Source organism: Erythrolamprus reginae, chromosome Z, assembly GCF_031021105.1.
Source record: "Erythrolamprus reginae isolate rEryReg1 chromosome Z, rEryReg1.hap1, whole genome shotgun sequence".
NCBI classification, from domain to species: domain Eukaryota; kingdom Metazoa; phylum Chordata; class Lepidosauria; order Squamata; family Dipsadidae; genus Erythrolamprus; species Erythrolamprus reginae.
Window position 1 is genome coordinate 101,071,221 of NC_091963.1, and position 72,089 is coordinate 101,143,309.

General features: G+C 39.6%; 1 protein-coding gene and 1 long non-coding RNA gene across 2 annotated transcripts; one reads left to right on the forward strand and one right to left on the reverse strand.

Annotated features, from left to right (window-relative positions):
- Positions 1–1,743: 1,743 nt before the first annotated feature.
- Positions 1,744–30,544, reverse strand: WNT3 (Wnt family member 3). The gene is made up of 4 exons (XM_070729509.1): positions 30,465–30,544; positions 9,041–9,282; positions 3,501–3,766; positions 1,744–2,223 (listed from the first exon to the last, which is right to left on the reverse strand). Exons 1-4 carry the CDS (start codon positions 30,542–30,544, stop codon positions 1,744–1,746), a joined length of 1,068 nt encoding a protein of 355 aa, XP_070585610.1.
- Positions 30,545–42,555: 12,011 nt separating this feature from the next.
- LOC139175643 (uncharacterized) lies at positions 42,556–57,372 on the forward strand. The gene is made up of 5 exons (XR_011560550.1): positions 42,556–42,672; positions 44,865–44,922; positions 46,585–46,748; positions 56,473–56,559; positions 56,832–57,372. It is a non-coding gene; the product is annotated as an uncharacterized lncRNA (long non-coding RNA).
- Positions 57,373–72,089: the final 14,717 nt, after the last annotated feature.

Here is a 72,089-nt window from a genome sequence, read left to right on the forward strand (position 1 = left end):
TAACTGCACTTGATGAATATTGAATATCTGCTATCATTTGAGTTTCGCCTTTCACATTTTTTTGAGCCTGGCTCTTACTCCTCTGCATTTTGAACATCATTTACTACCATGAATAGTTACAATGAGTGTCTGTCACAGTTGCAACACCTTTACTCCTTTCGTAGGGATTTTTAAACAAATATATTCTCATATGTGCAAAACAAATAACTTTTAAATATTGGGAACATTACCTCAGGAACTTCAGAGCTCATTGTCAGCCGCCATAATGCAACCTGTTCAAGAAGAAATGCAGATGTTGCTAAGTAGGCTATCTGAAGAAGTCTGATTGGATTGTTTTCAAGAAGGAGTTTATTTCATCATTGCCTGCCTTAGTTGAGAGGGAAGCTGGTATGCTATCTTTTTCTCCATTTTCCAGAATCAGGAACTTTAACTATAATGTTTCCAGGCAGTCTCTCATCTTCTCTTTATCCTTCAGATAAACACATTAGTTTGTTGATTGACCCTATACTTCCATAGTTAAACTATCTCAATGGCCCTTAATTTTTTTAAACAGCTTTGTATTGAATCCAATGTGACCTATTGTTTTAAGAGTATTTCACACTTTGAATAGAAGCAACATATTGCAATTGCAAGCATAATTCATTCAAATGTTCTCTAATAATCTGTGCTGTGTTGGTCCATTGTTCAAAATCAAAAATTTATATGTTAAAATGCTTATTATGACATGCTAAATAGCATGAAATATTGGGAAGGTATTCCAGTTCTTCAGAGAGCTTGACTTCTTATTTGAGTTTGATTTGTGACTTTACATATTTAATAACTTTCCATCCTTCTAACTGAAATCATGAAAAAATGGTTTATAGTCAATTGGCCATTTAGTTCTCCTCCAAAAGCCTAAACATTGAATAGTAATAGCATTGCAATTTTGATTACTCTGCATGTAGAAGAAGAGCTTTCTGTGTTGCCCATTTGCTCATAATTCAGTTTCCCCCAACACTGGTGAGTTCCAGACATAAAAGTCCAGACAGCTCAAGTAACGGATTGAAACTACGAGCCTTATGGGCAAGCACATCTGAAAGGTGATAAGGGTTGAGAAAGCAGTTGTATCTGTATTATCATCAATCTAATTAATAAGTGTTTATATCTGGAATGAGTTTTCCTGAATATTTTTTTTCAGTCCTCACAGAATTATTTCTTTTTGTATTTCACACACCATCTTATTTGTTCTCCCCACATGATTCAGCCTCTAATGTCTTGTTTGCTGCCCTGTTGGATGCTGTTCTCTGTTCTTAAGTGTTGTTCAGATAGTGACATGTCCATGTTCCAGTGTCCCCCTGCCATCTATTGAGCAACCATCTCACACATTTGGAACCCCACTTTGCATACTTGTGTATAAGAGATAATAGCCAATTCCAAAATCACTGGGAAGGAAGTCTCCTATAGCCTTAATTTAGGGAAAGTTCTAAATTCATTGCATTAAATTTCATGCAATGTTTTACGGTATTTAATAATGATAATTTTGAATTTCCTGAGCATTTCATATAATGATAGCATAGGAATCTTCAAAAATGCTTCATCTGTGAAGCATGTCCAAACGGCCTGCTATTTAAGATTGCTTAGGATGGAGGTGAACTTGAAACTGGAGACTATCCCTCTCATACTCCTTAACTACTATTGCAACAACAACAACAACAAAATACCTATTTTGCTCTAGGTAGTTCTTTACCCCACACATACCTTTTTTTATTTGCAGGTATGAACATCATAAACACGAATGCATTCCTGGCAGCTGACATAACAGCACCAGTGGAAGATGCAGTGGCATTTCTCTTTCCTTTTCTCTGTCCTAGTGTTATGGCCACGGCCACAGCAGAGCAAATCACACCCATCAATCCCATGTGAGGTCACATTGCATATCCTGTCCCTTGTACCAAATGACCCAGTCTCAGGGTTGGGTTCACAAAAATTAGGTGAATTCTCATAATAGACCAAGTCGCGCTCTGTTGGTGGCTTAAAGAGGGCATACTTGGCACGCAGGGTCTCCACCCAACCACGGGATTCCCGGTGCTTCTCTACCACCATCTCCGAAGCACTGTCATACTTGTCCTTCAAGTAGTCACCAATGGCCCGGAAGTCTGGCTGGGCCCACCAGCATGTTTTAACCTCACAGCTGCCAGACAAGCCATGGCATTTACATTTTAAATGCATGTGATCCAAGATAGTCTGTGCAAAAGAAAACAAAAACAGAAAAAAATCAGGCGAGTCAAGCTTTTAGGATTTCCTTTATGCAATTTTCATTAGAACAATTTTGTCCTTATCACCTTTTGACCTGCAATTAAAAAGACAAATACATCTCTTCTCTTCTAGGGAAGGAACTTTAATTTGGCCAATAACTGTTAATCAGACTGTTAAGGTATTGCACTCTTCCAAATTATTTCTTCTTAAACAGAACTATGTTATTTTAAATTTTTATAATAAATTGGGATATCATGAATTTAGGAACATAATTTTAAAATGCACTGTTCTCAAACTTCATTCTAGGGTTAAAATTCGAAACATCATCAGCCAGCATGTTTGTGTTGACAAGCGGTAATGTAAATTATGGTCACTACAACTAGCCTGGAAATGCAGGCAATCATTCTCTTATCATGATAGTTTAAGCAAATGCCTCGGGAATTTGGATAAGCCAAAATGTAATTGACTGGCTAGTCCCTTTTCCTGAATCATCAAATATACACCTATCTACCTTGTTTTTCCTCATCTCCAGATAATGCTACTTCTTAGAAAGCACTATGGGCATACAGTTGCCCTCAGGGCAGAAGGTTTTATCCCCCCCCCTTCTATTTCTTGATGGGTCATGAGCCATAGTGACAAGGGGAAGAAGCTGGCTGAATGGCAGGCCTTGAGTGGCTGCAGCTGATAAGGAATGAAGAGGGAGAGGTTTCTGTCCATTGAATGAAGCCATCAACAGTGCTTTGGTCTGGGTCAGAGGGGCTGTGAGATTTGGGCTCTTGCGCTAGCCAAATTTCCAACAGGAGTGCAGGGCAAAAAGGATATGTTGCCCATTCTTTTTCAAAAACCCTCAAAATGTCGCTACAGTGCACTGCACACCAAGACAACTAGACACAAGAACAGTTTTTTTCCGAACGCCATCACTCTACTAAACAAATAATTCCCTCAACACTGTCAGACTTTTTACTAAATCTGCACTTCTATTTCTACTAGTTTTTCTCATCATCCTTTTCCTCCCACTTAGGACTGTATGGCTGTCACTTGTTGCTTGTATCCTAAGATTTTTTATTAATATTGATTGTTTCTTCATTGCTTATTTGACCCCTGTGACAATCATGAAGTGTTGTACCACATGATTCTTGACACATTTATATTTTTCTTTTATGTACGTTGAGAGCACATGCACCAAGACAAATTCCTTGTGTGTCCAATCACACTTGGCCAATAAAAATTCTATTCTATTCTATATAAAGAGGGGAGCCACTCACTGTTCTTCCAGCTTCGTTATTGTGCCTGTTCATGGCAGAGCGAGCATCTGGACGGTTTTCTCGGGCGTCTGCAAACTCTCGTGAGACAAGTACCCCAAAGTCAGCATCTTCACTGCAGCCTCCCCATTTCCATCCTTCACCAGGTGGTCCCTTATGGTGTGAGTCACAGCCACAAATAGTGGAAGTACCTTCAGCACAGGAGCGTGTGACAGCAAATGCTACACCAGCAGAGGCAATGGCATGCACAAAAGCTGATTCTCGTGTGGCTGAAAAAGACAGTGGAAAAACCCAATTCAATGATCAAAACCATTCCACGATACAAAAAAACTGGGAATATGAACAATTATAAGCTAAAGTAATTCAATTTGTAACTATATAACACCATCAATCCTAAATTAATTCCATCATTATATTAAAGTATTGTCTTTCAGATATGAAAATATTTTTCCTTGGGCCAATTGAAGCTCTTAAGTAGCAAAGATGTTAATACCGTAGAACAGAGCACAAAGATAGTATGTGGGACAAGGCAGCAAAACATGTGAATTATTATTATTATTATTTATTAGATTTGTATGCCGCCCCTCTCCAAAGACTCGGGGTGGCTCACAACAATAAAAACAATATTATAGCAAAATAAATCTAATATTAAAACAAGCATATAAAACCCTATCATATATTTAAAAACCAAACAGCACATTCATGCCAAACATGAAACAAAATATAAAGAAGCCTGGGGGAAAGGTGTCTCAACTCCCCCATGCCTGGTGGTATAAGTGAGTCTTGAGTAATTTACGAAAGACAAGGAGGGTGGGGGCAGTTCTAATCTCTGGGGGAAGTTGATTCCATAGGGCCACCACAGAGAAGGCTCTTCCCCTGGGGCCCGCCAAATGACATTGTTTAGTCGACGGGACCCAGAGAAGGCCAACTCTGTGGGACCTTATTGGCCGCTGGGATTCATGCGGTAGTAGGTGGTTCCAGAGGTACTCTGGTCCAATGTCATGTAGGCTTTAAAGGTCATAACCAACACTTTGAATTGTGACCAGAAACTGATCGGCAGTCAATGCAGACCACGGAGTGTTGTAGAAACGTGGGCGAATCTGGGAAGCGACGGCAGATTGAAGTCCCCCAGGACAATGAGTCCGGGGAACTCCACCGCCAACCCGGCCACCTCCTCGAGCAGCACAGGCAGGGCTGTTGACACGCAGCTGGGAGGCAGGCACGTGAGTAACAAGCCCACCTGAACCCCTAAATCCAACTTCACAAGGAGTGACTCACAACCCGCAATCTCATGGGCAACGAGAATGTTACTTAGCTGATCTCTCCAGGAAAGGTCTGACCTCTACAATTGTGGCTGGTGTTGTGTTAAGATGACCCAGTGAATATGTTCTATGCAAAACAGACTCATAGTTGCTTACAATAAACAGTCTTCCGGAAATAATTGGATCAATCATTTACATCCCAGCATTAAATGGGTGTGTATACTTGCACACAGATGTGCATACCTACCCTTGCTTTCTATTTTGGGCTATTTTTGTAGTTTCATTAATTTTAATGAAGTACTAAAGTGACTTGATGTGACTACATTAAGCCAGAGCCATAAATCGGGATAGTAAGCACCACTTTTAAAAGATGAAGAGAAGAAAAAGGAGAGGCCGCCGGCTATCATTCTGTCCACTCTGGCATGTTTTTGAAGAGTCTTCTGGCCCTTTGAGGTTAGTTTTTAAAACAACTGTTGATTCAAATGATTGTTCCCAGCAAAAGGTTTGAACAGGACAGTAAGCAATGCAGCAATGCCACGAGGAGGCTCCAGTGAAGTAAATGATTCTTCTGCTCTGAAAAGAACGAGTAATGGGAGAATGCGACTCTGCTTTTCATTAGGCAGAGCTGTAGGATTTGCAGTTTGGGAATGAAGCGGAGTAACTGGTTCTGGGATGCTATCTTCAGAGTGGGAATCCAGGGGGTAATTTAAAACTGTCCTGGAGCCTGTGTATATAGAAGGATCAGCCCTCATCCCATTGCCCCCCTCTCAATTATACCCTGGAATTTTCTTGTAGATGGGAAGAGGGGGCCGGGGGTGGCTGGGAGAGGTTTCCCAGTGTACAACTGAAGTTCTCAGAGGCATCAAGGGGGCAAGGGGGGAGCAGAGTTTGGGTGGATTAAGGACTCTTGACAGAGCTTCACTGTCATGGCCTCCTATCCAGACCCTGTTACCTGCTGGGACACTCGATTTGCCATTGTTTGTGGAGTGTCACACTGTATTACCCACATAATGTGGAATGTTTCCGCCAGGCGCGGTGGTGCCCATGCTGGCATTCTCTGTGGCCACCCCTTGGCAACGGGGCCTGTGCTCACCCTGCCCTGCCATCCCCCTGAGAGCCCACCAGTCAGGCTCGGAAATCTCTATTGAGTCCTCTAATGCTGTTTCTCCCCTCCTGAGCTCTAAGTGGCCAAAGGGCGTGTGAATGGTGCGGGGCTGTGAAGCAGTTCGAGGCCAGGAATGATATCCCTTGCTCTGGTGCACAGTGGGGATTGCAGCTTAGCTCTTTTCTCTCGCCCATAAGCTCATTTTCTCTCCCTCCCCACCGACTGTGCTGCCTTGAAATCTCTGCCATTTAGATCCCAGCTCCTCTTTAAATGCAAATTTGTCATCTGTGTCACAGCTGAAAAACACTGCTGGGTTATCACAATGCTGTAGGCCATTTGCAGCCTGCAAAGCCAACCAGTCTCTGTTCTTTTCTCAAAATACAGAGGCCCTCGAGATACAGGTTTTGTTGTACTTATTTGTTCCATAGAAATGTGGGCAGGCTCCTTCCCTCAATTTGCTATGGAATTCTAAAACAATTATCTGTAAAAATAGGTTACACATTTTAACCTCCCTGCATATCATGTGACCCAAGTGTGTTTTTCTTCCACACACACCACCCACACCTCAACCCTTTCACCTGTCTTTTTACTTTGTTAGGCTGAGCATTTTCTGAGGAGAGAATCTTGTGTAGGGCTCACATATTTGCCAGTTGCCCTATACAAAACAAATTATCACACAGGGGAAAAAAGTCACATGTGCATTCAAGAATTTGTGATATTGAGTTATTTATATCAACAGAACTTTATTGCACAGAGAAACATATGAATATCAATCTGCACCTCCATGCTAAAATTAGATTAGATTATTTTTAATATTAGATTTGTTTACATTGTCTTTTTTATTGTTGTTAGCCGCCCCGAGTCTTCAGAGAGGGGCGGCATACAAATCTAATAAATAAATAAATAAATAAAATAAAGTAAATTTACCCTTTTAGTGAAAAGTAAATCATACAAACAGGTAGTTCTTAGATGCCAATCAGCTATTGGTGTACTAAGGAGGTTGCGTTACTCAGACTTTTATTTCTGGATTCAAAGCACAGAACAATTCTTTCTGCATTGCTAGACTTTCAAACCAGGTGGATGCTTGTCTTAATGAAAAGCGTGTAACTATATTGGAGCTCCTTATTCATTCAGCCAAAACAAAACAAGTAGCAGTATGTATATTAAATACAGTTTATTTACTATGTCAGATCTTGTAAGTAGCAACATTCACATAATGATGTTCTACGTAATACGTACTTCCTGGTTGTGATTATTCTGTAGAAGTCTTTTTAATGTTTAAAATAATGGTCCTCACAGGCGTTTTGGTGTTAGTGGTTAAGACATTGGCCTAAAAACCAAGAGATTGGGAGTTTTAGTCCCATCTATCTTAGACTACAAAACCAGCTGGTAATGTTGGACCAGTCAATCACTCTTGGAGAAAATGGTAAGCCATTTTTTGGGAAAGCTTACCAGAAAATTTCCCTAAGCAGTCACCAGAAGTCAAAACACTGACTTGAAGGTATGGGCTGGGTAAATCATTTACTATTGCGTCTGAAAACATGTAAATACTTAAAGCTTACATGATTTTGCCAAAAAACCCTAATGTGGATATGTTTATTTAGTGATTGTCAGTTTAGATAGATTTTATTCAAAATAGTACTGCTACTTTTGTACAGGATTATTTATTTTTTACTATGAAAGATAGATACATATTTTTCCTTCTCTTTGCATGTAATAAAATGTAAAATGAGATGTATTTACCATGTAAAAACATGGCATTTCTGTAGCACTTCTCTTTTCACTTGATTGGAACTTACTGCATGAAATAATAATTATAGAAATGAAATTATTATCTGTGTTTATCTGTGCTTATTAATTAATAATAATCACATATTTGGAATTTGAATTCCAGCCAGGAATCTAAGAATTATGCAAATAACATCATAAAGTATAATGTGTGCTCATTCAAAATGTTTTTTTTAAATTCACCATTGATAAAGCCAAAATATTTAGTTGTCATAAACATTTGTTTAATTATAAACTTTTGCTTAATTAAGTGAATTTACCTGTTTCTATCATCAGAGCTCTATGATTTACATTTTCCCAATTCTTTTTCTTCTGTTCTTTTACACACACACACACACACACACACACACACACACACACACATTATTGCCATGTCTATAAAAATTGCTGCTATTTTTTCCATTGCTTTATATATAGTGCATTATAGTGTTCTAGATGGTGATCAGTTTCTGTGTGAAAATCTCACATTTTTTAAACACCCTTTTCAGTAATTTTCTCAGTTGACTGAAGAAAATATATTTAGTTAACTCAGAAAATTTAGCAAAAATAATGCGTCATTATTTGGGCCATGCAGTTCCAATCATTTTATCTGGACTGCTGGTATATAATTTAAGTGAAATAACATTCTCATCAACATTCTTACAAGTAGGACAATTTTATTTTAAGATATCTCTTACTTCCCAGTTGGGAAATATAGATAAACATTTGAAGGAAACAAAGAAACAAAAGAAACCTTGGATTTATGACTTGTACTTACTTTGAGAGATTTTGGTTCTGGTTTACTCAATAACTGAATAATAGGTTTCTATCTCTCCCTATGAAAATATATTTGGGGATATCTTACCATCTTCTTAATAATTGCTTCCCTTATGTTTCCTTTAATTTGTTCAGGACTACTATAATTCGCCTCAGTATGGAACTGGATTCACAAGAAGCATTAGAATTCAGTTTATAGAATTCATATTAAGATTTTAATATAGCCTAACCGCGAGTTTTCGGAGAGGGGCGGCATATAAATCCAATAAATCAAATCAATAAATCAACATATGCAACTATTTCAAAAGAATGAGTTCATAAATTACACTATGTCATAACAATGTTAGCCCATTTGTGGTTTACAAGCCAATATTTTGATTTAGCATGCAGAATTAATTAAGGAAGTCAACTATGGCTTATCACAATATGTGAATATTGGGTTGTTATACTCATCTAGCCATTTTTTGTTCTGATGAAATTGATTCTCCAAATGTCAGAGCCTTTCCCAGTCCACAACATTCCTAATGTACTTAGAGAATACAAAAACTAACATTCCAGAATGTAAAACATATTGCCTAATGTCCATTCCCCCTTAACCTCTTCCCCCATCCCCAGAATACCATGTGTTATACCTTTATCTAGGACAGGCCCAAAAATAGCCAAGCTGTCATCAATGGTGGTGCAATTCCAACGTCTCCCCCGGAACTGATGTTGGCACTCTTGAATTCCCAACTTCACACCTTCAGCCACACTAGGCATGATTTCAATGTAGTTTCGGCAGAAGCGAAGCTGCTTTGGCACTAAGCCAGGAATTGAACCACAGAGAATTGGCTGGGAGCCCAGGGATGTGTATTGCTGGCCTAGTGCAAGGGACCTGCATGGAGAGAATAGATACAGTCAATAGCTGAAAATGTACTGGACCTCCAACATGTCAATTTCCACCAACTTATGTTTGTCCAAAGTGGCGCTTGCATAATAATTTACAGTATTTGTCGGAGTATAAGACGCACCTTAGTTTTGGGGGAGGAAAATAGGGAAAATAATCTGTTTACCAGGCATTCATCTGGCTAGCATCCTTAGCCAGCACATTATTTTATCCCCTGGTTATGGTTTTTTTTAAAAAAAACTTTATTCAGAGAGAGTAACAATGAAAGAGCTTGCAAGCTATAACATCATTAGCATCTGGAAAGAAACATTTGAGCAAGTAGAGCAATGGAAAAAAAACCCTGCAAAGACTTAGGGTTTGGAAAACATTCTTTGCAGAGAGTAACAATGAAAGAGCTTGCAAGCTGGTAAGAGCTGGGAACATTGTTAGCACCTGGTTAGGGCTGGAAAGAAACTATGCAAGTTAGAGCAATGAAAAAAACCTTGCAAAGACTTAGGGCTTGGAAAATATTCTTTGCAGAGAGAAACAATGAAAGAACCAGCAAGGTAAAAGCTGGGAAGATCGTTAGCAGATAGTTAGGGCTGAAGGGGAAAGCTGCATTCAGAGTATAAGATGCACCCAAATTATCAGCTTCTTTTAGGGAGGAAAAAGGTGCATCTTAAGTTCTGTCCTTGAAAGATACATCGATTACTACATCTTCTATATAAGCTCAGAAATTATTGGTTTATCTGTAGCATAACTATGTTAATCAAATGTTTCCTTCTTCAACTATTTCTAAAGATTTGTTAGACTTAATTTTACATAATATAAGAACATTCTAGCATAGGATGGGGTCTTTTAAATTATTTTAAATATTAGATTTGTTATATGTTGTTTTACTATTGTTGTTAGCCACCCCGAGTCTACGGAGAGGGGTGGCATACAAATCTAATAAATAAATAAATAAAAAATAAATAAATAAATAAATAAATAGAATCGGTAATTTACATACTGATAACTTGTTGTTTAAAATATCTCAGTAGATTTTTAAGCTTTATTTTTTTAAATGAGCAATATTTTTTCTGCAATAAAGAAGTAGGCAATATATGGTTTTCAATATGCTGTTGAAAGTAGTTCCTATCATTCCTTACCTTGGTTGTATTAAACCACACTGAAATTCAACAGCTTATGGATTACATTGATTATCTTTGCAAACATAACCCATGAGAGATAATGCAGATAGTTAACTGATTAATTAATTAATAATTTATTCTGTTGAAATTGTTTTTTCCTGACAATTCTTTAAAATGAATAAAATTAAGAAAGGCAGGAAAGGAGAAATAGGAACTCATCTAGTCGATTGGAAACAAGCAACACAAAATTAAATAAATTAAATAAAATTAATTTGGAAAATAAAATTAAAGATGCAATGATAGATACCATAGTAGAGCCAGAAAAAATATTTAGAATATTAATATAATATCCATGACATTATGCAAAATTCTAACTTCCTGTATTATTTTGTTTGTCTTGTTGAATATTCAATACCTTTTTCATTTGAATAAATCCAGGCAGGAAACCAAGATATTTTAACAGAAAATGGCCAGAAAATTACCCTACGTAAACTTCCTAGGTGTGCTTCTATTAATATGTTTGAAACAGATTCTGTGCAAAAGTTGCCATTTAATTTTACATCACTTATTTATAATAGCATTATCCAACCCACAGCTAAATGTTTTGGGAATTGGAAATATCCCAATTTGGCTGGTATAATGCCAATGCTCTGCCTGCTGAATTTCACAGTCAGATAAGCATTAATTCTATTTAAGTGGTTCATGCCAAAAAATAATAATTAAATAAATTATATCAAAAATTATATAAATAAATTATCAAAACTATTACATAAAGTTCAAAGTTTTCTCTTTCCCCCTCCCCCCATCTTAAATTCCATTTTTCAAAATATTTATCTTAAAACCTGGAGGCACCATTTCTGAAGAATTATTATATGTTACTTTTGAATGAGATAACTGTTATCTCTTCTTTGATTTATGGTTTGCCCCATTAATGAATGTAATTTTATTTGTTAAATTTATATTCTGCCTCCTATCCAGGAAAAAAAATTGTCTTTTCTAAAAAATTTCCTTTCATTTTATTCCTATCACGAGGATTCTGCAAAACGGGTTGAGCTGAGACTGAGTGAATTCCCAAAAGGGAGACATTTACCAACACCATAATTAATCACAATGTCTCATTGGTTCTCAATGGATAATATTATCACCATTAAATTATTTTTTTAACCTTACTAAAAAATCAACATATTTAATCTGCTGATCTTTAGGGGCAAACTTGCTTAAATTTGTTTATTTGTACAGATATAGGCAGAAAATATTAGAATTGCACATTCATTACATAGGATATGATGGCAAAGTTTAGGAAGTATGGGTGGTACTTTCAAAAATCTGTTTGTGAAGCCAGGATTCTCCCCCACCACCGCCAACAATCCTCTAGAATACACAGGGGGCCTTGTAGTATACATCCTTCACCTCCTTTTTTGCTGCCAGAATATCAGCTATAAAGTATCCTTTATACCTATGGAAATACGACCACAATTGAGCCCAAAATTTCTATTGGTAAGCAAAACAATTTAATGACCATTCTTATCATAAAAATAACAGAGTAGGGAGGGACCTTGGAGGTCTTCTAGTCCAACCCACTACTTAGGCAGGAAACCATACACCACTTCAGACAAATGATTATCCAATATCTTATTAAAAACTTCCAGTGCTTTCTTGCTGCAGTTGTTAAGTGAATCACTGCAGTTGTTAAGTTAGTAACATGTTTGTTAAGTTAATCTGGCTTCATTGACTTTGCTTGTCAGAAGGGGACACTGCCTTTGTCATAAATAATAATCAGTTGCAAGTATGTGAATTTTGATCACATGAATATGGGAAGGCTGCAAGTAATGTAAGTGTAAAAAATGTCACTTTTTAAATGTTGTTTTGTTTCAAAGTGTCACTAAATGAACTGCTGTAAGTTGAGGACTACCTGCATTGTACATTTTTACTAATCTTTAAAGGCCCCAGGGTATGTTGATGGCATAAGCCTAGTAAGTGCTGCTTTCCTAATTACATGGCTAGAGGTTCATAATAACAAACCTCCTGTATTTGGGTATTCCATAGAGCAATGATGGCGAATCTATGGCGCGAGTGCGACAGGTGGCATGCGGAGCCATATCTGCTGGTACATGAACCATTGCCCTAGCTTAGTTCCAATGTGCATGTGTGTGCTGGCCAACTAATTTTTCGCTCTCACAAAGGCTCTGGAGGGACGTTTTTGTCTCCCAGAGAACCTCCAGTGGGGGTGTGTGTCATTTTTACCCTCCCCTGGCTCCAGGGAAGCCTTTGGAACCTGGGAAGGGTGAAACACAAGCCTACTGGGCCTACCAGAAGTTGGGAAACAGGCCATTTCTGGCCTCCAGAGGGCCTCGGGCGGGGGAGCTGTTTTCACCCTCCCCAGGCAATGAATTATGAGTGTGGGCACTCGTGCATGCACGCTCTTTCAGCACCCAAGGAAAAAAAAGATTCGCCATCACTGCTATAGAGCATAACGAATATTGTATTTAAATATTTGAAAAATCCTTTTGTTAGTTGTTTAAAAAGGATGAATGTTTATAACTTGAGCTGGTCAGGGTTTTGTTTTGTTTTGTTTTTTTGCAAAGGGAGCTATCCAAGAAAAAGTGCTGAATCTGAGTTTCTGAAGTTTATTACCTGCAGACAAATTTTATTACCTCGCAAAGAAGCCTTTGTGACCAATGAGTTTAATTTCATTAACATTGTTTTCTGATTTAATCTTTCCTAACCAGATGATTTATAATGAATTGCAATTTGTGTCCTCTCTAGTTAACACAGAGCTGTTATCCAAATTCCAAAAGCATTAGGAAACAACTGCATAACAAATGGATGATGTGGTGAGCAGGGCCTCTAAACCCATTATCTTAAATTCAAACATAGAACAACAGAACAAAATAGTTAAAGAAATAAAAAAACAGAAAATAACACTTTACCTTTCAGCCAATCTTCAAGTGGCACCTTTCTATTATTTTTTGTTCCTATTCAGAGACTATCCAAAATTAAAATCAATTATTAGCAAACCATAAATCCAAAGATTTGTTACATAGTGCCGATTAAAAACATATTGATTATTCCTATCTTACACTTCTACCGAGAAATATATTTTATTGGGAGAGTGGATTTTGTTTTTGTTTTTGGCTATCCAGAGTATTCTCAGTACTAATTTGGGATGAGCAGGTACCCAGACAAGTAACCAAAATAGTAAATACTTACCTTTATTGTAAGGTTGCAGTAAGAGAACTGTGCAAATCTGAAAGCCCTTCTGTCCTTCCTTTCCTTAATTCCAGAGAACTAGAAAGAGTCCCTTCTGAGATTATTTTTCTGCCCCCCTTTCTTATGTGGGCTGACATATTTCTTGTCTGACCACTGCCGAGCCTGTAGCTCCTTTTCCTCCTTTCTCCTAACATTACTTCCACAGCCCATTACAGCAAGTCATTCCCCCTTTGCTACATAAATATAAAATGAATTGTTCCATTTCATTTTCATGTTTTACATGCCAGTACGATCACCTGAGAACCAATACAACATCATAAGTTTATTGTCCTTTGACCAGAATCAGTAATGTAGAATTAATGGCTTAGCTCCACAGCTTCTTGCCTGAATCATTAGTTCTCAGCATGTTTCACAATATTAATGGGGGGGGGGGCTAGAAAAACTGCTTCCTGCAGCTTCTGGAAAGAAAGGAGGGATGCAGTCATGATAAATTATCCACTCTACTCACTTGTATTGCTGGTTCCAAATTGCTTTTGCTCCTTGCTTCCTTTGGAGGTAAGTACATATATGCAGCTACAAACAGGAAAAAGCACTCAACACCCCCCCCCTCCTCCATAATCCGCAAGGTTTCCAGCAAAGAAACAGAAAAACCAAGAACTTGGACAGAAACATGCCACATTAAAGAATCCCAGGAATTTATGAGAGCTAGTTTGGTGTAGTGGTTGAGGCAACAAGATAGAAACTAGTACAGTGTTCCCTCGATTTCCGCGGGGGATGCGTTCCAAGACCGCCCGCGAAAGTCGAATTTCCGTGAAGTAGAGATGCGGAAGTAAATACACTATTTTTGGCTATGAACAGTATCACAAGCCTTCCCTTAACCCTTTAAAGCCCCAAATTGCAATTTCCCATTCCCTTAGCAACCATTCAGATTATTACTCACCATGTTTATTTATTAAAGTTTATTTTTTAAAAAATTATTAAAGGCAGACGAAAGTTTGGCGATGACATATGACATCATCGGGTGGGAAAAACCGTAGTATAGGGAAAAACCCCGTGAAGTATTTTTTTAATTAATATTTTTGAAAAACCGTGGTATAGACTTTTCGCAAAGTTTGAACCTGCGAAAATCGAGGGAACACTGTAGACTAATCTTGCCTTAGGTGTAAGGACCAGCTGCATCAGGCTTTGGGTCAGTCACTCGCTCCCAGCCAAATTCACGTCACGGGATTGTAATTGTGGGGAAAATAGGAGGAAGAAGAATCATTGTGTTTGTTTTTCATTTGAGTTATTAAACAAAACAATAAAGGTGAGAAATAAATAAATTCATACTATGGTAGGAAAGCTGTATTAATCTGTGGAAGCCATAGGTCAAAAGGAATTTGGTAGCACATTTTCAGATTAAATGTTTTATCAGTATAATTTTTGTTAACTGCAACCAACAAACCATCAGATGGCATGGTGTAAATCAGTGATGGGCTGCCAAAAATTTTACTGCCATATTGTGGGCGTGGCTTATTTTGTGGGTGTAGCTTGATTGTCATGTGACCGGGTAGGAGTGGCTTGTCAGCCATGTGACCAAGTGGGGGTAGCTTGATAATCATGTGACTGGGGTGGCTTAAAGGTCATGTGACTGGGTGGCAGTGGCTTACCGACCAAGATAAGTTTTCAAATAGATGCCTGGATTCTTTTTTCAGTTGATTAAGTCACATTATTTGAATAGCAACAAAAAGGACAAATGATAGACAACATTATTTGTTGAGGAGCACAGTAACACTTTAAGGTTTTGTACTGAATGCACAAAGTTCAGTATGACAACAGATTAGGCAAGTAGCTCAATTTTCTTTAATTGCTATAAAGGTTCAGTTCTAGATAATGATTAACATATTAACATATCCCTGATTTTCAGTAAACACGCACGCACAGGCATTTCATTTCAATACACAAAGATCTTTCTTCAACTCCTAGCAAATACTTGCTAAGAATTGAAAAAACATACCACACACACACAAAATAGAAAACAGATGGCTCAGGATCTGGAGCCTGGATAGGATAATTGGGATAGTATGGTTAGTAATATTATGGGTGTCTGAAAAATAAGTGAGAAATAGGCCAAACAAACCTTGTTGATAATATTAATGATATAGCTGATCATGGCTAACATATCAGTTTTATCAAGGCACAGTAGGTTCACATATAGTACAGAGCAAAAACTCTTAGTATAATATGGGAGTGGAATCATTGATGGGATTGAAATAAAACAATTAGCTATTTTTTTGACAAACAAATTACAAGCCCACGGATTACAATGTAGGCAAAATGATTTGATTCACACATATCCCTTACCTCAAAGCAATGAAATTACAACATAATTTTGTATCATCATCATTTGATCATCATGTTATGCTGACGTAACCTAGCCAGAACAGAACACAGCTGGACACAAAAGGTATTTGTCTGCAGTACATAAATTCTCAGAGTAATAATAACCATAATAATAATACCAACAAGAAAAAGATGGGAAAGATAATAGTAATATAACCATACTAAATGGATAAATATAAGTAGCATAAGACAGTACTGTGGAAATTAGGTGTTCAGCAGAGTGATGGCACAAGGGAAAAAACTGTCTGCATGTTTGTTTGTGTTGTGATTCAGTCTGAGGCTCCTCAGGGAACGGCTGGAACTCTGCCGGCTCCATGCTCAGAGGGGGAGGACGAGGAACAGGAGGAGGAGGAGGACCAGGCAGATGGGGAAGAGGAATGTCAGGATGAGGAGGAGGGGGAACAGCCTGAGACCTCCGGGGGGGAGCTCTCCCCAGTGAGTAGCCTGGAATCATTAGATGAGAACGCACAAGCCATCATAGATATGAGGCAGAGAAGGGCAGTACAACGAAGGGGACAATTAGCCAGGTATTTCCATCCCTAATAGGCAACAGCTGGGTTTGGGTGTGGTTCTCCTCAGAAAGGTTGAAAAAGCAGGCCCGCCCTTCCTGTATTGTGGACAGTTATCTTTTGGGAGTCCTGTGACCTTGCTTCGATCCTTGGCGTCTCTGATTCTGGCTTGTGGCCTCGAAGGCTGAAAACTTGGGGGAGGCGTGGGTTTTATTATCTACAGTGGTGTGTGTGCCAGCAAGAAGCCTGTTGTATTGTCTGGCCGTCGTGACTCTTCTGTGAAGCTTCATAGCATTCCAGTTTGTAAGAACAGTTTTTGTTATCTGTGTTTGTTTTCAAAGATATAAAATGACTTTGCTTTTTATCAGCGTGTCTGGATACTCTTTTTAGTTGGTGTTGGCATCTGGGGGAACCCAGACAGAACAGTTTGTAATATGGATAATGCCTATATTATTCATTTTGGAGCTGAAAAATTAAATAAATTAATTACAGCAACTTCCCAACTTCATTCATGTGCAGCTTTTTTCCTTTGGCTTTCAAATGAGCCTAGATCACATCAGGCTGCTATCCTGCTTCCATTCCCTCTTTTAACTTAATTCCTCCAATTGATATGTTTACCTTGAGCTTTCATATCACAATCTCATGCAACCACATTTTCAGTCAAGAGGGGAGTCAACATTGGCAACTAGCCCTAAAGTATTAACATCAAGTGCCTGTCTAAATATACAAATGGCTTATATAAGTAAAACAACCGTAACAATACAGAGTATGTAGCAGTCTTCACTAATAAACCAAGTTAAAACTTGTAAAATGGAAGACACTAAACTTGCAAAGTGTGCAAAATATCAAAATTTGAACCCCCATGTTTGAAAATACACACACACACACACACACACACACACACATACACAGATGTTATTTGTATAATCTTAAAACTTTGACTTAAAATTTCTAGGGTGCTTTTTTCTCTCTTTTCTAGAATCTAATAGATTCACACACTTACTTACTTGTTAGTTAGTTAGTTTGTTGTTTGTTAGATTTCTATGCCACCCTTCTCGATTTTGCCATTGAAACATTACATAATATTTGACGACTATCTTCTAGAACACGGGTGGGCAATTAATTTTGCCATGGGGCCACAGGAGAAATTGGGATGGTTTTAGAGGGCTGGATTAATATAATTAACTCAGTTGTACCCAATACTCTATATAATGGGGTAGAACTGAGCTAATTATATTATAATTATAAATTATATATTAATTATATTTTATATGTATATAATTATATATTATAATTATATTATAATTATAAATTAATTGCCCACCCCTTCCTTCCTTCCTTCCTTCCTTCTTTCCTCCCTTCATTTGTCCTTCCTTCCTTCCTTCCTTCCTTCCTTCCTTCCTTCCTACCTTCATTCATTCATTCATTCATTCATTCATTTATTTCTCCTCCCTCCCTCCATTTCTCCTTCCTCCCTCCATTTCTCCTTTCTCCTCCCTCCCTCCCTCCATTTCTCCTTCCTTCCTTCCTTCCAACCTCCGCGGGCCAGTCACAAACAGCAGGCGGGCCACATCTGGCACCCGGGTCTCACTTTGCCCAGTTCTGTTCTAGAATCTCTCAGGTGGCTCAGATGGAATGAATGGAAATTTTGTTTCTATCATTTTACTTGTTGCTTGGCGCTGGGTACTTATGTAGACTTTCATTTAATCAGAGTGCAAATGGAATCAGATTACACTTGCACAATCAGAATAATATTTTTGTGTGCATTGATTTAATTAAATATCCATCAGTAATCTGCATTAAAAAAAGTAACTAAAAACTGGGAGAAACTCCATATGAGGAGAGATCAAGGGGAAGTCCATAACAATTAAAATAATGTAGCTGTGCTGCTCCAGAAATAAGACCAAGGAGCTTGCATGGAACCTGAACATTACTGAAGAAATAGAAAAGTTGAGAATTTCTCTAGTATTCCCACATGAATGCAGGGGAGTGTCAACAAATGCCATTATAGGAACTTTATTATAAAAGCAAGCAGGACAGAACAAGATCAGTGTCCAACAGCCTCAGATGTCTTAAGGACTTTCCAAATCTTCTTTTCCTTGTGATCCTTTCTTTTCTTCCAGCTGAGAGTGCTCCTTATCTAAAGGGCAACCACAGGGGTTGATGGCATCCTTAACCCTAGTGGGCGGTTTCCTTGGCTACCTTATTAGAAGATGCTTAAATCCTCTTGTCTCTATAATGGGAGTTCCCTACTATAGACCTCCACAATGGAATCAGCCCACCATGTAAGCAACCCAAAATCACCCATAACTGTACACTCAAAATGTACCCCAGACCATCTATGGAAATTTGTGGGAACAAGCTCCATCATCCCAATATAATTTGTTTCTGAGTAAGATTAATCTGGGTTTCGCCATCAATAATCATCTTTCCCAACTCCTCCAATCATATTGAAAATAAATCCTAAAATGCTACACATTGCCCCTAAATGCTTTTTTAGGGCATTCACCAGTATAAAAGGAATTGACTTCTTATTTGGGAGATATATGTATGTGCAAGGGAGAACATATGTGTATGGACCCATTTTTCTGTTATAAATTGCATTCCCTTGAAGATAATTTCAGTAATGCTGGTAAATTCATGCGTTCACTGCAAAAATGTGGCTAGAGATGGCATCCCCTCAAACTTTCTTCCTTTCTTCCAATGGAGTATGTGATGGGCAGGATTGTCTGCAAGTTGTGGCAAAAAAAAATGAAGACGGGGCCTTAGATGGTACAATTGTAGCTCTATAACACACATAAAAATTGCTATAGCTTTGATTGTGATAGCCATTTTCACTTTAAAAAAAAATTCTGTCCTATACAAATACCTTTTGCGTAAAAATCAATTAACATAGATAGGCACTTCTTAAAATAAAATTCTTAAAATCCAGCACTTCTGAAAGTGAATTGATACTTTGGCCTAGAATTGAAAATTAGTTAAACTAGTCTTAACCGAACCTAACAAACATCACTAGGCTTGTTCTATGTAACCATCTTCTTTGGGTTTTAGATTTTTAATGCAACATTACTGGGGAAGTATGATCCTGGATGATCAAATCAAATGTTCTGAGTCGAAGAAGCTTCTTGGATGAGAAATGAAATGTCTTCAAAGAACAACCAGAAAGTCATGGGACAACCATGACCTGGATAACTGAGAATCTCCATAGATATTTCCAGAGGATATTTTCTACCATAATTATGCTTCAAATTTTGAAAATGCTCAGGAGAGGACTGAATCTTCTATGAGCATGTAAGATTATTTTCTGTGTGAGAAGAACTATCTTCATTGGGTTTTAGATTTTTAATGCAATATTACCGGGAAAGTATGATCCTGGATGATCAAATCAAATGTTCTGAGTCGAAGAAGCTTCTTGTATAAGAAGTGAAATGTTTTCAAGGAAAAAACTAAGAAAGTCCAGTTGCCTCTTGGAAAAAAGCACCTTTGGGATAACCATGACTGGATAACTGAGAATCTCCATAGATATTTCCAGTGGATATTTTCTACCATAATTATGCTTCAAATTTTGAAAATGCTCAGGAGAGGACATCCGGCCTGTTGGCAAGTCAGGACTGAAATCTTCTATGAGCATGTAAGATTATTTTCTGTGTGAGAAGAGCTGTGGCCAATCCTCTCTGTCTTTGCTTTGGGAACAGCATCACCTGTTTGTTTGCTTGCCTGAACTCTGACAAGCTCTCTGCCCCAGGGAGGTGATTAGCCTGAAATAATTCTTCTTTAGCAGGCTGCTTGCTTTGTTGTTATTAACTTTAGAGGGAATCTGACATGAGGGCAAGAAATGACTTATTTTTAGCACCCAGGCAGCGCCAACTAAGTTGTTGGCACCAGTTTTGCTACAAGTCTCCTGCCAAAGAGAGATGACAAGTTAGGTCACCAAGTGTCCTCCCCACCCTATCCAAATGACTGGCTGACATGACATGAAGTTGGAACATTCTTGTTTGATCATTCAAAGGCTACAGTAACCTCTAAATCCAGAAATGGTGTTAATGATGGTTTTATATATAAACAAGAAAAACCAAATGCACAGGTATCAAATAGATGGTATCTAGCTCAATAGCAGTAAACGCACGAGGGATCTTGTAGTCCTAGTTGACAATCATTTAAATAAATCATTTAAGTATAAAATAGTCATTGAGACTCTAGAACAGGGCTGTCAAACTCATGGCACGCATGTTAGTCACACCCATGCCCGGTTTAGTGAAGGGTGGGAAAATCGTGATATGTCATGTGATGATGCTCCGATGACAACAAATTTGACACCCCTGCTTTAGAAATAATGCAGAGAACAACAAAGATGATTAGGGGCAATTGAGTATGTGTAGTTTAATAAAAAGAAGGGCAGGGGTGACACAATAGGAGTGTTTCAATATCTAAGGGGCTTCCTTAAAGAAGGAGGATGTGGGAGTCAACGTATTCACCAAAGCACCTGAAGGCAGAACAATAAACAATGGATGGAAAGTAATCAAAGAGAGAAGCAGCCTAGAACCAAGGAGAAATTTCCTGACAGTTAAAACAATTAATTAGTGCAACCATTTGCCTCCAGAAGTTGTGGGTGCTCCAAGATTGGAAATTTTTAAGAAGAGAATGGACAAGCATTTGTCTGAAATGTTATAGGGTTTCCTGGATAAGCACAGGATTGTACAAGATCTCCAAAGTTCTTTTCAACTCTATTATTATAGCATCTAGCCTATAAATACAGTAAGTACACACAAATATTAAGCAAATGCCATCTACTTCTTTACACAACTTACTAAGCTAAAACCAATCAAAGTATATTTGAAATTAATAAAATATGTGAATCCATTGACATTACTTTGCTCAGGAGTAATACAATACATGGACTCCAATAACTAGTTTGGGATGAAAGAACCCCAGTTCTTTATTCAGATTATTCAGAATCAGGAATCTCTTGGATGAATAAAGATCTGACACCAAGGAATACTCATGAGAATACACTGTGAAATGGAAGATTCCAACCTGCACTTACAAAATGACATGCCAGTCACCCTTGAGATTTGAATAGTTCAAGCTTGTTTTAAAATGTAGAGTAATTTTAAAAAGCAAATAAACCATATGATCTGGGTAATTCTGGGCATATTATTTTTATTTGTGTGCCCACGCTGCACAACAATAAAGGGATTGCTTTATAGGTTAATTCTAGTGTACTCACACTCAATTATTTCACTTGATACGGGCAGCCTCAAATCATAAAACCATATTAAATCCATACATTGCATTATTGTGGTTAGACAAGTCAAAACTGGCTGGTATCACTGTACAAAATAAACCATATATCAATGGTTGGCTTCAAACATCATACTAAACCGAAACCAAACAATTATGGTTTACAACAGTAGGTGAACTCCGCCATCATCATTATTAAAAGTAAAAGTGAAATCTCCACCATGTAATTAATGAGAAGCATATAACATACACCAGTCTATAACCTTGGCCTTGGACCCCAAGTAAAGGAAATTATAGAAAGTAAAAATTCTTATCCCTTCTCTCTCCTCTCGTTGCCAAAGGGTCAAGTGTATTGGAGGTGGGTGTGAACCATGCAGTCTCCAGCAAGGATGTTACCAGAGGAAAATATTAATCTCTACAGAAAACATTAGACTCCCAAGTATGAGTTGTTCCTCCCTCCTCCAGTAATCTTCCTTGCCTGACTTCATTTTGTAAAAGAGACCCTTAATGTCCAGGGAGTCTGAAGGGAAGGAAAATACAGCTGTTCCCCAATCTCTTTAATTTATTATATTGTGGGATGTGTGTCCTTGAATTTAATGCTTCTTTTCTTCAGAATCAGATTTTTTCTTATTTTCATTTCTTACAACGTGTTATCTTATCTTGTGGTTACTTTGATATGAATGAGTTGCAATAGCTTAAGCTTCATTATTTTCTTTCTAATCAAAGCTTGAGTTGCAATCAGTTAGCAGCATGTGCGTAGTATGCCTCATGAAAAGATAGAGGGTTCATGATAGACTGAATTATAAATTGTCCAGCTGTTTTTTAGTGATTTGTGCAAAACTTTGTTGGTTCAATTGGTTGTAGGAACTCAGATAATTAGGTAGGGCAACTAAAACTATGATTATTCATGATTAATCATATATTTGTTATATCCTTTAACTCTTCCAGTGAATTCAGGTTTATCAATTCAACACTTGAACTAAGTGAAAATAGATTCTGTATAACCCAAAGCCAATTTCTGTAGCCATAATAGGTTAAACAAGTCCAATGCTCTTTACATTAAGCTGTAAATCATATTCTACAAATAATTACTGTTCATACAGCACACTAAACAGAAAAACAAGCAAATTGCATAATTAACACTAGTCAAAGGTAGTATCAACAGTAATAGTCCTGGTTTGACTAAAGAGATTTTTTTTTATGTTTTTCTACCCACCCACCCCACCCTATATATTAGATTGCAAATGAATGCATGAATATTATTGGTTTGGGTTATCTCAGCACTTGGAAAGCTTTTGTAAATAAAAGTAAAAAATAAAGCAATACACTACTGCAAAAATATCATGTTAAATAACAGCAATTTATCGTTTATCAGTTCATTTGCTTGTGATTTTAACTGCTGATCTTGTCTGTTTTTCCTAAATAATTCATGTTAATGCTGAAATGGAGAAGACCACCTCCCTTTATATGTCTAGAAGATAATTCCTTAGTCTGAGAAATCTAAATCCCACCAGGCTACCTAGGACTCCCAACTCTTTGTTTTAATAATAATCTCAATAGTCGATTTAGAAATAACAGGGCGCGTTTTATAAGCGTTTCATTATTTTCCGTCTCTGAGTGTTGGCTCTCTTAATCGGCTTTAATGTTAAGAGCGCATTAACGCTTTCCTCCTCCATCGTGGCCCAAAGAAAGGAGAGGAGGGGAAGGGGAACAAGTTTGAACATTTTTCAGAAGCCTTGTCATCTTTTATCAGATCCGCCTGGAGCTTTTGTGTCGGGAGCCCTGTTCCTTACTGTACATTAGCAGCTGCATTCCAGAACGTTGGGTCAATTCCCTTCGCACCTCCCCGGCCGCCCTCAGCAGCTTCCCAGGTTCATCTGCCGTGCCTCGCTCTTCCCTCGCGACCAGCCAGCGGCCCTTCTCTCCAAGCCAGCCCAACACACGCGCTTCTTACTTCACAGGGAGCAAAATGACCCCGAGTGTTGGCAAACAATTATCATATTCGGAGCTGATTTTTTAATATATATATATACAAATCTGCAGGGATGGTGCAATCGTGTAGAATTAATTCGCCCTTCCCGCTGAGATCGATCGATCTGTACTCACAGAAGGGTATATATAGAAGACTGTGGACGGACAACCTTAATTTATAAAGCCCCCGTCGTAATGTTTTCGAAATAGGGGGACCTGATAATATGGTAAAATCTGAATTCAGGTCCCCCTATATATATTACATTGGGCGGGAATCCATAATTTAAAAACTAACATGTTTGCCAGTTAATTTCTGTTTGGCCTCTGAACCTTTTTAAATGTATCTTAACAGGCAGAAAATACACCCCGGAGTAAATTTTAATTATCTCTGATTCCACGGAGAACTAAGGTTGTCCCCTAACAATTTTCAAAGTAATAACGAGGCCAGTTACCTGCTGCTCTAGAGGAAAACCTTTCACTCCTAAGAAAGAACAGCTGGAAGGAATTCCAGAAAAAGACACTTTGTATATCTTCATTTTCAGCCAATTTGAGTATGAATAAAATTCAGATACTGGGTTGTCCATTCCCCCATGCATTTTAAATTTAAATAAATCGGACTGTCAATTGTTTTTATTATATAATTTCTAACATCTAAGCTGCCTGTTTTTATACTAATTATAATTTATCTCATATTTGTTTTGTATGTAGTATAAATTGAGTCCCCTTGGGACTGGGCAGCATAAGAGTCAAATTAATTAAAATTAAATTAATTTGCATCAGAAATGTTTATCCAAATGTGTTACAATATCTGTGAGATGGGCTGTTTTAAATTTGTCCCCGGTACCCCAAAGGAAGACTGAGATAAATTTTATTTCCTTAATTGTGAACAGAAATTAACCAAAATTTATCCAATTTATCCATGCCTTAAGTCAAGAACATACCTGACTCTGTTTTGGGTCATCCAAGATTTTAATTTAAAAGCTTCTAATCACAAGCATAAACTGAATGATTTTTTTAAAAAAAGATCTGAAATTAAAAATGTGCATCTTGAGAACAAACATCCATGGATATTAAGCAGGCCTGTAACTACTCCTTTGTAAAACCAAACCAAATATAAATGCTAGCAAGTAAAACCATCTCAATGAGAAAAACCTCTTTTGTGGAAGGCAAAGCCAAAAAGAAATGTCATATTGGAATTTAGCAGAATTATGAGGACATCCTTTAAACAACTTTATGTAAACTAGTTACATGTAGAGTTATGCTGTACTATTTGGGTAAACATGTACATTTCTATCATAGGAAATGTTAGACCCATGGTAATTATTAATAAATACAGTACTGTATTGGCAATTTCTAAGGTCTTAGCTAGCCTGATGGAAAGTTTCAGAAATGTCTGTTTTGAAAAACAAAGGAAGGGAAATATCCATTCTTTGCATAGTAAGTATCTAGGGAATACATAGGGAAACTGGAGGATAATGGAATAAATGTTTTCAATTTATTGATTCCAGAATTTACCAAATATCTTACTCTTGAAATCTTACAGCTGAATTTCCAATTCATTTCATTTATTTTATACTCTTAAATGGGATAAATTTTCAAATATAAAATGGCTGAAAAAGGACAAAGGTCATATAAAAAAGGAGGGGAAAGTTTGTTTAATAGGTGAGATGGAATAATACATTTGAGAATGTGCAAATGCTTTTCTCCTATCTTTGAAAAACTCCTACATTTTTCACAGAATCATTAGACAGAGGTCAAATGGATTATTTTATTTATCCAAGCCTTTCTTTAATGTAAGGTCATGAAGGTGTGTACCTAATATATTTATCAACCTATTTGCTAAGTATTTAATTAGAGCATTGGTTATCAATATCCAGTAGGGATAATGCCTTGTGGGCTGAGAATGATGAATATTGCAGTTCAGCATATCTAGAAAAGGTCAGCTTTGGAAAGAACACTCTAATAATAGGTTTCTGTAGATTGGTGAGTTGATCAGGATGCCTGATCTTTAGCTAAGGTGAAGGTTCTACTGCCAAGATTCAGCTCTGGAATATGAATTTTGTCCCATTTAATCATCTCTGCACTTCTTTCCTTGGTAGATCTAATTTCCAAATTAATTTGCACCATCTGGAGTTTAAATGTTATTGATACTTATTTTGAATATGCATTAACATAATTATGGCTCATCTCATTGGTTAGACTCAATTGTTGTTTACTCATTGGCTGGCATCCAATTTGCTAATGGGCTTTTGGAAACATCACTTGTCAGTTTCTGAAGCCAGCAGGCAAAATGTTAGAGATGAAAATTCAGCTGTTAAAGTATTGTTGCCTTCCCAACCATCAAAATGGTACTGTGTCACATCTGATAGGCAGGGAAAGTCTGATTTTAGTAGAGTTCCAGTGGAAAAAGATAAGTGCTGGAGTTCAGAAATAGTGATTAATATCGTGTTTCCCCAAAAATAAGACCTTGTCTTATATTTTTTTGAACCCCGAAATAAGCACTTGGCCTTACTGCCATGTACTCAAAAGCCAGATTGGGCTTATTATCAGGGGATGTCTTAGTTTGGGGAAAACAGGGTAAAGAATTTGTATGGCACCATTCATATAACTTTTTAGGACTAAATCAAACATTATTGCTTCTTGTAATGGCATAATCCAATAAGTAAATCTAAACTCTACTTTTTTATCACCAAGAAGCTGGTAAGGTCATCTTACTGCAGTCCATTTTCACCCCCTCAAGTGTGCCAATGAAGTTAAAAATAATTCCCAAAGCCCTGCACAATTCCTACGGCATTACTGTATTTTGGGTGACCTTACCTCCTTGGTTTCAAGGATGTTTTCTAAAGAAGAACAAGTGTTGAATTATTAACTGAGGAATGTTCAGTAGAATTGTATAGGTGGTCCAGGGCATTCTGTTTGTCTTCCTCCATTCAACCCCTGGTTATATTAGTCCTGGACTACAGCACTTTGAAGAGGCAAATCCAACTCCATATCCATCATAGCTCTAGAAAGAAAGCAGCCCTCTGCAGGGACCAGGACTCAGGCTGCAAAGATTATTGCATCTTCTTTTTGTGGTTTTTTTACACATATTACAGCATTCTCAGAAGCTTTTCAAACTCTATAAAATTTAGTGAAAGCATGATTAACAAACAAAAATAAATCAAAGTAGATTTTCTCCTTTTAAAAAAGTCATTGTGTTTGATGCACTTCTAAATTTTGACTTTCCCCATTTCTTGAGCCCTTTTTAATCAAGAATGCCACCACTTGTCCTAATGATCAAGCTTCTTTCCCTATTTTCTTGAATTATAAAATCTGATTGCAACATGGTATGAGCTTGACTATACAAAAACCAAACAATTTAAAGATCATTCTGTTGAAAATCAGGAAGGGTTTGGAGAATCTCTTTCTTTTTCAATTAAAAAAACAAAGCATATACAAGGGATGTATTTTAAAGGTCAGCAAGAGGTTATTGTTTTTTAGATTTCCAAAAGTGGTCCTGGCAAATTGAAGATCATATTGGAGAGGTACACAGGAGCAAATATTACTAAGGTGCATCAAATATAGAAATCTGAGCCAATATAGCTTTTCCACTTGTATCCTAATTTATGGGCCAAAATTTACGTCCTATTTAGGTCAGCACTTTTAATCTTGGATCTAAGAATTGATCCAATATGTTTTTCAAAAAGCAGCTGGGTTTTCTTTGTTTTCTCCTTGAAGACATTTTGCTTCTCATCCAAAAAGATTCTTCAGTTCTTTCAGCTTCTTGGATGAGAAACAAAAACATCTTCAAAGAAAAAACAAATGAAGTCCAGTTGTCTTTTGAAAAGAATCTTTGGGATAGCCATGACCTGGATAACTGAGAATCTCCATGGACATTTAAGATGTCTTCTATGCTGGCCATTGTCTTTGTATATGCCCAGGAAAAATATATTATAACTAATATCTGCTTGGTTCAAATACAGTCAGGTCACTCTTATCCACTTATATTCTTCTAATATATGATATATAACAGAGTTCACAACTTTCATCACAACCTGACATGATGGGCTATGGAGTGGTGGAGAAAAATACGGGCACATGTCCTCTGACAATCAATTTTTTTTAGCTGGTTTTATACATTTGTGCTCTGAAGTTGGTTAAATATAATAGTGCTACAATATTACTATACAGAACTATATATGAAAATATTGTAGTGAAACTAGAGCTAGTGTTGCCTTTCTTGCTTGCTCCAGGTAGCCTTTGCACTTTGTGTGTGTGCGCGTACACACACACAGACACACAGACATACACACACTGCCTGTCCCTGCTCCTCTTTGCCTCATTCCCTCCCCCCCCCCCCCGCCTGAAAATTCCAGGCAATTTGAAACTATGCAACCTGCCCTTTTCACACCTTTGGTAGATTCGTTTTTTATTCCCAGCACCAGGTCCCTAACTAGCTTTCTCATTGTCTTTTCCACCTTGAATTTCAGATTTGTAGCTCAAACAAATTGGATAGACATTGGCTCAAGATAAGACTAAATTACATTATCTAGTTAGACTGTTTAGTTTGAAGAATTCTAAATCTATTTTTAAATGCTGTATTATTTTGTAATATGGAAATAAATTATGATTTTTATACATGTGAAAGTTGACCGTTGCCCCATTTTTTTCTGACAGACAATTTCTCCCCAGGTGTATAATTAATAAAATTAATGCATTGATATTTTATGCATTCCTGCAAAATTGTGCATGGTTATTAACATATTAATTTTTATTATTGTTTGTTAAACAATTATTTACTGACTATCTTCTTCGATTGGAATTATATCCTGAAGATGGATTGGACACTTGCGACAAACTTGAATAAATTCAGATCTTTTTCAATTCACTGAAATCCTGCTGAATAATGGAAGGTGAAGGAACATAAACTTTCACATCAAGTGAAAATAATCACTTTTGAAAGGAACTAAATGACTAGAAGTTAGAAAACATGCAATAAAATAAGGTATAAGGATTGCTGTGAAATGCATGTACTGACTTATAGCTCATTATTAATTATTTATAATTGATTTGTTAATTTCTGAACCTTATTTTTCAATGTAATTATTACAGCATTTGCTCTACACTATACTAGAAAACACAACTATACAAGCAATTTATACTGACACTGTATAAATTCTTTCTATATAATTTTCATTATCTTAAAATATGCGTAAGTGCATATTGTTGTTGAATTATGTATGTCTGTATTTTAAAATCCAGAGGCTTAATCCTTTTTCTTTGAGACAAAAGATCTCTACTGGAAGAATAGATTTTAGGGAAAGGGAAAAATTAAGCAGACTGGAAGAAAATATAATTTTTTAATAGTGGTTCTCTCTACATTAAGAAGTATGATTGGAAGGGCAAAATTTTACCAAAATACCAACATTTTGCTTTATAACTTGAAATTATTAAATAAACCGCATAGCCAGATTCTGTTTACTAAACTAAATTATCTGAATCAGTTCTTGTTGACAGTTCTACTTGTAACAAAACATTTGATTTTTACAGCTTTTATAGGAAATTTGCTTCATCAAACCTGGGGCTAAAAGATATCTGATTACCTGTAATCTAAATTCTGACAGGAAAACCGTTTTGAACCTGAATATATATTCTGGTTGTGCTTTGCATATATGAGTCATATCCATTTGGCATTGAGTATACAAGTATTTTTGTTGCTATGATTTAATTTTTCTCAATTATTTTCATAGAATCGGACAAAATAAGGTTAAAAACATTGCTAAATGTACTGAATATTTATTTTTATTATTTATAGTAGGCATCCAAACCAATATTTTACAACACAACTTATTTTTCAAAATTAAACATTTTTATTTATATTCATACCACACTTTTGATTATATTTAAAAAAGAATTCAGGAATAACTTACATAAAAGGAAAACTTGGAAAGTGGTAGTAGAGGGCCATATTTAAGTTAATTCCATATTGAAGCTGTTGATATTTCTAATTCAAGTGTTAACACATTTTAATATAAAAGAAATATTTTAATTAAGCAACAGGAAAAGCCAACATTAGATTATTAAATGTTAATTTTTAATAATCTAGATTTTGGTTTTAGTGAAAAAAATCTCAGATCAGCCCCCGTTCCAGTATAGGGAAATGAATCTTTGGCAAAATAATTTTTAGTTTTTATCATCTTGGTTTGCTTAAATAGAGTTTTTATGAAGCAAGCAGAAAATAAAAATATCAAATTGTTATTCCAAAAAAAATTGAAGTTAAAACTTAGGTCTGGGTTGTTTTCTTGATGTTTTTTCTGCAGATGTTGGCATCATTAAGCAAATATATTTAAAGTGAAAGAGAACATCTGAAGAGTCATTTTGTATAGTACTGTTAATAAACGTTTGTGATCTGCTGGCAAATACCTAATTACAGAGAATCTTGATAGTAGTTTAATGTTTCTATTCTTTTAACTGATTGTCTTTAAATGCCTGCTGCTTATAAATTACATTCTAATATATTATTCTGATGCCACAAATGACTGAGGCAGACACAATGCTTTTCAAGCAAAAGGAAAAAAAATCTTTTAAGTATCACCCTTCCAAAATGAAAAAAACGAGGTGAGCACGTAGGAATTTTGCACAAATTCTGAAAAAGCAAAATTATGAGAAACATGAATCAGGATGAGGAGAGAATGCAAATATACTGAAGTAGGGGGAAAGTAGCAGGCTGCCAAAAAGTTTGAGATGAGGAGAAAAGAAATCTTACCACCAAATAGGATAACCGGCTAGGACCTTTGTATCACCGAAGAAAAAAGCTAAAGTTAATCCAAGCAGGTGGTAATCCATTAGTCCAGGCTTGGTGCTGAGGAGAAGAGCACTCTCCACGAAGTTTGCACAAAAACATTTAAGGACCCCAAAAAAATCAAAACAAAACAATCCCACCCTGAAAACCCCCCCACAGGTATTTCTACCCCCCCCTCCCCACTCACATGTACACACACTCCAAAGCCAAGAAATATTCCTGAAGTGGAAAATAACTTTATGCTGTTCAGAAATGCACCTCGCTGAACCTTTTCCCCCACCTACCCCTGACAAACTACCAAAGCGTCTATTAAAATGTGCTGTGCTTTGGAGATGTCAGGAAGCATCCAATCAGATTGCACGGCCTAAGGTGAGGGATGAGCCTATAGTTCAAGGCTGTCAGTCATCCCAACATTTCTCCTCTCACACACAAACACAGCAATGTAGTGCTTGTTACAGAGAGTAATAGGCAAACATTAAAAGAGAGTTTTCTAGTGTATTCTCTTTCTGTCCCCCCCCCCCATTTTTTAAAAAACTCTCAATGGGATGTAGAGTTTATGGCTCATCAGCCATGACATGATTAAGTTTAGAAGGTAAGGTAAGAATGGGTGATTTCTTGAATTTCATTGGTATATTTTCTAGGGATCCTTATGTATTCCTCTGCCAGTTGGATGGCAAGTACAAAATGTGAATTTGCAGCTATTTAAAATAGGCTTTTTGATGCTAAAAAGCTAACATAGGAACTGCACTATATTTCCTATCTTACATCAGGGTATCAGTTCATGTTGAGATCTATATTTCTAAACATTCTTTTTAAATCCTTCAGACATTTATAGGTTAAGATGCAACAAGTTGGGTCAAGAAAGATTAATTTATCCACACAGGAAGAAATCATTTTCTGAATAATTTGTTTTCCATGAAATGTCAAAACATATGCTGTTTTCTTTCTATGTTACTTTATTCTTGGGTCTTTTGTAATAAACTTTTAATTCATTCTTTCATTCACATATTTAATAGATGGAGTCCCATAATAAAATCTCTAATAAAATGGAACCTGTGCCTTGTTGTCTTCTTTTGTTGCGGGTGTTACTTGGAATTCTAACATTTGGATTCTAAGTATGGACAATTGGCTATATTAATATGCTTTTGGAAAGAGGAATTTCAAAACATATTTGCAAAATATTAGCAAAAACATATTTATGCCAAAAGGTTCTCCTGTCTGCCCTGATTCTAGTGCTATTTGCATATCATAATATCGTTAAATAGGGCCAGGAGAAGGAAGAGATAAATATTTAACTAGATGAATATTTTGGCCAATGCAAGAGTAAGATTTCAATTACATACATTGAACAAATTTAGTAAAAATCATTCATGCACTCAAAAAGATTTTGCATGTTCTATCATTTTGACCCTGTGCAAGAATAATTTTTTTTTTAAAAAAAGGAGAATTACCATCACACCATATTGCTGGATATAGGAAGCTAATTACATCGTGAACACTTTAATAATATGAAAAAGCAGAGATAGACTATCCGCCCTCGGACCCCTACTTCCTTCTGGATAATTTGTAGAACGGCAAGCGAATCATAGTATTTGAAATCAAAGAAATATATTTCACGGCTGTTAATATCAGTAAATGGAATGCAATTGATGAGGCAATATTGTGGTTTATGAGAAATAGTTCAGTATGTCACATCCCTGAGTGACAGTGATTATTTAGAGTCCTGGTTCTGTCAGCTTCGGTGGAGAGCATGAATATCTTCTCTGTCACTGCATTTCAATTATGGATTCCCTGAAGAAGCCATTCACCTGGCCCCATCTCTACATGCTTGGTTTCAAGCACATAGCCTAAAGCCTGCCTCTAGAACAGATGTTTTGGATGTGATTGTTCTTTCATGGTGCTATTGAAGTACTTTCAATAAATTCATGTATTTAGAGATAGGCATATTGTTAATTTTTGATTTTGCATTATTTCCTTTTCATTTCTGCTTTTCCTACATTTGTTTTTAATTGCTTTGAGAAAATGAAGCAGAGATGGTTTAAGTAAATAATTAAAGATATCCATTTGAAAAAGACAGATAATTTTTCTGCTATAACACAGTGAAGATTCATAATCTGTAAAATTGCGTTGGGAGGAGGGGGTTCTATTCTCAACCAAAACTATTCTCCATCACCACTTATTTATATGTTTAGATAAAATATGACCACCTTTCCTGCAATTTTAGACCCAGCATATTTTCCTGAGAGCCAATTTGGTACAAAACTTAAAGATGCTGGACTAGCATCAAAAAGATCTGGCATCAAGTTCTTCAACTACAGAAGCTCCCTAGCAGACTTAGTCAGCCTGACATAACTTGCAGGGTTGTTGTTGGGAAACAAAGAAAGAGGGAATGATTAAATCTAATGAATAATTGAATATAGAAATAGATAAGTAAACAAGCTGGTTACAAAAGCAGTAAACTGGTTATCAAAGCAATTTTCTGCATCCAAGCTACTGCTCTTTAAAGCATATTCCTGGGTGTAATCTGAAGTGGGCTGGGAGCAAGGATTAAAAATATGTTTTTACTCAGGGCTGGGCTACTTCCCGGATGGTGTTGTGGTTAGCTCTGGCCCAGCTCCTGCCCCAAGGACTGTGGATGTGGGGGAGACAACCACATGCTGCAGGCCTGGTTTGCCCCCGGTGGAATCTGAAGATGAAGGCTCCTCTGACCAAGAAGACATGAGTGACAGGGAGGAGAGTGTGGCAGACAGCTCAGAAGGAGATCAATTATCTAGCTCCTCCTTGGATTCAGAACAAGAGTTAATGATACAGCCACGCATGCGGAGAGCGATGCATAGGCAACAACAACTGAGAGATTATTATCAAAGAAAATGAGGCCACCTGTGGTTGGGTGGGGCTGTGGTAATTAGTGAGGCTGCTATAAATAGCAGCCTGTGGGTTTGGTCATTGTGGAGGATTATCTGATCGTTGTGTTTCATGACTGCTTTACTGACTGACTTGTTGTGTGCTGATTTTTCCCTGCTTTGAAACTAAACCAGAGCAAAGTGTGTTTCACTTTGTGAAAGAAGGACTGTGAATTGCCTCACAGCTGCAAGCTAAGTATCACAGGACTGATAAGGGACTTGTATAAATTACCAGTTTGTTTGGAGACGAGTGCTCTTTGCTATACCAAAAGAAGGCTTAGTTTAAGTGAATTTTCATTATAAAGAACATTGTTTTGAATTTTCAAACGTGTGTGTGTCTGAAATTTGTACCTGTGAATTTTTGGGAGGATTCTACCAGAGAGCCCGACAGAACAGATGGGGGGGGGGACGCAGTGAGGTAGCTCCACCCCAGAGCACCCAATTTGCACTAAAAGATGTTGAAAGAAAATGCAGGGCGTCCTGCATAAGCCACGCCCACAGTGTGGTAGTAAAATTTTTGGTAGCCCTTCAATGTTTTTACTCCTGAACAAGGGATTGTAAGAAACAAGGATCCTTCAGATTGTTTATTTTCTTAAGGTAATAGGGTGATCAACCCAATCTTTTAACTTCTGCAAATGGTTTTCATGACAGGTGTAAAGAATTATGACACCCTACTGGTTTATCTCCAAAGGCCTGGAATTGATGATGTACATGTCTCAACTTGTGAAATTTAAAAACTCATAATGTGGCTGAATGTGGCTGATGAATTATTTCTTTATAAGTACAACTAATGAACTAATATGTTGTCTTTGTCATGTAAAATCCTCAATTTTTAAAACACAAATTGAATAATGACAATACTAAACGTTAAAGGTTTTTTTAAACCCCCCCCCCCTTGTAGGAAAGTGATGGTCTGTATCAATAGTGTCTGTTTCAGGATCTTCTCTTGGAGAAGCCAGATCTCTCCCCCATCACTTTAATGCTACTCAATCCACCAATGAATCTCCACAGGGCACTGGGGTAGGATCTGAATCAGTGGTGGGTTGCTTCTGGTTTGCCCTGGTTCAGGCGAACCAATAGCAGCAGGGGTGGGAGGCTCCAACACCCACCTGGCCTTCATTGCAGATGATCTGCACATGCACACTTTCTGCATCTGCACAGAAGCCCCGTGCATGAGCAAAGCATGCATGCTCATGCACAGGCTCACAGTCCCAAACTGGTAGAGAAGGTAAATGAAACCCACTACTGATCTGAATCAGAAAGCGAAGGTAGCCGAAGCTCCTAATAAATAACTGGATTTCTTTTGAAGCCTGGCATGAGGCTCATGATTTAATTAGGGCATCAGTCATAACCCTGACAGCAAAGCAGTGGGTGAGGACTGGATCTTTCCCCTCCTATCAATACTGACTGAGAGTGGTCACAGAAGAAGGAAGTGAACCAGGATAGCTCAAGGTGTCTCACTTCTATCCCCTGAAGCTGATCCAGGAGAATACCATGGTTGATGGTATTAAAAGCTTCCAAGAGATCAAGTAGAGCAAGGATGAATGCACTACCCCCATCCCGCTTCCACTAGAGATCATCCAAAAGTTCAACCAATGCCATTTTTGTCCCAAATTCAGGCCTGAATCTTGGTTGATAGGGATTGAGATAATCCATTTCATCCAGAAACCTCTGGAGCTGCCACGCAACCACCTTATCAACCACGTTCCCCAAAAAGGGAACATTGGAGACAGGTTGGAAATTATCCAACTGGGTGGAATCCAGCAATGGCTTCTTAAGGGCAAACCACAGCTTCCTTAAAGTGCTGGGCCACTGCCCCCTCCTGTGGGGAAGCGTTAATCACTGCCAGAGTCCACCCGTCTGCCACCGCCTGGGAAGCCTTCACAAGCCAGGAGGGATATGGGTGTAAAAAATAGATACTTGCACGCACATTGTGCTGATAGTCTAAAGGGATATGTAGCTCACTTTAGGAGCTGTTTCTTTAAGAGATTGCATCAGGAGAATGTAACTTTTAAAGTTTTACAAAGAGCCACATTGCAGCCTGCAGATAGGAGAAATGAATCTTTTTTCCCGTAATAATATCTATTGATAATGAATATATTTTCTCTGAAGAACCTCAGATTGAATATGTAGGTCTATGAGGAAGCTCGACAATAAATGTAATTTGTATGTTTTACTTATTTACATGGAGTTTATATGATCAAGAAAAGCACTAAGCTTGGACCATAACATAGGATCCAATGGTGGGCTACAAGCCGGAACGCTAAATTGTGCTTGCCGCCGCAGCTTGTAAGTGCTTGCGGGGCCAGTGCAATTTTGCTTCTGCACCTGTGGAGGTACCAAAATTGTGCATGGAGCTGCAGGTGTGCCCATGTTTCGATAAGGGTTTTTTGCTTCCGCGCATGCCGAAACACGGGCACACTTGTGGCTCCATGCGGAGTTTTGCTACCTCCACAGCTAGCACTTACGACCCGCAGCAGCGAGCGCAATTTAGCATTCCGGCTCGTAGCCCACTGCTGATAAGATCCCTAGAATCCTGTCCAATTCCTCGGGAGCAACAAGGTCAAACTGTTCCCAGATACCAGGAAGAAAACCTGCCTTAGAAGTATCTACTGGACCAGCAACCATGCCAACATCTAACTGGGAATACAGTCAAGCAATTTTGTCTTCCAGAAAATCCACAAATTCTTCAAAGCACCTCTTCAGTGGAACTCAATCTCCTTCCCTAGGAGGAGGAGCTCACCTTAAACTGGGTCGCTGAGCGATTATTTGCAGACGTATGTGTGTGGAGAAGTATTTACAGTTGGCTGCATGAATTTCCAAGGGAGTTCATCCCTTGTTTTCCACCAGCAGCTCTCTAGATGTCTCCTGATGTGTTTCATCCCTCTCAGTTCCTCTGTATACCATGGGGCACAGAGAGGTCTACAGATAAGAGAGGTCATATGGGTACAATCAGGTGGGCTGCTGCCAAGACAGGGGGAGGGGCGCAATGGGATAGCAAAAATGGAGCTCAACCCAGAGCACCCAATTTGCACTGAAAGATGTTGAACGAAAATGCAGGGCGTCCTGCATTAGCCACACCCACAGTGTGATGGTAAAAATTTTGGTAGCCCTTCACTGGGTGCAATCCTATCCGGAGCCTCAATCACCTTCCTATACCAAATAGTGACTAAGATCTCAGCTGGACTGCACAGTAAATCTACAGTTATAACCCACCCAGGTCCATTAGTTGATGGGGTTAGACCTATCTAATACGTCCTGCTCCCTGCGGGGGGGAGGGGGTACAGATCTTGAGAAACTCATTGCCACCAGACTGTGATCAGACCAGGGGACCAAGGATAGGACCAACAATTCCAAGTCACATAGGCATTTCTCCGATGAGAATATCAAATCGGGTGTGACCACTATTCCTAGTTGGGCCCTGGAAAGTAATAATTTCCATGAAATCTTTGGCTACCTCCAACCCCGACTTCAGGGAGGTTTAACCATTAACTTTAATTCAGTCAAATGCTCAGGAAAGGAAGTCAGCTATGAAGTCAAGGGGTCTTCATTCTCCACTCTCTTCTTGCAATTACCTTGTTTAAGTAGCATCCATGGCTACATCTTACCAGCCTCCAAAACTATGAGCAACGTCTTGTGGCCCCACCAGCTGCCAGAAGAACTGGTGGCAGAGTCAGACAATGAGAAGGTTGGAGAAGAACCTGCGCCAATTATGGAACCTGGGGAAGGTTCTGATGGATGCTCAGCGTCAGACACAGAGATAGAGCCAAGGCCGTCCAGCATATATATCTGCCGCACGAATCCCAGCAACCGATTAGGTCCCACAGAGTTGGCCTTCTCCGGGTCCTGTCGACTAAACAATGTCGTTTGGTGGGTCCCAGGGGAAGAGCCTTCTCTGTGGCGGCCCCGACCCTCTGGAACCAGCTCCCCCCTGAGATTAGAACTGCCCCCACCCTCCTTGCCTTTCGTAAACTCCTTAAAACCCACCTCTGTCATCAGGTATGGAGGAACTGAGATAACTTCCCCAGGCCTATACTGTTTATGCATGGTATGTTTTTAAATTATGGGTTTTTAGCTTTCTAATTATAGAATTTGTATTATATATTGTTTTCTGTTGCTGTGAGCTGCCCCGAGTCTGCAGAGAGGGGTGGCATACAAATTTACTAAATAAAATAAATAAAATAAATATTTAATAAATAAATATTTCCCAGCCAGAGAGGCAGCTGCCTTTGTAGTCAGAGATGAGTGAGGAGGAGGAGGAACAGCTGGGGTCTGTTCCAGATGCGTGTAAGTGCAGAGTAGATAGGAGAGGTGAACAATGGAAGACAATGAGTTAGCTCCAGAAGCAAAACAAATGTAGACACCGGCTGGCCCCTCCCTGGCTGGGGAAACAATAGGAGGAAAGGAAATGGTTCGGTTGTCACAGGCAACCGTTTGCATTTCTGGAAAGTTTGCTTCTTGTGTGCTTCATGGGACAAAGACTGCCTTGCCAGAACTGAGGTTTGCCTATTTCTCTGTTTTAACTGACTTGGTTTCCTGAACCTTGGATCTGAATCTTAAAACTGACTGTTATGTGGAGAAGCTTTAGAAAATGTCATTTTGCAGGAAATGTAACAAAGCATATTTTCTGGAAAATGGTACTCCATCCTTCTAAGGTTTTCTAAGACGAATTTCCATGTCTGCACTGCAAACATCTGGAAGGTCATGAGATGACCACAAAGGGTTGTTTTTTACCCTCTATGGCAAAGATTTTTGGCACCAGTTATCCAAACCAGAATGCGCATGCATCATCATCATCATCATCATCATCATCATCATCATCATCATTATTATTATTATTATTATTATTATTATTATTATTATTATGTCAGTACAACACAGAAAACGAGATCACTATGCTGGATTTCGTATTTCATCACCAGTTGGGCGCTTCCCAAGCACCTAGGACTGCGTGATGTAGCGGCGAATTATGTTTGCCGATCCCAGTAAAGCGGCCTTTTGCAATTGACAGATGGAGATTTTGTCAATTCCAATGGTTTTCAAATGTCCGCTGAGATCCTTTGGTACTGTGCCCAGCATGCCAAGTACCACTGGGACCACTTTCACTGGCTTATGCCAGAGTCGTTGCACCTCGATTTTTAGATCTTCGTATTTCACTAATTTCTCTAGCTGCTTCTCCTCCATTCTGCTGTCTCCTATTATTATTATTATTATTATTATTATTATTATTATTATTATTATTTTTTTATTATTATTATTATTTAGATTTATATGCCTCCCTTCTCCGAAGACTCAGGGCAGCACACGCACCAAAGCACTCGAAACTTGAAGACCAGCTGGTCAATGCATATGTGCATGGGTTTCTGGTGCACACATGCACACCATCAAACTGCTCTTTGTGTGCCAGAAACCGAAGACCAGGTGTCTGGTGTGTGCATGTGCATCAGCCAGCTGGTCTTCAGGTTTCTGGTGCTCTATGCAAAGACCAGGTGGCCGGTGCTCCTGCACGCACCAGAAACCAGATGCGCAGATGGTAATGGTGCATGTGCCGACAGAGAAGGATCTGTGTTCCATCTTTGGCATGCTTGTCATAGATTCACCACCACGGCTCTGTGATCATCTGTCTTTTGCAGTCCAGCTATAGTAATTATGTTTTAATCCTTACAATAAAAATCCTGACTCTGTTGTTGCTTCCCCCAACCCCAAAATCTTCAACCTTACATTATCTACAATTGACCTCTCCCCTTTTCTAAGAGGTCTGTAAGGGCAATGCATAAGTGCACTTATGTGCCTAATGTCCCTGTCCTACTGTCTTATTATACTTTCTATTATTACGTTCTACTTATGTTGTGTTATGTTAATATGTGCTATAATACTATACTTCTTTGACAAATAAATAAATAAATAAATAAATAAAATAAAATAAGTAGAGAAAGAAGTCTTGATTGCATAGAACCCCTGAGTTCCATGTCAGAGGATGGAGGTGAATCTGGATCTCTCCAATATTGGTCTAGTGCCCTAACCATAACACTGCCTTGATTCTTCATGTTCTAACTGATGTATTTACAAACATGCCAAGCTTGTTCAGTTGTGACTGGGTGGTTTAGAGCAGTGTTTTTCAACCAGTGTGCTGCGAGACATGATCAGGTGTGCCGTGGGGAAATTAGCACAGGAGATTTGAGCTGCAAAGAAGGAGGCTCAGCTTCTGGTCTTGCAACTTTTTGCTCCCGCTCGCAGCCGATTGCCCGATGTCGCTGTTGCCGGTGTGGTGTACGAGAGAGAAAGAGTGAGAGAGAAAATAGAAAGAGAGCAAGACAGAGAGAGAAAGAGAGAGAGAGAAAGAAAGAGAGGAGGAGAGAGAAAGAGAGACAGAGAGAGAGAGAGCAAGAGAGAGGGGGAGAGAGAAAGAGAGTGAGTGAGAGAGAGAAAGAAAGAAAGCAAGAGAGAGAGAGAGAGAAAGAAAGAAAGCAAGAGAGAGAGAGAAAGAAAGAGAGAGAGAAAGAAAGAGAGTGTGTGTGAGAGAAAGAGAGTGATAGAGAAAGAAAGCAAGAGAGAGAAAGAGAGAGAGAAAGAGAGAAAAAGAAAGCAAGAGAGAGAGAAAGAAAGCAAAAGAGAGAGAAAGAAAGCAAGAGAAAGAGAGAGAGAGAGAGAGAAGGAGGTTGGTTGGTGGTGTGCCCCAGTATTTTGGTGGTGTGCCCCAGGATTTTGTAAATGTAAAAAATGTGCCGCAGTCCAAAAAAATGTTGAAAATCAGTGGCTTAGAGTACTGGGGAACCAACTCAGATGGTGGTTCAAACTCTACTTCATGCCATAAATGCATAGTCTTCTCCTTTTCAGAAATATAGAGCGACACTAGATAAGGCTGTTCCTTTTAATGTGTAGCAGAAGGAAAGTAACAACAACAACAACAGAGTTGGTAGGGACCTTGGAGGTCTTCTAGTCCAACCCCCTGCTTAGGCAGAAAATCCTACACTACTTCAGACATTCAACATCTTCTTAAAAACTTCCAGTATTGGAGCATTCACAATTTCTGGAGGCAAGCTGTTCCACTGATTAATTGTTCAAACTGTCAGGAATTTTTTCCTTAGTTCTAAGTTACTTCTTTCCTTGTTTAGTTTCCATCCATTGCTTCTTGTTTTATCCTCAGGTACTTTGGAGAATAGGTTGACTCCTTCTTCTTTATGGCAATGCCTGAGATATTGGAACACTGCTATCATGTCTCCCCTGGTCCTTCTTTTCATTAAACTAGCCGTGCCCAGTTCCTGTAACCGTTTTTCATATGTTTTAGCCTCCAGTCCCCTAATCATCTTTGTTGCTCTTCTCTGCACTTTTTATAGAGTCTCAACATTCTCTTTGCATCATGGTGACCAAAGCTGAATGCAGTATTCCAAGTGTGGCCTTACCAAGGCATTATAAAGTGGTATTAACACGTCACATGATCTTGATTCTATCCCTCTGTTAAGGCAGCCTAGAGCTGTATTGGCTTTTTTGGCAGCTGCTGCACACTGTTGTCTCATATTTAAATGGTTGTCCACTAGGACTCCAAGATCCCTCTCCCAGTTACTACTGTTGAGTAATGTACCATATATACTGTACATGTGCATTTTGTTGTTCGTGCCGAAATTTAGAACCTAACTTTTTTCACCATTGAATTTCATTTTGTTAGATAGCACTCGTTGTTCAAGTTTGTCAAGATCCTCCTGTATTTTGCACTTATCTTCTGGAATATTGGCTATTCCTGCCAGTTTGGTGTCATCTACAAACTTGATAAGTCGCCAACAGTCAATTTTCATGACATTTTGTTAATTTTAAAAAAAAAAAAGCAATTTGTAAAAAAGCAATTTATACTGGTGGGAGAAAAAAAATACAGAGAGAGGGCTTCACAATTTCATTTTCCAGTCCTTTGCTCTCAAAAAAGGAGAAAGTAAAAATTTTATACCGAAAAAAAAGGGAGAAAATAGTTTTCTCTCCCTTTTCTGACTTCCAAAGAAACCTCCTAATGAGCATCTAAGAGAGAAAAATCAAATCTCCACAGCTGTAAATCTTTAGGCTGGAGCACCACCCCAAACTCTCCCTTGGTTGGTCTGTAAAGATGAGATCTATAAATTTGGAGGCTGCGTGATAAGGCCTATTCCAATATGTTTTCTGTGGGTTGAAAAAGCTGGTATTGCATGCTTAAAATGTTGGAAGGGGGAGGCAGAAAGGTGGGATTTCAACTGATTCTTAAATTGTAGAAACTAAGAAGTTTTGTTTAAAGTGCCCAGAGGGGTGATTTTTTTCCCCCGCTACAAAAACCATCAGAGAGAGAGAGAAGGCAAGAGAGAGAGAAAGAGAGAGAAAGAAAGCAAGAGAGAGAAAGAAAGAAAGAGAGAGAGACAGAGAGAGAGAGTGTGTGAAAGAGAGTGATAGAGAGCAAGAGAGAAAGAGAGAGAGAAAGAGAGAAAAAGAAAGAAAGAGAGAGAGAGAAAGAAAGAAAGAGAAAGAGAGAGAAGGAGAGGTTGGTTGGTGATATGCCCCAGGATTTTGGTGGTGTGCCCTAGGATTTTGGTGGTGTGCCCCAGGATTTTGTAAATGCAAAAAATGTGCTGCAGTTCAAAAAAGGTTGAAAATCAGTGGCTTAGAGTGCTGGGGAACCAACTCAGATGGTGGTTCAAACTCTACTTCATGCCATAAATGCATAGTATTCTCCTTTTCAGAAATATAGAGCGACACTAGATAAGGCTGTTCCTTTTAATGTGTAGCAGAAGGAAAGTAACAACAACAATAACAACAGAGCATTCACAACTTCTAGAGGCAAGCTGTTCCACTGATTAATTGTTCTAACTGTCAGGAATTTTTTCCTTAGTTCTAAGTTACTTCTTTCCTTGTTTCGTTTCCATCCATTGCTTCTTGTTCTATCCTCAGGTACTTTGGAGAATAGGTTGACTCCTTCTTCTTTATGGCAACCCCTGAGATATTGGAACACTGCTATCATTGTCCAAGCCTTTTGTAATGCTTTTAAAACTATTTTTACTAGTTTACTCAAACTTAGATACCAGGGAGGAGAATGGGTGCCTGTCTCCTTAAGAGAGTGTGAGGATGCAGGGGGCTGGCTTAAAAGCCATGCTCTCTGGCCTCCCTTAGTAGTTATAGCTTTTCCTCCTTCGCAAGAAGGGGCTGCCAGGTTATCATTTTTAGCTGAGTGAATTACTCTCCCCACAAACATTGGACATCCAGGCCTGAATCCAGAATGAAAGCAGAAATATCCAGAAGTCTGCAACAACAGCCTGGTAAGTATTTTTATCTTAGTGAGCTGGTCTAGGGCAAACTACCAAGTTGTTGTTTTTAACTTTCTTAAGTAAAGTCTGTCAACTTTGTTTGTGGATGGTTTTTTTTTCTCGTTCAGGACTATGCCCTGAGATCCAAGAAGTAGCAAAGGAGATAGTTGAAGCTAGTTTGCTCTGGGGCAGAATAGTCTAAAAATGCCTGAAGAGAAATTAAGACATTTACAAGGATAGTTCTTTGTGCCGTTTAAACCCCTTTTGGGATATGCACTGCCTGCTTTGAATTGGAGGCTGCCTGATAAAGGCCAAATTAGCATCCCGTTATACTTCCAGCAAAGCATCAGGTGTTACTACTGATTGCAAGCCATCATCACAAAAGGAAGCAATATCAGGGAAGGCATTTCACTGAGGGAGCAGTAAGAGATGCAGGAGTGTGGATTATAGGCATGAAAAGACTAGTGTCCAAAGTTATATTTCAGTGTGTCACCTGCAAAAAACTTAGAGGGAAATGTCCCCTCCAGAGAATGGCTGACTTACCAAGAGAGACTCAGCCTCCAGCCTCCATTTACTAATGTGGGATTGGATGTTTTTGGTCCCTGGACAATCTCCACACGAAGAATCAAGGGTGGAGCTGCTGATAGCAAACGGTAGGCAGTCATGTTTGAATAACAAAAAAATATTCACTGTTATCACTATTGAATATCTACCAATGTTCCCTCTATTTTTTTTCAGTGTGGGTGGAAAAGTAGTGTTTGAGTGGCATAGAAGTACTGTATAAGTAAGTAAGTAACTAAGTAAGTAACTAAGTAACTAAGTAAGTAACTAAGTAAGTAACTAAGTAAGTAATTAAGTAAGTAAGTAAGTAAGTAAGTAAGTAAGTAAGTAAGTAAATAAGTAAGTAAGTAAATAAGTAAGTGCAGTGACTTGGCCACGTGCCTTAAAGGGAACATTGATACCTACTTGGATGTGTCCATATAGTCACCAGGGGCTGAAGTTGCCTTGATTCCTTGTTATCTTCAGTGGAGATCTTGATGTGAGAGGAAACCAAGTTTTGCTGTGAAAATCCTCCATATTTAGAATACTGTACATATATGCATAGAAAACCTATTTATTTGTTAGATTTATTTGCCTCCTCTCTTGCCATGTGGTTACTCTGTTGTTGGCTTACAACAATAAAAAGGAAGAGAGAAAAAAAGAAAGACATGTAAGCAGAAGTAAAATAATAGAACAATAAAACAATCAACAAAGGTAGAAAACAAGGATATCTCAGTAGGATAACCAACAAGATTGGATAGGTGGAGGGCAGAGAGGAAGGAAAGGAGGTGGAATCTGCCATCAATCCAGCAGACACCTCCAGTGCGGAACTAATCCATTTGAACCCAAGACCAACCAGGAGAGCCAGGTTTTCAGGTTATTGTGAAAAGAGAGGAGGATGGGGGTGTATCTTACCTTAGTGAATAAGATCAGGAATGAAATGCAGCAGGTTCTGATGGGTCCTGGAAAACCATTAGCGGAAATTTTGCATAGTTTGGAGAACCAGCAAATAGTACCTCTGCCTGACCCCAGAATGGGGTGGGAAGGGGGATTTTGCAGTATCCTTCCCCCAGAAACGGAGAGGGGATATTTTGCAGTATCCTTCCCCTGCCACACCCACAAGCCATGCCCACAGAACTGGTAAGGAAAAATTTTGAATTTCACCCCTAGATAAGATGTCCCACAAGACAAGTACTATAGCAGAGACAGCTCTTCTTCTGGACCTCAATAGTCAGAACTCTTTGACCAACATAGATCCAAAGTAGTCTCTCTCTGCCACACAAGTAGTACACCCGAAACGACATGTTGCATCCGAAGAAGAAAAGCTCACCTTGTTTATTTGCTATAGTTCCCAGTCACTAATCTAAAAAGTGTAAGGTGTCCATTCAATATAGCAACTTCATTTTTTAAAAAATAAACCCCTCCATTGAAGAAAAATACACAGAAACCAAGAAAGGCTTTGAGAAAATAATCTCACTGTCTAAGCAATGAAACAGTGCCACAAAAGGCTCTCGGGTGGCCTTTCTTTAATTTCCATGATTCTGTATTCAAACTGGACATAACTGGTTTTATAGAAATTCTGCCCAAAACTCCATTACTACTTCATGCCTTTGAAATTGAACTAGCTGCAATCCTGCATTAAAAAAAAAATCTCTTTGTTCCAGAATCTTGAACATCAGACAAGAACAACCATACAGGAGAGCTGATTTGTTCACCAATGAGGTAAGCAAGGGAGGAGAAAGCTCGGTGAAGAATTTGAGACCGAGCTATAAAGAATAAATTGGAATCACTTTATAATATGTAAATAAATAAATTGCGCTTGAGTTAAAATGGTATATACAAAATATGCCCCCATTTTGGTGGAGGGGTATGAATGTTGTCGGGTGGCGGGCACTAAGAACACTGAGCAAACTGTTATATGCTGTGTGTTTGTTATATTGTTAAAAATCAATTAAAAATACAGTGATACCTCATCTTACGAACCCCTCGTCACACAAACTTTTCGAGATATGAACCCGGGTTTTAAGATTTCTTTGCCTCGTCTTAAAAACTCTTTCCGTCTTATGAACCCGAGCCTGGGTGTGTGGGCTCTCTTACTGCCGCAGGGATTCCTCTGCCTTGTGACTGTCACCCCTGGGATTTCCTATTTGCTTCCCATCCCACCAGTTGGGGGGGAGGTGGCTGAAAGAGAGGGAAACCACCGCAGACGAAGCCCTTGGGGGGGATGTCCAACTGGGGGAGGGAGTCACCTTCTTGGCACCCCCAAGCCCAGGAGGGCAGCTCCCTGCTTCTCTGACCCTCTCCTAAGAAACCCCAGAACAAAATAAACCTCAATGTCCAGCTGTGTGTGCTGAGAGGGGTCCCTCCCCCAGTTGGACATCCCACGAGACATGATCAGGTGTGCCTTGGGGAAATTAGCACTGGAGATTTGAGCTGCGAAGAAGGAAGCTCAGCTTCCGGTCTCGCAACTTTTTGCTTCCGCTCGCAGCCAACTGCCCGATGCCGCTGTGGCCGGTGTGGTGTACGAGAGAGAAAGAGAGAGAGAGAAAAAGAAAGAGAGCAAGACAGAGAGAGAGAGAGAGAAAGAGAGAGAGAGAAAAGCGAGGGGGAGAGAGAAAGAGAGAGAAAGAGAAAGCGAGACAGAGAGAAAGAGCAAGAGAGAGAGAAAAGAGAGAGGGGGAGAGAACAAGAGTGAGTGCGAGAGAGAAAGAAGGCAAGAGAGAGAGAAAAAGAGAGAAAGAAAGCAAGAAAGCAAGAGAGAGAGACAGAGAAAGAAAGAGAATGATAGAGAAAAAAAGCAAGAGAGAGAAAGAGAGAGAGAAAGAGAGAAAAAGAAAGCAAGAGAGAGAGAAAAAGCAAGAGAGAAAGAAAGCAACAGAAAGAGAGAGAGAGAGAGAGAAGGTGAGGTTGGTTGGTGGTGTGCCCCAGGATTTTTTAAATGTAAAAAATGTGCCGCAGTTCAAAAGAGGTTGAAAATCAGTGGCTTAGAGTGCTGGGAACCAACTCACATGGTGGTTCAAACTCTATTTCATGCCATAAATGCATAGTATTCTCCTTTTCAGAAATATTGAGCGACACTAGATAAGGCTGTTCCTTTTAATGTGTAACAGAAGGAAAGTAACAACAACAACAACAACAACAACAACAGAGTTGGTAGGGACCTTGGAGGTCTTCTAGTCCAACCCCCTGCTTAGGCAGAAAATCCTACACTACTTCAGACATTGAACATCTTCTTAAAAACTTCCAGTATTGGAGCATTCACAACTTCTGGAGGCAAGCTATTCCACTGATTAATTGTTCTAACTGTCAGGAATTTTATCCTTAGTTCTAAGTTACTTCTTTCCTTGTTTAGTTTCCATCCATTGCTTGTTGTTCTATCCTCAGGTACTTTGGAGAATAGGTTGACTCCTTCTTCTTTATGGCAACCCCTGAGATATTGGAACACTGCTATCAAGTCTCCCTCCAGGCAGCCTGCGCTGTCTTCCCCCCCCATCCTCCACCCACCCTCGAACAAGGATCCGAATTCCGGCAGTAATGAGGCAAAAGGGGTGAGTTTTGGGATTGCACGCATTATTCGCTTTTACTTTGATTCCTATGGGAAACATTGTTTTGTCTTACGAACGTTTCACCTTACGAACCTGGTCATGGAACGAATTAAGTTCGTAAGATGAGGTACCACTGTATTTTTAAAAAAGAGAAAGCTCAGTAAAATTCCATTTTATCTGAGCTGGTGCCAAGTTCTGCATATCATACTTCTGAGCTTTTCAGGGGGTCCAATTTCTAGCAATTTAGAGTTTTATGTTAAAGATGGGAAAACGGAAAACTCCATGAAGTCATCTTAATATATTTATACAGGCTCCATGCACGGTTAGTGATGGTATTTGGCTTGTAAAACGATTGGAAGTTCCTTTTTAATATGTAACATTTGCTGAGAAAGTTTTATATAAGATTAAAACGGTGGAAACATCAAAGGTGAGAAAGGGAAACCGAAAGAAAAGTCAGAAAGTCAAGTCAAAGAAAGAGGAAAAAAGAAGCAAAGGGAACAATATTTAAATCAATCTCTAATAGGGTTGGGTTTTTGGTTTTTCTTGTAGCAGTTAACAAACCAAAGAACAAAAGGACCAACAAAATTACATATCTTGGTCCCCTTCTTCCCATAAAGAATCCTTTTTCATCGGTCAACCTTGCATGCGCAGGGGAGGGCTTTGTATTAGAGGTGGGCACACAAATGCGTGTGCTATTGCATGCGCATGCACCCTTTTGGCTCCTGAGCTGAAAAGGGTTGTCCATCACTGATATTAGATTATTATTATATAAATAATTTTTACACAATGGTATACATTACTATGCATACAAAATCAATCATCCATTCTTTTTTTTCTTCAGGTTGGCTATCCATAAGTCCTGGTAAAACTCTGATTTCAGCTGAAAATTAAGTAAATTAAGCAATTAAGAAGTTCTCCACATGGTGATATGCAGGTCCCTCCCACAGCTGGGCTTCATCTGCAGTGGTTTCCCTCTCTTTCAGCCCCCCCCAAGCTGGATTGTCTTTTTTTCTTAGATTTATTTCGTTCTGAGAGCCGGGGTTTCTCAGGGGAGGGTCAGAAAAGCAGGGAGCCGCCCTCCTGGGCTTGGGGGTGCTGAGAGGGGTGACTCCCTTCCCCAGCTGGAAATCCCCCCAAATGCTTCATCTGCGGTGGCTTCCCTCTCTCTCAGCTCCCCTCCCTCCCACCCGGCTGGCTTGACTTTCCTTCAGAGAGCCGGCAGCTGAAAACGGAGCACAGGTCCCAGCATCAGGGTTTCTGAGGGGTGGGTTCACTCACGAGGCTCCCTCTGGGTAGCCTGTGCTGTCTTCCCCCACATCCTCCACCCGCCCTCGAATAAGAATCCGAATTCCGGCAGTAATGAGGCAAAAGGGGTGAGTTTTGGGATTGCACGCATTATTCGCTTTTACTTTGATTCCTATGGGAAACATTGTTTCGTCTTACGAACGTTACACCTTACAAACCTGGTCACGGAATGAATTAAGTTCGTAAGATGAGGTACCACTGTATTTTTTAAAAAGAGAAAGCTCAGTAAAGTTCCATTTTATCTGAGCTGGTGCCAAGTTCTGCATATCGTACTTCTGAGCTTTTCGGGGAATCCAATTTCTAGCAATTTAGAGTTTTACATTCAAGATGGGAAAACTAAAAACTCCATGAAGTTGTCTTAATATATTTATACAGGCTCCATGCAGGATGCGAGGGTTCAGTAAATATTTTCACAGCCCTCTTTTTGACTCGTGCAGTATACAGGTCCTCAATGGAAGGCAGGTGGCAGCAATTGTTTTCTCTGCAGTTCTGATTATTCTCTGAAGTCTGTGTCGGTCTTGTTGCATTGCAGAACCAAACCAGACCGTTATAGAGGTGCACATGACAGACTCAGTAATTCCTTTGTAGAACTGTATCAGCAGTTCCTTGGGCAGTTTGAGCTTTCTGAGTTGGCGCAGAAAGAGCATTTTTTGTTGTGCTTTTTTTGCTGATGTTTTGGATGTTAGATGACCAGAGCCTTCTCTGTGGCGGCCCCGGCCCTCTGGAACCAACTCCCCCTGGAGATTAGAATTGCCCCCACCCTCCTCGCATTTCATAAGCTCCTTAAAACCTACCTCTGCTGTCAGGCATGGGGGAACTGAGATATTCTTTCCCCCTAGGCCTTTAAAATTTATGCATGGTATGTTTGTTTGTATGTATGTTTGGTTTTACAAATAAGGGTTTTTTAACTGTTTTAGTATTGGATTTACATGCTGTTTTGTACTACTGTTGTTAGCCGCCCCGAGTCTACGGAGAGGGGCGGCATACAAATCCAATAAATAATTTTAGGTCTTGAGAAATGATAGAATTTAGAAATTTGAAGGTCTCTACTCTTGATATTGTGTTGTCTAGTATTGTGAGAGGTGAAAGGATGGGAGGGTTTCTCCTAAAGTCTACCACCATTTCTTTCTTTATAAAAATTTATTTTTATTGATTTTTTATTTTGCGACAAAACAAAGACATAAACAAACAGTCAACAAAAAACGGGAGCCAAAACTGCTCCATTCTTTTCAGAAGTCTCCAGAAAAAAAAAGAAAAAGGGTGTCATACCTATTATATTAGGAAAAGGAAGAAAAAGATAAAAAGAGAGGAGATGTACTATATATGTTACTAGTATTTGCAAAATTTACATATGTACCATATAGTATGATAAATTCTATTACGTAGAATAGAACACATATTACATGTTCTTTTATTCAACCAACCATAGAACTTGTGCCAAATCTTGTAATATTCCAATTCTTCTTGACCCTTTAACCACCTCGTCATCATATCCATTTCAGCACAGTCAATAATCTTATTAATTATTTCTTCTTCTTTTGGAATTTCGGCATCCTTCCATCTTTTTGCATAAACTAATCTGGTTGCCGTTAAAATATATATTACAGTGGTACCTCGAGATACGAGTTTAATTCGTTCCGGACCTGGGCTCTTAAGTCGAGCAGCTCTTATCTCGAACGACTTTTCCCCATAGGAATTAATGTAAATAATTTTAATTGGTTCCAGCCCTCAAAAAACTCACAAAGTTAGTCTAAATTATGCAGAAAGACATGTTTTTTAATGAAGAAATGTACATGTACATATAAATGAATAATGAAGTTTCTTTCACTTAACTTGTAAACTTTCTTAAACTTTTAAATTTACATATGTTCAACTTCTCTGCCACCCAATCCTGTAGGACAGAGGTCCCCAACCCTTTTTGCACCAGGGACCGGCTTTAAGCGATCAAGAGAGGAATGGGTGAATGAATGGACGGAGGGTGGGAAGGAAGGTAGGAAAGAGGGAAGGGACAGGAACAGAGGAAGGAAGCAAGGAAACTTATGAAAGGGGAGAGTAAGAGAGGAATGAGTGAAGGGAGGGAGGGAGGGAAGAAGGTGGGAAGGAGAAAGAAAAGAAGAAATAGAGGAAGGGAAGGTAAAAGAGAGAAAGAAAAAGAGCAAGAAAGAAAGAAAGAAAGAAAGAAAGAAAGAAAGGGGGAAGGGACAGGAACAGAGGAAGGAAGCAAGGAAACTTATGAAAGGGGAGAGTAAGAGAGGAATGAGTGAAGGGAGGGAGGGAGGGAAGAAGGTGGGAAGGAGAAAGAAAAGAATAGAGGAAGGGAAGGTAAAAGAGAGAAAGAAAAAGAGCAAGAAAGAAAGCTGCAAGCACCCCCCCGAGCCCCCCAGGCCGGCTGCAACCTTTTAAAACACGCGTGACGCTTCGCAGCTGTCTCCTGAAGCCGAACGCGGAAGTTAGCATTTGGCTTCAGGAGACAGCTCCTTGGCGCTTGTATCTCGAATTTGGGCTTGTAAGTAGAACAAAAATATCTCTCCCCTCCCAGCTCTTATCTCGAGTTGCTCTTAAGTAGAGCAGCTCTTATGTCGGGGTTCCACTGTAGTAAGTAGAGCATTTCTTTTTTGTATTTTTGGGAAGGTATACCTAGTAAGAAAAATTCTGGAGTCTTTCCGACTTCTCCTTGTGTAATTTCTTTTAATCATTTCTCAATTAAGTTCCCATAAGATTTGGCTTTGAGGCAGGTCCACCACTGATGGTAATATATACCTGTCTCTTTTTTACATTTCCAACAATTCGGCTGGGAGTTCAGATACATTTTGGAAGGTCTATTGGGTGGCAAATGCCATCTGTAGAACATCTTCATCTGGTTTTCTTTAAATGCTACCAACTTTGTTATTTGCCAATTGTATGTCCAAAGATTTTCCCATTTCCCCATATCTGTTGAATGCCCAAAGTTCCTGAACCAGCTGATCATACTATCTTTTACCATGTTGCCTTCCGTTTTGCATCTTATCATGTATTTGTAAATTTTCCCAATCATTTTTTCTTGATTTTTTTATAACTATTTTATCAAGGGCACAGCTCTCTTTCTGAAAAAAGGTAGTCCTTTTCTACCACCATTTCTATGGTTTTGAGTGTGTTCAGTTCTAGATTGTTCCGGTCGCGCCACAAGGTTAATTGCTCAACCTCCTGTCGGTATGCGGATTCATCATTGTCTTGAATGAGTCCGATCACTGTTGTATCATCTGCAAACTTCAGTAGTTTAACAGATGGATCATTTGAGATGAAGTCATTGGTGTATAGAGAGAAGTGGTGAGAGTACTCAGCCTTTGGAGCGGAGGCTGTGCTAATTGTACAGGTATCTGATGTGATTTTGCCTAGCTTCACCTGCTGCTTTCTGTCTGTTAGGAAGCTTGTGAACCACTTACAAGTGTGTTCAGGTATCACTAGCTGATTTAGTTTGGTTAAGAGAATGTCTGGTATAGTGTTGAATGCTAAACTAAAATCTACAAATCTAGCATAGCATCTTGATTCTTTGGAGATTCAAGATGCTGGACGATGTACTGCAGAACCTTATTAACAGCATCATCTGTCAATCTATTTGCTTGGTAGGCAAATTGCAGGGGATCTAACAGTGGATCTATGTTGGTTTTCAAGTGCGACATCACTTACCTTTCAAAGGTTTGCATAACTACAGATGCTAGAGCAACTGGTCTGTAATCATTCAGTTCCTTGATGGAGGGCTTCTTTGGTACTGGGATGATAATAGAGTGTTTGAAGCAGGAAGGAACATAGCACATCTCTTGTGATTTGTTGAAGATTTGGGTGAAGATGGGGACTAATTGGTCAGCACAGCCTTTTAAGAAAGAAGGAGTTATCTTGTCCGGGCCTTGTACCTTATCTCCCAAAATAATGGCCAGTGAATCAGGGTATTTAGCTTCAGCCTCCATAATCTGATCAGATAGAGTTCTTAGTGCCTTTTTTTAGAGACGCTTGTGGATGGATGTAAACTGAAAATATTAGGAAATAATTAATCTCTCAAGGATAATAAAAGGGTTTGCAGTTAATAAGTAATGACTCCAAGTTTTTAATCACAGAATTTTTGTATTATGGAGATGTCCTGAGAACAGCTGTTGTTAAAATATATACATAATCCTCCCCCCCCGATAATTCTGCAATCCTGTCTGCACAAAGTATCTGAAATCCTGGTATGTGCATGCTATTATCATCAATTTCCTCATTTAGCCAGGTTTCAGTAAAACATAGGGCAGATGCATTGTGAAAATAAGAATTGCATTTGTTTAAAAGCTTAAACTCTTATATGGCTTAACTCTTAACATGCTTGCAGCATTATATACCTTCAATACATTTAAAACATCTTATCTTCAGTACAATTTTAATAATAAAAAATAGGTTACTAATTCAATTATCTCTTAACCCCTGTTATATATAGCTTCACTCTTACTGCCTCCTTTTCTAATTTTATCAACCAGACAAGCCAATTATCTTCTATTTAAATATACTATTAATATTCCTTCGAATACTTAATAAAATATCTATAATTTCCTAAATCTAAGCCATAGTGCCTCCTTCAGCTCCTTATTCAGTTTTCGATTAACTAAATACTCTTATCCAAACCACATTGACTTGTATCTAATATTCCAAGTATGAATTCTATGTATTTAATTTTAATAACCTATTTATTAAAATCAAATATCAAACTTTTCTCCCTCTTGATGGTACAATATATATTCATTAATTCTGAATTTTAATTGAAGTCCCATTAGTAATCATCCAAATTGCTTATATTTATAGCATAAAAACACTTTAATTGTAATCAATCTTACTTCTAGCTACCTGTATATTTTATTGAACACGATCAATTTTGTTAATTTGTATGAAACTAACAACCCTTTTGATGAATTCCATTCGTTTTCCTCTAATTTCATGTGTATATTTAACAATTTTGATATCTCATAATGAAAGATAATAACAAAGAAAAAACAAATTAATGCACCTTATAATAATTACTTTAGTTATTATCAATCTAATAGTCAAGTCCCAATCATCCTTATTCTTTAAAATTCCATCCATTTACTTAAATTATAATCATTTTTTCTTCTATATATATAAATTTCAAAGCTAATCAATTAATCAACTTTATATCAGTTTACATCCAATTAATAAATGGACAGAAATTAAGTGTGCTTTGGGGGTATAATTAACTGCTTGCCCTCCTTAAAGTATGATAATAATCAGGTCCAAATATACTTATGCATATAGTAGTAGCAAAACACGGAAGCAGACAGAAACAGATGGAAATGGAATCTCCCCAGCTGCTTCGTGACAGCTCTTTTATACAGAGCTGGCACGATGCAGTAACCAATGAGCATTTCAGGAAGGGAGGAGCTATGGATTGTGGGAGACTGCTGGGTGGCCTTGGCCCCCTTTTCAAGCAGGGTGGGCAAGTGCTCCATGATGTGCACCATCAACTGGTCAATGTAGCCCTTCAGTTCCTGCACCTGCTCCTCCTTCTTGCCCAACTCAGTCTCTGGTCACAGCAGAGGTTGGAGCAGCTCCTCCCACATCAGGTGGTAGTACTTGGTGGTGGTGTCTGCAGAGACATGGGGGAGACAGATAGGGGCTGAACAGCAGGGCCTCTTGGGGCCACAGAGGGTGAGCTTGTTGGGAAACTGCCTGATGGGCGGAGGAGGAGTCAAGCGAGGGCCTAGTTTAGAGTCTTCACACAGCCATGAGAGGCAGAAGCATGATTAAGGAGTCTCATTTGAACCTTCCCAGGGGGAGATTCTTGTAACATAGGCAATTGACAATAAAGTTTAATGGCTTTGATTATTCTGGTTGCCTGGCAGTGCTCCCCTCATCCTAGAGGGCTCCATTTCTCCCAGTTTGAACTTGTCTTTGTCCCCCAGAATTTCCACTCAGAAGACTGGGCAGGGAGATGGACCCTCTGCCTCCTCCTGGCTGCCACTCAAGCCCTCCTTTGGCCCTCCAGACTCCACCCTCTCCCTGCATTCCTGCCATGTCTGGGACCCAGAATCTCAGTCCTTTGCCAAAGCCTAAAGACTGGACAGAGATGCCCCTGGGAAGCTTGCAGGCCTTGTGACAGATGCCAAGGGAGCTGAGCCCAATGCTGATCCAGGAGGCTCAAAAGATTCTGGGAGCCACTGAAAATCTGCAGCAGGAAACTAGACCAGGCCTACTGGCAGTGAGGCGGGGAGGGGGGTGGGAATCAGATGCTCAGAGTTTGAACAATGAGCAGTTGCACCTGGCCAACAAACCCAGGCCAGGTGCAGGATGACCCCCCTTATGACCTGGGCACAATGGGGAGGTGAGAGGGACAACTGATGCTCCAAAGGTTCAGCAAAGAAGACGCAGCCCTTGCATTCAGGAGCTCAGAGGCTCAGGCACCTCCTCACCTGTTTGGGCTCCATCTTCTCCAGCTGCACCACTGAGACTGCGAAGCTCCCATTGATGGCAGAGTTGGAGATGAACTGGCATAGGCTATGACTCGAAGTCTGGTGGGGCTTCTCCCTGGTGGGGCTTCTCCCTGTGTGGGGACTATGGCACAGTCATGCTTCTTATGGGCTTGACTGGGTGAGGACTGCAAGAAACTAGGCCTCATTAGGCTCCCCTCTTGGTTGGAGGGCTGAGAGAGAAATGCCGTCCATGCTCAAAACTGCAGAGAAACTCTCTCCGAAGCTATGGAAATCTCAAAATGCCAGGCCCAAGGACAAAAACCCAGCCAATGGTCACTTCTTTATTTGCTCACACAATGTAGACAAAATCTTGCCAGACTAAACCTAGACTTCTCCCACCCTGATAAATATACCCTGGAAAACTATAGGAAGTATCTCTCCTGTGTTTTCCTCCTTCTCCAATCCAGCTCTGGGCTGGGTTGCCTCCCCCTCTGCAGTCCCAATCCTCCCCATCAAGCAAGCAAATGAGGAGGGCAGGGGATCTCCCATCTTTCCTAACCTCCCTCTTTCATCTTTGACCACCAAAGGAAATTTCCCAGAAAGCCCTGGTTTTTTCTCTTAAAGAAAACAAAGGGCATTCTGGGACATCCTCAGCCCTCTCCAGAAGCACTATACCTCTGAAATGGCTGTCTGTTTGAAGGGTGGGGTGAAGTATGAATCCTCTTACCCTGCAGGCCCATCAATCCCGGCCTGACTCCTGGCCACACATTGTAGACCCTCTGGACCATTTCCTTGGTCCACTTCAGCCCAGCCCCAACTGGGCCTTGGCGAGTGGCCAATGGGCAGCGGCATAGACATCCAGGAGCCTCTACTTAAGGCAAGGAGATCCAAGGCTGTGCAAATTACCCCCCCAAGTCTGTCTTGGTAGCCCATAGATGAGTGTCCCCTTCCAAATCCCCACTTACTGCAGGCTGAGAGGTTTTGTGAAGCACCACCACCACCTGCTGGCAGCTTTGCCAACCTCTTTGGGGAGGGTATGCTAACAGAGAAATGATTTTGGTTCCCTCCAGACAGCTGTTATTGCTAGTGATGGGCGAACCCAACAGTGTTCGGGTTCAGCAAGTTTGGATGAACTTTGCGCAAAATTCAGCCAAACCCGAACGGTTCGTGGAGCCAAAGCCCCACCCCCGGAATCCCATCATTTTTTATTTTTACGGATTTTTTATTTTTATTTATTTTTATTTTTACGAAAAAGGACACCGCAGCAGCACTGCAAGCAAAGTGAGGTCCTTTCATGTGAAAATAAAAACTTTTATTTTTACATGAAAGGATCTCCTTTTGCTTGCAGCGCCACTGCAGCGTCCCTTTTCGTAAAAAAAATATTTTTTTTTTTACATGAAAAGACCACCCTTTGAAGGAGCTGCGGAATCCCACAAAGAGATTCCGGGAGCGGAGCTTTGACGTCACGTATACCGGCAGGTTGCTAAGGACACCAAGGTGATCACTTCCTGGATTCCATGGAATCCAGGAAGTTATCACTTTAGCGTCCTTAGCAACCTGCCAGTGTATGTGATGTCAAAGCTCCGCCCCTGGAATCTCTTCGTGGGATTCCCCCAGCTCCTTTTGTGCCTTCCTCCCAGCCTCCCGACTGGCTGACAGCTCCCCCGTGTTCGCCTTCCTCCACCACCACCGGCGCTCGGCTCCTCCTCCTCTTCTCAGCAGATGACAGTTGGGCAGTGGCTTTCGCGGCATTCGGCACGAACGCCGAACTAAAGCACGCATTTTAAAAAAAATTCGGGTTCGGGTCTGGCATGCCGAACACCACAAAATTCGGTACGGACCCGAATTGTGCGGGTTCGGTTCGCCCAACACTAGTTATTGCAACAAATTTCTGAACAGTCTGGCGTCATCTTAAGAAATGAACACATTAGAATGTTTGCAAATTATACTTAGAACATAGATATTAATTGAAACATCTTTTGACTTTACAGCTTGGGCTGAAATCAGCATTTGGAACACTTCAAATATCGATGTTGCTGGAAAATGATTTTGGAGGTTCACAAATCCCCAGTTAATTTGTAAGTAAAACTTAGATTCTATTCAGCTTTAGATGGCAAGTCTGCAATAACTTCATCCAGAATTAGACTATCCTGTTTAAACAGCAGAGATTTTAAAATGTTGAATTAGTATCTTATGGTCCCAAGATGTAATTAATGGTTTTATTTATCATTTGTATGGAACCCTCCAGCAGATATGTAGGAAGGGCATCTTTACACATTGCAAGTGTAATATTTTAAGAGTGACAGTGCCTCAAATGAAGAATGAGAATGAATAATTTCTTGCCCCACAGCACCCGACATGAGGTGGATTCCCACAGCCCTTCTGCAACCTCCCCAGAACCCCTAATACCCAGCTGATTTCCCCCCTGGGCTCAAAACACCAAGCGGATCCCCCCCACAACCCTGACGCGACCTCCATGGAGCCCAGGGAACCCTGACGTCCAGCTAAGAACCAGAAACCTCCTGGAGCGCCGAAACCTAGCTGACAACACCCCAAATCATATTAGAGTTACCGGACTACTAAGAGCTTCAAAGCCCAGCTGAAGAAGCCCAGGCACCAAGCTGATCATTCCAGAGCTCCAAAATACAGCGGAGACCAACCGTCCCAGAGCCCCTGCCAACATCAGAGGACTTTGCCACCACTAAAGTGTTCCAGCCCACGTGGCTTTCAGGGGAAACAAAAGAACAAAGAACCCACGTGACCTCGATCCTTGATTGAAAACTGGACTCTAGTAAACTCCAATACTAAGTGGGCATTTGAATACTCCAATTCCAAAGGGACTTGTTGAATATTACAATTCTAAGTGAGCCGCCCTGAGTCCTTGGAGAGGGGCGGCATAAAACCTAAATAAATAAATAAATAAATGAATGAATGAATGAATGAATGAATGAATGAATGAGTGGATATTGAATACTCTAATACCAAAGGGACTTTTTGAATATTGCAATTCCAAGTGGACATTTGAATACTGTACTCTAATACCAAGTGGACATTGAATACTCCAATACAAAAGGGACATTTTGAACACTGCAATTCCAAGTGGACATTTGAATGCTCCAATACCAAAATGACTTTGTAAACTCTAATACCAAGTGGACATTTGAATACTCCAATTCCAAAGGGACTTTGTCAACTCCAATACCAAGTGGACATTTGAATACTCCAATTCCAAAGGGACTTTGTCAACTCCAATACCAAGTGGACATTTGAATACTCCAATTCCAAAGGGACTTTGTCAACTCCAATTCCAAGTGGACATTTGAATACTTCAATACCAAAGGGACTTTGTCAACTCCAATACCAAGTGGACATTTGAATACTCCAATTCCAAAGGGACTTTTTGAATATTACAATTCTAAGTGGATATTGAATACTCTAATATCAAGGGGACTTTTTGAATACTGCAATTCAAAGTGGACATTTGAATACTCCAATACCAAAGGGACTTTGTAAACTCTAATACCAAGTGGACATTTGAATACTCCAATACCAAAGAGACTTTTTGAACACTGCAATTCCAAGTGGACATCTGAATACTCCAATACCAAAGGGACTTTGTAAACTCTAATACCAAGTGGACATTTGAATACTCCAATACCAAAGGGACTTTTTGAATATTACAATTCTAAGTTGATGTTGAATACTCTAATACCAAGGGGACTTTTTGAATACTGCAATATCAAGTGGACATTTGAATACTCTTCTTTTTCACACACACAAAAACAAAACAAAAAACAAAACAAAAAACACACACACACACACACATACACAACTTGCACCAAACCAACCACACACATGGAAGAACAAGGAGCAGATGTTATTGTGATCTGCAAATCATGCTCAATGTACACTCTTCTACCCACAGACTTCCAAAACTTCAAGTGAGCTAAATGTAAACTAATCTATCTACTGAAAGAAAAAATAGAAAATGTAGAGCCAAATCTGAACACCCTTAAACTAAACAACAAAAATGAGAAACCCCAAAGCCCACAAAAAGAACAAGCACAAATAGAACACAGAATTGATCAAGCCACATCTACACAAGACACCTCCCAGAAGACAGAAACAGCTGACACATGTTACCCACAGAAAAAAAGCATTAAAAAACCCAAAAAACCTATGTCAAAAGCAACTCACCCATATTGAATTCTACTAGCTAAGTGGAATCATTACCATGGACTCCCAATAGAAGAAAATAAACAGAAGAAACACTAACAAGAATCCTCAATAAAACAACACAACCAAATACCACCATGACAATAAGTGGATATTGAATACTCTAATACTATAGGGACTTTTTGAATACTGCAATTCCAAGTGGACATTTGAATACTGTACTCTAATACCAAGTGGACATTGAATATTCCAATACCAAAGGGACATTTTGAACACTGCAATTCCAAGAGGACATTTGAATACTCCAATACCAAAGGGACTTTGTAAACTCTAATACAAGTGGACATTTGAATACTCCAATACCAAAGGGACTTTTTGAATATTACAATTCTAAGTTGATATTGAATACTCTAATACCAAGGGGACTTTTCGAGTACTGCAATATCAAGTGGACATTTGAATACTCTTCTTTTTCACACAGACAAAAACAAAACAAAAAACAAAACAAAACACACACACACACACATACACAACTTGCACCAAACCAACCACACGCATGGAAGAACAAGGAGCAGATGTTATTGTGATCTGCAAATCATGCTCAATGTACACTCTTCTACCCACAGACTTCCAAAACTTCAAGTGAGCTAAATGTAAACTAATCTATCTACTGGAAGAAAAAATAGAAAATCTAGAGCCAAATCTGAACACCCTTAAACTAAACAACAAAAATGAGAAACCCCAAAGCTCACAAAAAGAACAAGCACAAATAGAACACAGAATTGACCAAGCCACCTCTATACAAGACATCTCCCAGAAGATAGAAACAGCTGACACATGTTACCCACAGAAAAAAAGCATAAAAAAACCAAAAAACCTATGTCAAAAGCAACTCACCAATATTGAACTCCACTAGCTAAGTGGAATCATTACCATGGACTCCCAATAGAAGAAAATAAACAGAAGAAACACTAACAAGAATCCTCAATAAAACAACACAACCAAATACCACCATGACGAAAATAACTCTCCAAACACCCCCAGGCAAAAGAAAAAAAGGAGAGTTCTTGTAATTGGGGACTCAATAATAATAATAATAATAATAATAATAATAATAATAATAATAATAATAATAATAATAACAACAACAACAACAACAACAACAACAATAATAAAAAATCCAGAGAGGTGTGCTGCCTCCCTGGAGGCAAAATTTCTGACATAACATTAAAAATAACCAAGATAATAAAACCCAGCGACTACTACTCCCTATTAGTATTTCCTGTGGGAACAAATGACCTGAAAACAACAATGAGGGACTATGACCAATTGGGTAACAAAATCAAAGATATGGATGCACAGGGAGTTTTTTTCGTCCATACTACCTATGAGAAGATGGCACCCAACAAGAGAACGAAAAATTCTACAGTTGAACCACTGACTAAAAGGTTGGTGTCACCAAAGAAACTTTGGATTCTTCAATCATGGACTATACTTTCCCCTGGACAGGCTTCTAGCAAGGGATGGGTTACACCTCACCAAGACTGGAAAAAATGTCCTAGGAAACCAACTGGCCCAACTCGTTAGAAGGGCTTTAAAATAACACCGTGTGGGGTGGGCAACCACATTCTAGAATCCTCAGAACCTAACACCAATCATGGTCCCTCAGTAAGCAAGGTCAACATCGAACTAAAGAGGGAAGGGACGGGAGACATACCCAATCACCAACCAGAAGACACAGACAGCCCACCCAAAAACAGGCACAAAGAACTCAAATGCCTTTATACAAATGCACACAAAAACAAACAGGGTGAATTGGAAATTCTAATCCACAAAGCCGAATATGACATAGTTGGAATAACTGAAACCTGGTGAGATGCAACACATGACTGGAACATACTGATGAAAGGATACACACTTTTAAAAGAATAGATCACACAAAAAAGGAGGTTGAGTTGCATTGTACATAAAGGACCACTGCAATGCCACAGAGATACAAGTAACAAGAGAAGAAAACCTTCTAGAAAGCTTATGGATCAACATTAAAGAAAAAAAGTGCAATACAACAATTGGTGTGTACTACAGACCATCAAGACAAACAGAAACAATGGATAGCCTTTTCAGCAACCACCTAAAACATATGCAAGAAAAACAACGAAGTAATAGTGGGAGACTTTAATTATCCAGACATTAACTGGAAAAACAATTCTGCACCAAGTGAAAAATTGAAGAAATCGAGTCTTCGGAGAGGGGCGGCATACAAATCTAATAATAAATCTTAACACGACTTTCAGACAACCTCATAGCCCAAAAAGTGGAGAGGGGAACTAGAGAGGGAGCTACATTGGACCTAATTCTCACAAACAGAGAAGAAGTCATAGTAGGGGTTGAAACAGATGGAGTGCTGGGTGAGAGCAACCACAACATTCTCAAGTTCAATATAATACTAACACAAACAATTGGACACAACAACACCAAAGTCCCAGATTTTAGAAAAGTGGACTTCAATAACCTCAGAGAAAACCTGAGAGAGGTCCCTTAGAGAAAAGCCCTAAAAGGCAAAACCACGCAAGAAGTTTGGGAGACTTTAAAAACCAGGGTCATAAAAGCTCAAAACAATGCTATCCTGATGAAAAAGAAACACAAGAAATCCAAAAAAACCCACCCTAGTTTGGCTGCACAAAGACCTAACAAACAAACTGAACGGGAAAAAAAGATAAATACAAAAAATGGAAAGAAGGACACATAACCAAAGCAGAGTCCCAACTGACACCCAGAATCTGCAAAGAAAAAATCAGGACAGCAAAATCCCAGTACGAACTAAGCCTAGCAACAAAAATCAAACAAAAAGAAATAAAAAAGCTTCTTCCAATACATAAACAACAACAACTCACACCCTACATTAGTCCACTAAAAAGAGAAGATGGCGAAGAAATCATGGACAACAGAGGGAAAGCAGAACTACTCGAGACATTCTTCGCATCCACCTTCACTCACAAAGAAACTACAAAACAACAAACAGCCCCCCCTTCAGCCGACATCCCCCATCGACATTGTCGCCAAAGTCATTCTGACAAGGAAGATCCTCTGTCCAGTGCTGTCCCCTTGCAGACTGTTGAGTGTCATAAGCTTAGTGATGGTAACCCAATCTGTGCCGGGGGGCCTAAACCAATACTTTTTTTTCACCCTAATGAATATACCCTGGGAGACCATTGGAGCCCCAGAGAGGCCTGCTCCAATTCTCAATGCTGGCACTAGGGAGATGGTAGTTGATGGGGGGTAAAACTCAATAGTGGGAGGCGATTTGGGCCCGGGAGCTTTGGCTGCAGGCAGCTGGCGGCAAAGGCAGCAAAGCCATCATCCCCGTACACGAGTGGGAATGCAGGAACAGCGGCAGCAGGAGCAGGAGGTGATTATGGCTGCAGGTGGCTGGCAGGTGGGGCTCGGGTTGCTCTTCTCCAGTCTTGGGGGGAGAGAGGGAAGCCCTGACCTAGAGGGAGGTCCTTGGTGAGCTCTGGAGTTGCAGGCAGGCCAGGCAAGGAACTAGGGAGCTGGGATGCAACTTTAGTATCTGCTCGACAAGGAGCTAGTCCTCAAGGAAAAGACTGTCTACGACTGGGATCCCAAAAGACTGTACTCTTTATTGGGGATGGGGGCCATTCAGAATTTTGGGGGGTCTGCCTTCCTGGATTGGTGGAAAGGCTATTGTGCCGGCTGGTCGAGGGTGCCCAGGGGGGCCTAGAATCCTAGAATCCTGTGGGAGGCTTTCCTAGGAGTCTTTCCTAAGGCCCCTCAGCAGAACCCCATCCCTGGCCATCCCTCCCCCCCACTTCCTTACCGGCTGGGTTGGTGGAGAGGCTATTGTGCTGGCGGGGCGAGGACGCCCTCCGCTCTGTGCTGCGCAGTTCCCCCAGACTGCTGGTGGAGGAGAGGCTGCTGGCGGAGGCCTAGGAAGGTGTTGGAGCGGGTGAGAGAGGAGAGGTGCAGGTGGCCCTTGAAGGAAAAGCCCTCTGGCCTTGTCGTTGGGGACATCCGGGTGGAGGTCGTCGTCCATGGCCTCGCTGCTACTGGGCACGATGGCGGAGGAAGAGTCTAGGTCGTAGCTGTGCTTCTCCTTCAACTTGTCCCTCCGCCACTAGAAGGACGCATTCAGCCTCTCCTTGACCAACAGGCTGAACATGGTGTTGCTGGCCACAGAGAGAGAAGGGAAGGCCCCTGTTCTTCTCACCATGACCTTACGGAGCTTATGCCAGATGATACCCTGTAGACAAGGGGTCAAATTGTTTTGAGATTTTCAGACCTCCTTTGTTAAATTTATTCTCCACCATAAAAACATGCTTGCAACATTATATACCTTCAATACATTTAAAACATCTTATCTTCAGTACAATTTTAATAATAAAAAAGAAATAGGTTACTAATTCAATTATCTCTTAACCACCGTTATAAATAGCTTCACCCTTACTGCCTCCTTTTCTAATTTTATCAACCAGACAAACCAATTATCTTCTATTTAAAATCACCATTAATATTCTTTCAAATACTTAATAAAATATCTCTAATTTCTTAAATCTAAGCCGTAGTCCCTCCTTTACCTCCTTATTCATTTTTCTATTAACTAAATACTCTTATCCAAACCACATTGACTTGTATCTAATATTCCAATTATGAATTTGTATGAACCAGTATTTAATTTCTATTAATTTAACCTAGCTATTTAAAAACAAATTTCAAACTTTTCTCCCCCTTGGTGGTACAATATATATGCACTAATTCTGAATTTTAATCCAAGTCCCATTAGTAATCATCCAAATTCCCTATATTTAAAGCCTAAAAACACTTTCATTGTAATCAATCTTTCTTCTAGCTACATGTATATATTTTATAGAACATGACAAATTATGTTAATTAGTATGAAACTTACAGTACTTTTGATGAATTCCATTTGTTTAATTCATACGTCCTCTTCCTAACTCATATCTGTATTTAACAATCTTAAGTTTTCCTCTAAATTGTTTCCTGTTCTGGCCCCACAGAACCACCTAGCTCACCCCATGGTAATGGTTTTCTCTAATTTCATGTATATATTTAACAAATTTGATATCTCATAATAATAAAAAATAATAACAAAGAAAAAAACAAATCAATACACCTTATAACAGTTACTATAGCTCTTATTGAAAATTCCATACATTTAGAATTATAACCATATTTTCTTCTAATATCATATACATATTTGTTGGTATGTTTCGGTATAGCTAGGCTATGAGACCTTAGACATACACCGAGCAGAGAATTTTAACAGAGCGTGGGTGTGTGATAAAGCCAAATGAAACAAAGACACAGACTTAGTTATGATTAATAAGTACTATTTACATATAGACAAAAGATAGAAACATTCCATAAAAAGCACTAAGCAAATACAAGATAAGCACAAAGCAAATACAATAACATATGCACTAAGCAAATACACTTCCCATATCAAAGCAAAGTAAAAATGACTGAGTAGAAATGAGCGTTACAGCGTCATTTGAGGGAAGGAGTACTGGCGCCCTCTTATGATGAACCAGCCTAGAATATTTAACAGTTAAAGTGATAGTACAACTTTAAAGTGGCAAACCCTAACAAACATGTACCCTGCACCAACAATCTCCCCCTTCGGGGTTGACATTGAAACACAGTCCCATTTAAGGTTTTAGGTTATATTTAGTACAATTATCAATATTCATTTATTGGATTTATATGCGGTTTTGTCCCCTGCGCCTTGGTGAAATTGTCAGCAAGATTATCAGAACTTTCACAGTACAGTAATACCTCATGATACGAACTTAATTGGTGCAAGGAGGAGGTTCGTAAGACGAAAGGTTTGTAAGACAAAACATTGTTTCCCATAGGAAACAATGTAAAGTCAATTAATCCGTGCAACCAAACCCCCCCCCCCGCAAAAAAACGGCTTTCGGCGACTGCTGGGAAGCCGCGCGGCTGTTTTAAAAGGTGACAGCCAGCCTGGGGGGCTTCCCAGCTGTCTCCTGAAGCCGAACGCAGAAGTTCGGCTTTAGCGTTCGGCTTCAGGAGACAGCTGGGAAGCGGTGCGGCTGTTTTAAAAGGTCGCAGCCGGCCTGGGGGCCTTGCCAGCACCCCCCCGAACCCGGGTTCGGGGTTCGGGGGGGTGCTGGAAAGCCCCCCAGGCCAGCTGCGACCTTTTAAAACAGTCGCGCTGCTTCGCAGCTGTCTCCCGAAGCCGAATACGGAAGTTTGGATTTAGCGTTCGGCTTCAGGAGACAGCTGGGAAGCGGCACGGCTGTTTTAAAAGGTCGCAGCCAGCCTGGGGGGCTTGCCAGCACCCCCCCGAACCCAAGGAGAGGTTCTAGGGTTAGGAAGGAGCCGGATAGGTACAAGGCTTTAGTGGCTTGTGCAGGTGTGGAATCATCGCATTATGGAGAACTTAAAATGTTTCCAGAGAAAGAGAAGAGGCATTGGCATGATGCTATGGACAAAGAGTTAGCTGCCATGAAGGAGTTGGATGTTTATTAAGAAGTACAGGTACCTCCTGGAGAGCATATGGTGGGATCTCGTTGGGTATATAAAGTTAAGCTGAGTCCAGTGGTGCTCTGAAGTATAAGGCTAGATTAGTAGCACAGGGTTTTTCCCAGATGGAGGGTGACTATGATGAGATATTTGCTCCAAGTTTGAGAGCGGCAACTCTGAGGACAGTATTAGTGTGGGCTGCGAAACACAAGTATTTTGTGTACCACGTTGATGTGGAAACGGCATATCTGCACGCGCTGTTGCAGCATAAAATCTTTATGAGAATTCCGCCTGGTGTCAAGCATGACAAGGGTCGGTGTTGGAAGTTTAAGAAAAGCTTGTATGGATTGAAACAATCTGGTTTTGAATGGAACACCATGATTGTGAAAGCATTAGAAAGTATGGGATTTTGTGGGAGTAAGGCTGATCCCTGTATGTTCCTGAGAAATAGAACAGATTCCAAGAAAATTTTGTTATTGTTTACAGATGACATTGCGATCATAGTTAGGTCTCTTAAAGCTGTACATAAGATTGAGCAAGATCTGGAAAAGAGGTTTAGGATCAGAAAACCTGGAGAAATTAGCCATTATTTAGGCATTGACATTGAGAAAACCAAGACTTTTACATTTCTGGTAGTCATAAAGCTATCACCAGATTTCTTCTTTTGTTGACAAAACCTTGCGATATGACCTTTTTGTTTACATATATAGCAAGTCCTAACAGAAATGTTTTTAGCCACAAAAACCTTTTGCTGAGGCTTTTCTTCTTTAAACTGCAAACGGTCTCTCCGAAGATTCAATTCTTCCAGCAAACGCCCTATAATCTCAGTCAAAGTGAGTTCATCTTTAGACAGTACACCTAATGATGATACATAGGCGTCATAGCTAACATCAAGTGAAGATAAGATTATGTACACCTGATGTATCTCTGAGAAAATAAGCTCCTTTTCATGCAGCTCCGCCAAAATCCCTTTCATCACAGTCAAGTGAGATAGCATATCTCCATTCCAGGCTAGACGGGTACGAAAAAGTCTCCTTGTTAATTGAATGTGTGCTCCAACACTGTCCCACACACATATTCATCGCAAAATGTCCTAACACTTGGCAGTTGAGCTCTCACCATGAATGTGAGTTAATTGCTGGTCTGCAAGCGTAAGTCCAATCAAGCTGTGAGCTTTTAAATTGTCCCGGTTAAAGTCCTTTACCTTCTTGGCATCCTCCTCAACCTCAGGATCCAAGTCATCCAAATTGGGGGGTTCAGCAACAATATTCCACAGTCCTTCACATTGCAACAACGTAGTACATTTTTCAGCCTATGTGCTGTAGTTGCTCCCATCCATCTGAGCAATGGAAATTTTTTTAGAGGACTGAAACATTGCCATTTTTATCTTCTTGTTTCTTCTTCAATAATACTTACAGCAACAATACTAACTGTGATACAATGCTGGCTAAAGGAAAAACTCACATTAACAATCCACGATTCCCTGCCACTGGGCCTATAACCAATGTTGGTATGTCTCGGTATAGCTAGGCTATGAGACCTTCGACATACACCGTTGGTGTGTGATAAAGCCAAAGAAACAAAGACACAGACTTAGTTATGATTAATAAGTACTATTTACATATAGACAAAAATATAGAAACATTCCATAAAAAGCACTAAGCAAATACAATAACATACGCACTAAGCAAATACACTCCCCCCATCAAGGCAAAGTAAAAATGACTGAGCAGAAATGAGCGTTACAACGTCATTTGAGGGAAGGAGTACTGGCGCCCTCTTATGACGAACCAGCCTAGAATATTTAACAGTTAAAGTGATAGTATAAGTTTAAAGTGGCAAATCCTAACAAACATGTACCCTGTACCAACAATATTTATCAATTTCAAATTTAATCAATTAGTCAAGTTTATGTCAGGGTTGACCCAGGAGCTCCAAAAATTCTGGGAGCCACTGAAAATCTGCAGCGGTGGGTTCGTAAGAAGAAAAAAGTTCGTAAGAAGAGAGGTTTGTATCTCGGGTTGTTCGTAAGACGAGAGGTTCGTATCATGAGGTATCACTGTATAATATTAACCATTCAAAATGCTCTTTCACTCATGATGTTAATATCATCATATATCAAAATGTTAATATCCTCAAGTATCATCAAATCCATATTATTATCAAACAAATTTGAAAAAAATCCAAGATTTTTTCTCATAGATGTATTTACTATTAAGTTCGATAACTTAATATATTTAAGCTTTTAAATGTATAATGTCTCTTAACAAATAGCATGTCCATGGCTCTACGAATAACACCTTTTCTTTCCCTTTTCCTCTTTTTTCTTCTTTTCCTAGGATGTTATCATATCCACTGTTCTGTTCTGTGTAAGCTGCGCACGTGCGCGCGCGTGCCCCAAAATACCCCCCGCGTGCCCTTTTCCATGGGCGCGTGCTCCCCATCCCCCTGCCAGCCCACGGGGGGCGGGGAGGTGCGGCAGTAGGAGAAAAGGGAGCCGCGGATGCCCCTGCCTCCCCACGGTGTCTCCGGCCAAACGCGCCCCTGGCTTCTCAGCCCTGCCCCCCGCCCGCCTGATCCACCCCCTCTCCTCCTCCGCCTCCTGCCTTGGGGCGCGACTTCTCTTGCAGCGGTGGTGGCTGCGGGACGAAAGCACTGCCAGCCAGCCAGGGGGCTGTGAGAGAGGGCTTTCTCCGTGGGCTTCGGGAATGCCCGCTCCACCCCTCTCGCAGCCCCTTTGCTGGGAGCACTTTCGTCCCAGACTTCCAGCAAGGGGACTGCAGTAGAGGCAGGGCAAGCGTTCCTGAAGCGCTCGGAGAAAGCGCTCTCGCAGCCCCCTCGCCACCTCACAGCTGATCACCCTGCCGCCACCCCAGGGCTATTGCCCAATGCTGCTGCTAAGAGAGAGAGAGAGAAAGGGGGGGAGAGAGCTAGCAAGAGAGAGAAGAGAAAGAAAGCAATAGAGAGAGAGAAAGAAAACAAGAGAGAAAGAGAGAGAGAGATGAAAGGGAGGAGAGAGAGCTAGCAAGAGAGAATAGAAAGAAAGCAAGAGAGAGAGAGAGAAAGAGAGAGAGAGAGAGAGAGAAAGAGCAAAAGGGGGGGGGAGAGAGAGAAATGACTCTTGATTTAAAGCATATGGTAAAAAGCACCCAAATAATAACAGAGAAAAAAACCCCCAGCCGTTTGTGTGTGTGTGTGTGTGTGAACTCTTGAACCATTTCCAATAGCTCACCTCTAATTGGAAATGGTTCAAGAGTTCACACACACACACACACACAAGGGGGGAGGAGACAGGGATGGGAAAAGACAAGATAATAATAGTAATAGATTTTGGTTTTGTTTTATTATTAATTTCTTTTAATAAAAAAAGAAGGGAATTTTTTTCTTATTTATTTATTTATTTATTTTTCTATGCCGCCCAGTCCCAAAGGGACTGTCGCTCAGACACTATACTTTTCTGCCCACACCGAAAAAAAATTAGAGGGAACATTGATCATATCTATTAAACATACTGTGAGATGTTACTGTATGCATTTAACATAATATAGAATGTAAAATAACTCCTGCTTCAGATCTTCTCAGCACAAGTCTCAAAATATGATGTAGTTGTTTGTTCTGTTGAGAAGTCCTTAGATAGTAGCTCTACACAGCTTCTCCTTTGCATATTCAAATCTTCCCACTTCCCACAATGCTTGCTTCCCAAATCCAGGATGGTGTTTGCTTCTCGAATCTAAGATGGCGAGACGGCTCCAAAAAACACAGCTATGAATCTCTTCAGGCAGAAGAGAGAAAATTAGGCATTTTTGCTGATCTGTGCTCTTGCTTTATGTCATCATTCACGACTTTTTCTGGTCTGTAACAATTTTGCAACGGAATCCAATTAGCTTCCTTAGCACTCCAACTCACCAACACACCACTTAAAGTTTCTTAACCTCGCCAATGCTTATATTTATCCCTTCCCAAATGTTACCGGTCTTCTTCAATTGCCTGCGTTGTGTTGTCTCCCATGGCTAGTGCCGGCTCAGACATGGTTGCCTGGCCGGCCTCGCACCACCGCCGCCGCGAGACCAGGTCGGTTTGCCTAGCGGGGGGTTGCCGAGGGCACCCCAGTGTCGCCACGGCCCTTGACCCTGCCCCTCTCCTATTACCCAGCTCTCGTATCTGTGTGTTATTCCGCATCCAACGCAAAAGCATATTGTGTATCATTGGATCTTGTCATCTTTCAATTAATAATGGATTACACAGTATAAATGTAGAACCTGGAGGGATTAGAAGGAAATTTCTGTGCATTACAGGCCGATCTTGCTTTTAACAGTTTGATGAAGGTTTCTGTTCTGTTTGAAACTCTGCTGTAGCAACTGATACATGGAGAGTTCAGAGCAGCAGTCAAAGGAACACAACAAAGGCTATTGATTTTTAGCATCAAGCAAGTAGCTTGATTCCCTGCCAGCAGGAGAAACAATCAGGCAAAAACAGTTCAAACCTTGATGTTTAAAGAACCAGAAAATAGAGTATCAGCTGATCAGAAAAGCATCCATTGCTTTTGCTTTAGAAATTGTTTAGCCAAATAAGTCCCAAGAAAGCAGACAGGGAAGAGGGATGGTATAGCTACTGACAGCAGCGAGATTCAACCAGTGAGCAGAAGACTGAAGAAAGTATTCATTTATATTTTTATGCTCTGACAGGTGAATTGCTGATCACAATCTGCACCAACATTATCCTTCTAGTTCTTTGAAAGCAACACTTTAAGTTTAACAATATTTAATATCTGCATTTGGCTTTTTTCCTTCCCTTATTTGTTAGTGTTTGTAGCACTCTCTCCTGACTACCTCGGTGTGACTCACCCCAAATTTCAAGCATAGATTTGAACTGGAGTCTTTGTGGTCTTAATCCAAACCAAATCTCAAACTGCTACATTAATAATACTAAGCAATGTCGCCTGGCGGGACCCAGGGGAAGAGCCTTCTCTGTGGTGGCCCCGGCCCTCTGGAACCAACTCCCCCCAGAGATTAGAACTGCCCCCACCCTCCTTGCCTTTCGTAAACAACTTAAAACCCACCTCTGCCGCCAGGCATGGGGGAATTGAGATCCTCTTTCCCCCTAGGCCTTTACAATTCTATGCATGGTATGTATGTATGTATGTTTGGTTTTTATATTAATAGATTTTTAATCATCAATACCAAATTACTATTGTACACTGTTTTATTGTTGCTGTTAGCCGCCCCGAGTCTCTGGAGAGGAGCGGCATACAAATCCAATAAATAAATAAATAAATAAATAAATAAATAAATAAACAAATAAATAAATAAATAAATAAATAAATAAATAAATAAATAAATAAATAAATAAATAAAAATAATTAATAAATATTATTATTATTATTATTAATTATTATTTATTATTATTATTTATTGGATTTGTATGCCGCCCCTCTCCGTAGACTCAGGGTGGCTAACAACAACGATAAAAACAGCATGTGACAATCCAATAATAAAACAGCTAAAAACCCTTATTTGTAAAAACCAAACATACATTGCACTGGCTCTCTTTCATATCCCCTCTAGTCAACACAGATGGAAAGTTCTGTGCCTGAGGAGATTATACACACACACAACACACACACACACAAACATACACAGAGGCAGTCTCAACTTACAACCATTCATTTAGTAGCAGCAGCATATGTGTGGTCACACAATCAAAATTTAGATACTTAGCAACTGGTATGTATTCATGATAGTTGCAGTGTCTAAGGGTCACATGATCACCTTTTGTGATTCCCTGACAAGCAAAGTCAGTGGGGAAGCCAGATACACAAAATCATCGTGTTACTAACTTAACAACTGCAGTGATTCACTTAACAACTATGGTAAGAAAGATTGGGGATAAACAACATTTCACTACTGTCTTGCTTAGCAACAGAAATTTTGGCTTGTGGTCATAGGTTGGGGACTTACTGTACAGTGTTCCCTCGCTTTTCGCGGGGGATGCGTTCCGAGACCGCACGCGAAAGTTGAATTTCCGCAAAGTAGAGATGCGGAAGTAAATACACTATTTTTGGCTATGAACAGTATTACAAGCCTTTCCTTAACACTTTAAACCCCCAAATTGCAATTTCCCATTCCCTTAGCAACCATTCAGATTATTACTCACCATGTTTATTTATTAAAGTTTATTAAAAAAATATTTATTAAAGGCAGACGAAAGTTAGGCGATGACATATGACGTCATCGGGTGGGAAAAACCATGGTATAGGGAAAAAACCCACAAAGTATTTTTTAATTAATATTTTTGAAAAACCATGTTATAGACTTTCCGTGAAGTTTGAACCCGCGAAAATCGAGGGAACACTGTATTTTAAAACTATCTTTCCTTATATTATTAGGAAAAAGAACCTGAGCATTAAATTGGAGAAGCTTATTTATTTTAGTTAGCCAACCTTCAGGGCTGAGATTTTAAACTGGAGAACAATTGGCTCAGTACTTGAAGACCCTTTCAGGATAACCAACTTTTAGCAAGAATTATAACCCCTCCCAGTTCTCATGAATCTTAAATGAATATAGCTCTATCTTTCCATAATGATGAATAAAAAAATAAGGGATAATTATCAGTATCCATACATATTTTTTTTTAACAAAGTAAGGAAAGACAAATTGTGAGCTTCCTTCTCTCAGTTGCTCCCAGTTTGGACTGGTGCTTAGAACCGATAATGGTGGTGGTGGGAGGCTCCGCCCACCCACCCGGGATACTTCTGTGCATGAGCATTGTGTGTGTGCATGAACCTGTGGCAAATGAATTCAGAACCCACCACTATTTCAATAGTGTATAAATATATTTTGCTATTTCCATAGATTAGAGACAATTTCCTATCATGTTGGGCTTTAGAGAGCTTGGTGGTTGGGTC

What these genes read in the sequence shown, in the direction of transcription:
- WNT3 (XM_070729509.1), bottom strand. Translation starts at nt 30,544, where the DNA reads ATGGATTACCACCTGCTTGGATTAACTTTAGCTTTTTTCTTCGGTGAT. An exon ending in GCCGGTTATCCTATTTGGTG is followed by an intron (nt 9,283 to 30,464) that starts GTAAGATTTCTT and finishes CTCTCCATGCAG; the next exon opens with GTCCCTTGCACTAGGCCAGC. An exon ending in ATAACGAAGCTGGAAGAACA is followed by an intron (nt 2,224 to 3,500) that starts GTGAGTGGCTCC and finishes TCTTTTGCACAG; the next exon opens with ACTATCTTGGATCACATGCA.